General features: G+C 39.7%; 8 protein-coding genes across 11 annotated transcripts; all 8 read right to left on the reverse strand.

Annotated features, from left to right (window-relative positions):
* Positions 1 to 9,192: 9,192 nt before the first annotated feature.
* On the reverse strand, positions 9,193 to 16,190 carry lrrc32 (leucine rich repeat containing 32). The gene is made up of 3 exons (XM_048238080.1): positions 16,012 to 16,190; positions 15,223 to 15,313; positions 9,193 to 12,400 (listed from the first exon to the last, which is right to left on the reverse strand). Exons 2-3 carry the CDS (start codon positions 15,307 to 15,309, stop codon positions 10,529 to 10,531), a joined length of 1,959 nt encoding a protein of 652 aa, XP_048094037.1. The 5' UTR covers positions 15,310 to 15,313; positions 16,012 to 16,190; the 3' UTR covers positions 9,193 to 10,528.
* Positions 16,191 to 17,331: 1,141 nt separating this feature from the next.
* mpzl1l (myelin protein zero-like 1 like) lies at positions 17,332 to 32,226 on the reverse strand. Its single transcript, XM_048230958.1, has 6 exons — positions 31,998 to 32,226; positions 30,631 to 30,800; positions 26,096 to 26,309; positions 25,752 to 25,881; positions 19,772 to 19,877; positions 17,332 to 19,457 (listed from the first exon to the last, which is right to left on the reverse strand). The coding sequence occupies exons 1-6, from the start codon at positions 32,068 to 32,070 to the stop codon at positions 19,356 to 19,358; spliced, it is 795 nt and encodes a 264-aa protein (XP_048086915.1). The 5' UTR covers positions 32,071 to 32,226; the 3' UTR covers positions 17,332 to 19,355.
* Positions 32,227 to 33,227: 1,001 nt separating this feature from the next.
* Positions 33,228 to 40,012, reverse strand: LOC125286182 (NHL repeat-containing protein 3-like). The gene is made up of 7 exons (XM_048230971.1): positions 39,765 to 40,012; positions 36,563 to 36,715; positions 36,317 to 36,467; positions 36,030 to 36,230; positions 35,858 to 35,949; positions 35,365 to 35,477; positions 33,228 to 34,914 (listed from the first exon to the last, which is right to left on the reverse strand). The coding sequence occupies exons 1-7, from the start codon at positions 39,828 to 39,830 to the stop codon at positions 34,653 to 34,655; spliced, it is 1,038 nt and encodes a 345-aa protein (XP_048086928.1). The 5' UTR covers positions 39,831 to 40,012; the 3' UTR covers positions 33,228 to 34,652.
* Positions 40,013 to 43,323: 3,311 nt separating this feature from the next.
* Positions 43,324 to 45,464, reverse strand: si:dkeyp-69c1.9. 2 transcript variants are annotated; one of them, XM_048267054.1, is made up of 6 exons: positions 45,272 to 45,464; positions 44,814 to 44,865; positions 44,383 to 44,517; positions 44,049 to 44,283; positions 43,678 to 43,795; positions 43,324 to 43,506 (listed from the first exon to the last, which is right to left on the reverse strand). In XM_048267054.1, exons 1-6 carry the CDS (start codon positions 45,278 to 45,280, stop codon positions 43,420 to 43,422), a joined length of 636 nt encoding a protein of 211 aa, XP_048123011.1. In that variant the 5' UTR covers positions 45,281 to 45,464; the 3' UTR covers positions 43,324 to 43,419. The 2 variants fall into 2 exon arrangements, with proteins under 2 accessions (XP_048123011.1, XP_048123017.1); XM_048267060.1 differs by having other exon boundaries at positions 44,814 to 44,850; positions 45,386 to 45,422.
* A 280-nt stretch (positions 45,465 to 45,744) lies between these two features.
* On the reverse strand, positions 45,745 to 47,740 carry c1qb (complement component 1, q subcomponent, B chain). The gene is made up of 3 exons (XM_048267042.1): positions 47,661 to 47,740; positions 47,072 to 47,252; positions 45,745 to 46,773 (listed from the first exon to the last, which is right to left on the reverse strand). The coding sequence occupies exons 1-3, from the start codon at positions 47,661 to 47,663 to the stop codon at positions 46,208 to 46,210; spliced, it is 750 nt and encodes a 249-aa protein (XP_048122999.1). The 5' UTR covers positions 47,664 to 47,740; the 3' UTR covers positions 45,745 to 46,207.
* Positions 47,741 to 48,665: 925 nt separating this feature from the next.
* Positions 48,666 to 50,249, reverse strand: c1qc (complement component 1, q subcomponent, C chain). 2 transcript variants are annotated; one of them, XM_048237381.1, is made up of 3 exons: positions 50,173 to 50,249; positions 49,653 to 49,824; positions 48,666 to 49,387 (listed from the first exon to the last, which is right to left on the reverse strand). In XM_048237381.1, the coding sequence occupies exons 2-3, from the start codon at positions 49,813 to 49,815 to the stop codon at positions 48,816 to 48,818; spliced, it is 735 nt and encodes a 244-aa protein (XP_048093338.1). In that variant the 5' UTR covers positions 49,816 to 49,824; positions 50,173 to 50,249; the 3' UTR covers positions 48,666 to 48,815. The 2 variants fall into 2 exon arrangements, with proteins under 2 accessions (XP_048093338.1, XP_048093339.1); XM_048237382.1 differs by having other exon boundaries at positions 49,653 to 49,820; positions 50,173 to 50,245.
* Positions 50,250 to 50,415: 166 nt separating this feature from the next.
* On the reverse strand, positions 50,416 to 51,878 carry c1qa (complement component 1, q subcomponent, A chain). The gene is made up of 3 exons (XM_048235098.1): positions 51,795 to 51,878; positions 51,372 to 51,541; positions 50,416 to 51,152 (listed from the first exon to the last, which is right to left on the reverse strand). The coding sequence occupies exons 2-3, from the start codon at positions 51,529 to 51,531 to the stop codon at positions 50,575 to 50,577; spliced, it is 738 nt and encodes a 245-aa protein (XP_048091055.1). The 5' UTR covers positions 51,532 to 51,541; positions 51,795 to 51,878; the 3' UTR covers positions 50,416 to 50,574.
* On the reverse strand, positions 51,819 to 54,835 carry fbxo40.1 (F-box protein 40, tandem duplicate 1). 2 transcript variants are annotated; one of them, XM_048235075.1, is made up of 3 exons: positions 52,836 to 54,722; positions 52,272 to 52,515; positions 51,819 to 51,894 (listed from the first exon to the last, which is right to left on the reverse strand). In XM_048235075.1, the coding sequence occupies exons 1-2, from the start codon at positions 54,711 to 54,713 to the stop codon at positions 52,312 to 52,314; spliced, it is 2,082 nt and encodes a 693-aa protein (XP_048091032.1). In that variant the 5' UTR covers positions 54,714 to 54,722; the 3' UTR covers positions 51,819 to 51,894; positions 52,272 to 52,311. The 2 variants fall into 2 exon arrangements, with proteins under 2 accessions (XP_048091032.1, XP_048091041.1); XM_048235084.1 differs by lacking the exon at positions 51,819 to 51,894 and adding an exon at positions 54,814 to 54,835 and having other exon boundaries at positions 52,312 to 52,515; positions 52,836 to 54,683.
* Between the last annotated feature and the right edge of the window lie 1,536 nt (positions 54,836 to 56,371).

Raw genomic sequence — 56,371 nt, forward strand, 5'->3', positions numbered from 1 at the left:
CATTTACAGTTAATGACACAAACATATAATTCAGCTAAAGTTTAACCCAGGTCTTTGTTTAACCCAAAGAGGAGATTGTGGACAGATGGTAGGAGCCAGTGGGGAGCATTTCACACCTACATCTGCTTTGAATAGATCAAAGGGAGAAAGAGAATACCCTCTAAATGTAAATGTGGCTAAGCCTCCACCTAGGGCCTGTCCACACGGAGACACTTTTTAGGTTAAACGCAGAGGTTTTGCTTCGTCTTGGCCGAGCGTCCAAACGAATCCTGTAAATGCACTGCCCGAAACCGCACTTTTCTGAAACCTGGTCCCAGTGTGGAGAAATCTGAAACCGTAGCCCGTTTGAGTTCGTTTAGACAGCTTAAACCGCACTTCCTGCTTGCGTATCGATGATGTCATCGCCACACCTCAGCTGCCCTGGACTTGCACTTATAGTATTGCCTAACAATACTAGTTTTCATACATGACATTACCTACGATTACACTCCGTTAAGATAAATATCACAACTGATGCTGCGCAGCGCCGATAGCTTATGACTTGGTGGACTGAACACTGTTTTTCCCGGTGTTTTTTTATGCATTCTATACTGTCAGTGACGCAAGAGAACTTAAGTTATTAGGAAAGTGCGGTGTAAGTTTAGGCTACATTAATTTGTGCGTAGTGCCAGTGTCATTCATTTATTTTACATGTCTTACAACATATATACATGCATTCACAGTCGAGTGAAATCAGATATAAGCATACAAAGACGCTTAGAACTCACGTTAAGCCGATGGTAGCACACTGAATGCAAATGCGCGATTTGATGCAGGCAAAAGTATTGACTGTTACTAACGAAGGTTTTATAGCAATATTATAAATGTGGCGACAGAATAGCCTAGAACTTGGGTAAGCCTTGCGTTTAGTTAATTGCAGTGATAGCCAAAACTAATGGGAATCACGGACTATCCTACAACCAAAGAAAGTAAATGTGATTAGTAGGCCTACCTGCGTTAGCCAAATAAAGGACGGGACTGCACCCTTCACAAACCGTAAAATACAAAATACGTTGTTACAGTTGGCTACAGTTGACAGTTCAATTCTGGTTTCCTTGCACTAGCCATTTCGCCGTAGCCTATTCTGTCTGTTTTTTAAGCGCAAGTTTTGCAAGTTTGGTGAATTTCTGTAAAGACACAGTGCCACCTATAGGCCTGGGGTATGAAGTAACGTGTTGAGTCATGTTGAGATGGATCCGTTTGGACGCAAATATTCTTGATACGGTTCCAGGGAAGACGGAGGACAAAAAGATCGGTTTGGTACGTGTGGACTAGGCCCTAGTCTGGGGCAAGAAACGGTCATATAAAATTATTCCCTTCAACCCCAAGAAGACTGTGGAAATGACAGTGGACTTTAGGAGCTCACATGCATACAACCCCTTATAACATGTAAATTATATGTTTTATTATTTATTTATTTAATATTCATTTATTTAATATTCATTTTTTAAGAATGAAGAGGCCTTCTGCCTTCATGGGGACTTTTAATTTGAAAAGGGGCTATTGTGAGACTGTAGGCCAAAGTGTATGTCTGCTAATGTTATTATTTTCTATATTTCTGATATGTTGCTGATTGGATCATAAACGGCCACAGCAATGAAGAAAAGTGAAAGTGATTGATAATGACTGACTGACTATTATTATGACCGCCGCTAGCGAAGCTAACTCCATAGCGCCCCCTTATGTCACTGTGACTTGTGGTTTGCATATAGTTCTAAACAACTTTTGTATTAACATGCCATTAGCCACGCCCACAGGAAGTGAGGTAATTGAGATTTTGTGCGTTGTGGATATGATCAATTTTAACATACTCCTCCTAGACGGTTGATCCGATTCATGTCAAAGTTGGTATACATGACGCCAAGATGTTTCTGATGCTGAATTGTGAAGCTTTTTTTTGATAAGTTGTAATTTGACAAAATGGCGAAATTATTCATTTTAATACCCTTCCACATAAACAATAAATGTGTCATAATTCACCATGCATGGCTTGAAATGTTTTAAATTTCACAGGTCATTGAATACCATGTTAATGATAATATTCACATGCCCATAATGCATGTTTGGCATAGCGCCACCAACTGGCAACAGAAAGAATGACAATTACACTGATGTCACATGATCAATTTTAACATACTGCTCCTAGATGGTTTGTCAGATTCATGTGAAATTTGGCAAACATTATGTCAAGATGTCGCTGATGTTAAATTGTGAAGGGATTTTTGATATGTTGTAATATATTATGGTTTTAATATCTCACCACATAAAGAGGAAATGTGTCATAAATCACAATGCATTGAATGAATGGTCTGAAACTTCTCAAGTTAATAGATATCATGATTATGATGATATCCAGACATCCAATAGGCCTGCCTGGCATAGCGCCACCACCTGGCCAAGCAGGAAATGTGCCAGAAATGGACAATGGCTTAAGTGATTGATCTGAAACTTTATAAAATATTGGATATCATTATTGTGATGATATTCACATGCATAATTCACAGGCCTAGCATAGCGCCACCATCTGGCCAAAAAGTGTATCAGAAATGTTCTTTGCTTAAAATGAATAATCTGAAATTACTCAGGTTAATGTATTATGATTATGATGACACACAATGAGCCTGCCTTGCATTGTGCCCCCACCTGGCCAAGCAAGTAAATGTGCCAGAAAATAACATGGAAAAACAAATAGCACACACATCAAATATGTAAATTTTACACATGCACCACGTTGGTGCTTTGTTAGATTCTGAAATGTCACGGGTTGCGGCCTGCAGGTGCTCGGGCCTGCCATTGCCGCTTGCGGCTATATTTATTATTCTTATTTGTAGTGAATGTGACTGATTAGCCCAATTTGAGCTCGGAAGGTCCTGGGACAGTGAGGGCAGAGGATAGCATGTATATTAGGGAAAGGATTGTTGGTGCGCTCTCTCTTGGCTTTTCTTTGCTTTTCTGCGGCCTCTGACCTGGCCACTTCATAGGCTGCTGCTCCAGTTTGAAGTGTCGATCGCCACAGTTCCTGTGCAGTGGCCTCCCAGGTGTCAGCATTGAGGTTAAAGTTTTTGAGGGAGGATTTTAGGGAGTCTTAGAAACGTTTCTTTTGCCCTCCCTGACAACGTTTCCCCTGGAGAAACTCTGCAAAAAGGAGTTGCTTGGGAAGACGATGGTCTGGCATGCGGACTACATGGCCTGCCCAACGAAGCTGGCAAAAACTTCTGTCTCAGGGATCTTGTCTTGCCACTTGATGTTTGGGAGCTTTCTCAGGGATGTTGTGTGGAAGTGATTCAGCTTTTTGGGATGACATTGGTAAACTGTCCAGGTTTTACAGGCATAGAGGAGTGTGGGGATAAGTAAATAATGTCTACTTTCAGTTTTGTTTGCAAGGTACAGTAATACCTGTAATACCTGCTCTGTTCCATACATTTGGATATAGCTTACCAAAGGTAGTACTGGCTTTCGCAGTTCTGGCACTCACTTTGTCGTCAATGGTGGTGTTTCGGGAGAGAGTACTGCCAAGGTAGGTAAACTTGTCCACAGCATTCAGCTTTTGGTCCTGTATTCTGATGTTGGGTTCCATGTACACTTTTCCTGGGCCTGGTTGGTACATTACCTCTGTTTTCTTTGCATTGATTGAGAGCCCAAAATTGGTGCAAGCATCTGAGAAAGCATTGATAATGTGTTGCATGCCTGACTCCACGATGGTGTTGAGGGCACAGACATTGCAAACAGAAGATGAGGCCTGTCTTGACTTTGGATTTGGCTTGGAGTCTCCTGAGGTTGAATAGTTTGCCATCTGTGCGATATCTGATGTTGCTCCCTTTGTTGTTCTCTCTAAAAACATCAGTCAACATGGCAGAAAACATCAGGCTAAACAAAGTTGGAGCAAGCACGCAACCCTTTTTGACCCCACTGATAACAAGAAAAGTCTGTGATGTCATACCACTGTCCTGAAATCATCAGAGAATGCCACTACAGTTGGGATGATAGAAAGTGATATGAAAGTATGTTTGATTTTTTATTCAGTGGTAGCTGGAGAGATATATCTATCGTCTGTGTCTGAGAGCTGCTCTTGAGCACTGGGGAGAAGGGTCATGTGCTGTAAGAAAAATAAATCAGGTGGCTGGATAAAGCCGTCCTCTAATTGATACCACATGGGAATGTAAGCCTTGGGGGTATTGCGGGCAAAGCAATTCGGTACAATATATTTTAAGAGCTGACAGGGAAGCATCCATGCTTTAGGAGAGAGCACAACATACAGTATTTGCGATTTCATCTTAAATACCGGTACATAGATGCTACAAACTGGTTTGGATAACTGCAATAGTAAAAGTAACATCAATTTTATGGCTGATAACTTTGGTGGAATAGAGCAGTGGTTCTCAAATGGGGGTACGTGAAGGCACTCCAGGGGGTACGTGAGATTTTAAAATATAAATATATTTAAAAAGTAGAATCCATGCAAAAATACTTTAAAAACAATTATTTAATAAATATTTCATAATGAATTGAACGAATGAATTTTATAATTCAGTAGGCTATTCAATTTTATTATCCTAAAAATCCAGTCCCCCCATACCAGGATGGTTCGACCCAACCTATCACATGCCACCCGCCATCACCTGTCAATCATTGTCAAAACTCAAACGATGGAGTCGTGGTTGAAGCGTAGCGGTAATTCTTGTGAAAACACGGAGGGACAAGTGGCAAAGAAGGCCAAACCAGAGCCGGTAAAATTCCGTGCTCTGTTTTAAGTCTTTTTTTTCTCAACTAAAAATGCTTTGCGCTGGTTCAGGGGTACTTGGCTGAAAACATTTTTCACAGGGGGTACATCACTGAAAGAAGGTTGAGAACCACTGGCATAGAGGACTGGACCGATAATAGGAGATGAAGACTCCTTTCCTCGCACAATACAATATAACCACCAGTTTTGATTGTAGAGCTAACCAATTCTAAATGGCAAATGGCTATCCACCAGCCTTTAAGAAAAGTGTCATTCTACTACTCACTTGTTGCCTCAAGCTAATAAAATCCTATTTCTCGCAGAATCCTGGACGTTACCCCTTGATTATATCATCTGGTTGCACAGCTAATTGCTCTGTTAAAGTTAAGCGATTTTGTTTTACCCTCATTAAAAACAAAGGTTTTATGGCTAGGCTGGCTATGGGCAACAGTTGCCAGCAATCAGAGACACCTGTCTGATTTCCAATCAGAGACACCTGTTTCTCCATTGGCCTCCAGTGATTTATCACTCGATTGTTGCCCCCACCAAGATGGCGGTGCTATTCTGGAGCCCAATGCAGTGTCTAGGTTTCTAGTATCTATAATGACGGCTGCGCTATAGTAAATGTTTTTTGACGGAAAAGTTGTTGGGCCCGTGACGTCGGACTTAACAACCGGATACTGCACAGCTGATGATGCCAGTCTTTGGATTGTTGGATTGTCTTTATGACGATGGAACACCAACTCCAACTAAACCTCTCTTAGGCTACGTTTATCCGGTGACGATGAAAAGAGAAGACGCAGAAGTGGCGTCTCTTCTTCATTTGTTTATTCGTATTTAGACGAGCATTCTCAGGGGGAAATCTTTGTTTATATGAAGACGCAAGAGTATGTGATATTCGATTGGATATGCATTCCAGACCGCTGGGTGGTGGTGTGATAGAACCCGGCACGCCACGCAGACATTCTAATTTGACAGTTTAGCCAGAGAGGTAATCAAGGACCTTTGGTTTAGCCGTTTAGACGGAGACACAACCCGGGTCGTCTTCAAAACTCTACACTCTGGAAGGAGTCTTCAGATTTTTGCGTCTTCAAGCCCTGATGGCGGGGTCGCCGTGTAAACGAAAGGCACTTATGATAAAATATTTTGTCGTCTTCCTTCGCAATCGTTCTCGTATAAACGGCCCCTAAGACCGAACTTCTGGTTTTGCCAGACAAACAAACCATACAACACAACAGCATCAAAATTGACTCCTCTCTTGCTCTCACGAAGGCTGTAAGAGACATAGGCCTAGGTGTCATGATTGATGACTAGTTAACCTTCTCTACTGTTTGTCACTATTCAAAATTAGGAAAATCAGGCTGTACCTAACCCAACACGCCACTCATCTCCTGAACCAGTAAACTGGACAATAAACTGTCGCTGTAAAAAGTCCACCGAGTTGCTGATTTACAAGATTGCCCACGACTTCGGACTGTTATGCTTCCAGTGATCTCAAGACTAACAAGGCCTAACGTTAACGTTATCTCCAGACTGCCAGTGAGTGTAAAGAACTTTGTTGCCGTTGCATCAGTTGTGGAGACAGCTGTGCGCAGTTTCACGCGAGTCACCATTGCCCTTGGACATTTTCAGCCAGTTGGAAATTGGACTAATTTTATTTTTAATTTTTATTTATTTTATTTTTTAATTTGTTTGTTGTCTGTCTTGGTGTCACGGGTACGCTGGCGACTACTCCGCTCCGTCCGCTATTGTCTTTGTTAGTCTATGTGTCAATGACAATGTCTTAAGATATTGTATAGGCTATATATGTGGAGCGCTTTGGGTTGTACTCTGTGCATGTTAAATGCACTATACAAATAAAACTGACTGACTGACTCATCTCCTGGACCAGCTCTGTAATGCAACTGTAATGACCTCCTCATGGGCCTTCCGACTTGTGTGCTGCAAAACCGCTACAAATGGTCCAGAACGTGCCGGCGCATTTGGTTTTCAATCAATCGAAAAAGGGCTCTACTGGCAACCCTTAGCCTCCCACATTACATTTCAGTCACTAATGCCTGCTTCCAAAGTTATGGCTGGGTCTGCTCCCATCTTAAATGTTCTCATAAAGGCTTATGTTACACCCCTCGGCCACTGTGCTCCTCTAAAGAACATCGTCTGGCACTGCTGCCACTGCACACACGGTAAACCAGACTATTCTATTTGTAGTCCCCTGATGGTGGAACAACCAGCAAAGTGCCACCAGAGCATACCTCTCTATCTTCAAGAAGCTTCTGAGTACCCAACTCTTCCGCGGGAACTTCCTCTCCTAACACTTCTCACAACCTAACATACACTTATCATGAATTTCCCTCCCTCTACCCCCTTTCTTCTTCTTCCACTTTCTCCTTACATTTTGGATATGCCTAGTGGGGTTGTGTTTCTTCCAAAGGCTCATGAAATCTCACTACTAGGGTGCATGGTATCATTATGTCCATGAAATATAGGACATTTCAAAACATCAGAATTTGCCAGCCTCTGACAAGAAATAAAGAATGGGTTGTTACTGGATCTTCCAGCAGGGCAATCATTCAGGCATATAATCAGGTGACCGGAGCACCCCCAAAACTGGAAAGACCGCAGTGGTGAAAATCAAGTGAAAGTATTCAGCCCCACTTAAGGTTTTCACTTTTGCATCACAGTGAAGCAAAGTGTTACGGCTCCCACACACAGCTGCGTTCCGTCAACGCATTCCAGTGGGTGTTCCCGACGGTAGCTATGCAAATGACTTGAAGTAAAACCGTAATGTGATTGGTTGGTGCCGTCCGTAGATTGGCTTGATTGGCCGGTTCCGCCTGTCGGTGCAGCAACAGCTGAACTCCTCAACGCGAAAGCAGGGAGAAAGAATTGACACGACGGACCCACAATTCAGTTCGGCAACGGATCATGTGAGCCCATTTAAAGTGAATGGGATGCGTCTCCAGCAACGCGATGCACGCAGCTGTGTGTGGGAGCCGTTAACAACCTACTTTACTTCACCAGTAAAATATTTACAGTATCCTCCATATTTATTGGCACCAACATTGGCAACTTGCAAACTTCAGTAATAATAATAATAATAATAATAAAAAAAATAATAAACGTGGTAATAAAATGGTGACTTATCTTAACTGATATGGAAACAATGAAGAAAAATCCAACCTTGAAGGAAAACATATTTATTCTGAGAAAAACAATGTATCATAAATAAGTAAAGGATAATGTAATGTCATTATTGGCAAAATAGGAACATACAATTCAAATGTATTTGGGAAAGGGTGTTCACCTCCGTTAGTCAATGAATGGCTATAAAAGGCACTGTCCTGAAAATGTCCAAATTACAGTAAGAACAATAATTAACACATTCCAATTAACTGGAACTGTGATATACTTTTTTGGACAAGGCCCTGTGTTTATTTTGCCCTCCACCCCCCACACACACAATAAGGAGGATGGCAAGAAAGGCAAAACATTCCATAAGGACCACTTTAGAGTTACAGAAAAAAGCTGTATCTTGGGGTCTCCAAAAAAATCAGAAGTGACCTCCATGTTAATAGAGTAAAGTGTGTGAAAGTGTGTGAGAAGAATGCTAAGAAAGGCTGGAATTGCTATAAATATTTGGACTTTGCCTGAAATTGTCAGATGAAATGCAAAATTCAGCTTTTTGGCAACAAACACTTATGGCGGGTTTGGTGTACATAGAAAGATGACTGAAAAATGGATAGTATGGTGAAGAGTCTGTGATGTGGGCTTGTTTTTACTGTAAATACCCTGAGAACTACCCTGGGTGAACCCAGACAAACCTGGTAGCACATTTGAATTTGCTGTACAGGTTGGTCTGGAAAGAAACCCATTGACATTTGTTTCCCAATCACCAAAAACCCAGGGATGAATATTTTCTTTGGAATTGATTTAAACAGCACTTAAACCTTTATTTACAAGAAAGATGTTTGCTGCACTTCTGAAACAATTTGGTAAGACTTTCTCCATGAAATACCTGGTCATTTAAAAAAAATGACACAAGGACCTAGAAATATGGAGGAACTGGTCTCAGATCTCTTTCTTTGTATTCTCCAAGTCTGTTTTATTGGCAAAGGGTGGCTTTAAATACAGTGGTGCCAATAATTGATATATTGTGGTGCCAATACTTCTTCATGATATAGAAAGAATTTTCAGATGGGGGTGGGTAGTCAGCGCCCTATATGGCTCTGGGGGTAGTAATATTCAAATTTCCCCTACTGGGACATAACAATAGGGGAGAAATCTGACTAGCTCACAGAAGTGCATGGTTTCTGACATCCAACATCTCTCAACTAACCCATGAAAAACTAAATGCACGGTTTTGTTTCGCACTTGGAGTGTTTGTAGAAGCATCAGAGACCCAAATGGAAGTACAAAAGCACAACAAAAGTGAGTTTTGCATAATATGACCCCTTTAATGTTGACTTATAGTCTTTACTGTCATCATGATGTGACCTTTAGTGGTTTCAGTTGGAGTTCAATCATGTAAAGAAAAGCAGAAGAGGATGAAATAAAAGAGATAATGAGTCAGCTTAAAATGAACGAACCAGGACAAAGCAAGATAGTTCCTCCCACTAGTGATCATGTGAAATACTTCCTTTAACAGCAGTCTTCCTTTAATAGGAGTTCCTTTAACCGGAGTCCTGTTATGACATAATATGCCTTCAGTGGAAACATCAAATTGAGAAGTGGGCTGTATTCTTAATGCACTTGTGAATCCAGGTAAAAAAAAAAAGTACCTTCTTAGATTGTACTGTACACATTGTTAGCAATACTCAGAACAAAATGTGACTTTGTATGGGCTATAACAGTAGTGTATGGCTACTTGTTTTGATTATAACTGTTAAGATTTGTCTTATGTACAGTTAAGTAGCCTACAAAACAGTCATGTGCAAGTGTCATTTTAAACAAATTAGAATATTCCATGTTGAAAATATCTAATGACCATCTAATTTATGAGGATTACCATTCCATTACCTTTTTCAGTAACTGATAGAAATGCATTATTTACCAATGCTCTAATGACTGCTACGCACCGCCCAAAAGCACATATTGTTCTACTCAGACCATAAGAAAGCATTTAGTGGCGCTTAGTCAATAACAGGAAAAGAAGCTGCCGTGCCAGCAAGCTGTAAAAACAAGTGCAGGTGTTCCAACAAACTTTATTACACTGGAAATACTCCCTCAGCTAAATTCTAAGCTATCTGTGTAGTTGGTTCTTTGAAAGTAAATAAAACAAAATGTATTATATCACAGTTTGGTATTTTATGGTGTGTGGTAGGGTTTCAAAAACAGAAATAACAAAAACTAATGCCTTCATACATGGTATATTGAATTGTAGTCATTCACTTATATTAAAAATTAAAATTTAAACATGGGCACAATGACTATTCTACTTCCTGTTCTTCTGGTATTCTCATTAATTTCACAAATCCAGAACAACTTCAACACATGTTCACAAAATCATTAAAGTGCTATATAATATTCAAACATTAAAATATGTAGTGTTGTTATACAAAAAGTGCACATTCACAAAACCTTCATTTGAAAGTTGAAAGTATCACATGTAATGACAAATATATGATTTCCACTTCATGTTGTATTTACAGTCCACAGTGCACAGTGGTTGAAAATATCTGTGAAATGTAAGATATTTGTGTCCTTTTTCATGCAGTTGTTTTCCAATGAACCCCCCTTACTCTTGAATACAGACAGAAGTGTTGTGATAGTTCATGCCTTAAAGCTACTGCTATGTCTCCTCCTCTTCATGTGACAGAGTTTAAAAGCTACAACTAATACCACAATCAATCCCACAGAGGTGACCACAACAATGAGGATGTTCAAGCTTTTACTGTCCAGTGTCTTGCAGTGGTCCTGCAACACATTAGCGATATTGATCTCCACATTCTTTGAGTCCAGACATGTGACACTAGCGAGATCAGGAATCTTCACATTGGACGCCTGAACCATGTTGAGGAACCTGGGATTACTGCAGCAGCTAAGGGGATTTGAACTGACGTAAAGAGTTTTCAGTGTGCCTTCCAAAACAACTACTGTGTTATATTCTAGGGTAACCAGACTGTTGTTTCGTAGATTCAGGAATTCAATCGATGAGTCTTTGTTTAACAAGGGAAGGGATGTTAACCTATTGATGGACAAATCAACAAACCTGAGGTTGATTAAAACAGATAGGTCAGTATTAAGGCTTTGAAGATGATTTTCCTTCAAAGTCAGAAGAGTCAGTGATGTTTCTAAACCCCAGAATGCATACTTGTGAATAGATATGCCTGGATTCCCTGCCAGATCCAGTACCTGTAGGGGACTGCCATAGAATGCATACTGGGGCACAACCTCAAGGCTGTTTACAGAGAGTGACAAATACTGAAGTGTTGGCATGGAAGAAAATGAGACACATCCATGGCTAACCTGAGGCTGAGATTCGCAGATTGTTAGGTAGTTCTGCTGAAGATGCAGTTCTCTTATGTGAGGAAGTCTGGAGAATATACTGGAGTCCAATGAGCTCAAATAATTGCCTTGTAAGTACAAACTCTCTAATGAGAGAAGTGTGTTGTGCTCGAAAGAGAGGTTTTGCATCGCGTTAAAACTGAGGTCAAGGGTTTTCAATGAATTTAAAGGGGTTTCATGACCGACACTGAAGGTCTCTAAACAATTATTGCTAATATTGAGTGTCTCGAGTAACATCATGCGATCGAAAAAAAAAGATGGCAAAGACCTTATTTGATTGAAGCTCATATCTAAGTAAAGGAGCTGTGATAAATCCTGTTGACTGATGCTCTTACTTAATCCATCCTGATCTTTAAATGAGCTCTCTTCAGCAGTGTCCGAAATATTAACACCTCTCAGACGGTTTCTAGACAAATCAAGGTACATAAGCCTGTTCATCTTGGGAAGAACGGGAAAGTAAGGTATTTTATTTTCCCTTAAATCTAGGTAAAGGAGTTCATATTCTGTGTCTATATCAATGGCTTGAAAGAGCTCCAGACTGTTTTTGCTGAGGTTCAGCAATTTAAGTTGGGAGAGATTAAAGTCAGTGATGCATGTAATAGAGTTCATAGACAAGTCCAGTTCAGAGAGGTTACTCAAGGATTCAAATGCACCCTCCTTAATCTCCAGAATTACATTATTGTGCAGATTAATTTTTTTGAGTGCTGAAGATCCAGCAAAAGTGCTCTTGTCTATTTTTGTGAGGCTGTTGCCATCTAGAGATAAGTTCATCAATGCTGGTGCATCTCGCAGAAAATAGTCGCTCATGCCTGTGTACAACCCATTGTCAGATAAATCAAGGCTCTCCACAGAGGTCAGGCGCCCCACATCTTTTTTTAGTGCAGCAAAAGCATCCAGGTTATTCCGTGAAAGATCCAGGACTTGAAGATTGGTAAGGGTCTTGAAGATACCTGGTTGGATAAAATTAATCTTGTTGGAATGAAGGTTAAGATGGTGAACGCTGGTGTAGACAGCCAAGACTTCCTGTGTGAGATTCTGGAGCAGATTCCGGGAAAGATCAAGTTTTTTAATGCCAGGGGGTAGTTTGTCAGGAATGCTTCTTAAATTCTTGTCATTGCAAAAAACATCCATCTGGACCTGGGGAAACAAAACAAGATGCCAATAGGAGATCATGACAAAATAAGAGGCAGAGGCAGTTGACTTGAGAAACTCACTAACTAAAAAGTTAATGGACCCTATTGGCAGCAGGAACGGGAAAAAAACAGCCTATTTCGACCTGGCAAGTTGTCTTATTCATTGGAATAATGTTAATAGTCCTATAGTCTCTGAGCCCAGCAGTGGCCAAAGTTATTAGATGGCCTCAGATGGGAGTTTATCATTGGGATAGGCGGTCTTTGACGGTCTTTAATCACCCTTGTTTAACACAATCTGTGTGCCAATGTATTTCAAGATTGCGGGCGGAGGGGCGATTCATATAGCCTACGGGTAATGTTGAGTTAACCGCAAATATAAAACAGCTTTGAGCAGTTTAGAAATGTTGCGTAAATTACCATGGCATCATACCCTGGGTAAAATGTATCTACCTTTCATTGTATGGATTAATCAGGAAGTTGCACCATGTCACTAGGTTACTCTGGTACTTCAGTTACTTTGGTAAGCCAGTAACCTCGCTTTGTAGTACAGGTCTCAGAGGGGTATACTACAAAGCAAGTTAGACATAACAAGGCTTTGTGTAAGATGGCTGGAAAACCCCTGAACTAGCAATCTGTGGTCATTAGTATTACGATAACCACGATGGTGGTCATCAGCTTTATTTGTCAAACCAGACTTTCTGCTTTAGACTTGTTTTGCATATGTAAGGGGCAGTGTTGGAACCATATGGCCATTCATGAATAAGGAGAGTTCTAAAGCTCCCCGTTTTTAACCCTTAAAGGTTAGGTTTTTGAACATTCTAAGTTCCGCAAAAATTGAAGGTTCTAAAATTCTATGTTGAATTCAATGAACCCAGATATTCTTTAGAATGTTAATTTCCCAACATTCCCGTACTCCTTTAAGGGTTAAAAGTGATTACTTCAACATTAATTAAGGCATGAGTACATCATCTTTTTGATGTATCTATTTAAATAAAACTGCTTTGATGTATTCCTATGGAGTGTACATCATGGTGTCATTCTTTCACCTCCAACAGTGTTAAATGTATCCACAGGATCAAAGATAAAATATTTGACAGAAGCTTCCAAGTATGGTTAGTCTGTTTTCCTATATAACTGATTGGTTTTCAGGTGGTGCTTTTATATGTTTTCAGCTCTTATCAATGCTCCAGAGCAGGTTAAAGTTTGCAACATAAATTACTAATCACTGCTGCTCTTGCATCTTTTACACCTCAGGTTCTTTCTATGGGAAATGCCATAGATATCTACACATACAGTTACCAGTATCTTTATTTCTACCTCTGACCCAATGCTCAGCTACAGTAAACAGGCTTTCACTGGCCTGTTCTGACCATGGGTATGAATAATTATGAGCTTAACTATATCAGTTTTTGACAACGTTACATGTACTGAAATGTTGTGTGAAGGTGCCTCTTTTCCCTAAGCAAAATTCATTTTCTTATAAATTCAAAATTGCATGCCTGATTAAACATTAGAATAGGCATTTAGAAAGGATATAGCGTAGGCATTTTAAAAGATTTTATGACAAGCTACAATTATGTGTCAATCAATTAAATTGCTTTGAACAATAAAATAAGTGCTACAGTTTATTTCTTGAGAAACTTCACTTGACAAACACTGTCCAGAACCCACAGCGATTTTGGGAACTTTTTACTTTGTATGTAAAATCTCATGTATTCAATTAATGGGATTGCTCAACAATAATATTAATTGGCTTTAACTAAACCTTTCACTTACTAACTTTGGCTAGGTCTACCCACTATTTAGTGCCTTGGACCACACTTTTCCCTCTCTTTCTGATCTATGCACTTTCACATCCAAGTGTGTACATGTGCTGCCATTTCCACTAGCAATTTTCATCTCAAACTAGTCCCCAATGTATTTTTTTTTTAAAACAAATAACTACTTCCTCAGTGTACAATTTTAATGGAAATAGGTTATTGCACCAGGAAGAATTGCAAGGCTGAACTAAGCATTTAAGTATCATTGAAGGAGTGAGTAATTCTTTACACTGCCAATTGATTTGTTTTGACTGCCGAATGATTGTTACAATCACAATATGATTTCCTGCTGGGTGCCCACAAATCGGTCCTCGTAAAATGCACATACATGCTTAGCATTATGGACAGCACATTATCCGCTGCAAGTACTACAGTAAGTCTGCAACCAGAGTGGTTTCAGCTGGAGGCTGCTCCAACTTCGCCGTAATAAGGACCATTCCTGCCCACTGCTATAACAATTTACAATAACGCTATGTGCCGGGAGAGGAGAATCCACAATTCACATTCAATTGCACAGAGACTTAATATCCTAAACTGTATTTGTTTTTGACTTGTGTGTGTGTGTGAGATATTAATCTAATTATTTGCTGCTAACACCATAATTTCCCTTTGGGGATGAATAAAGTGATCTATATATCCACTTTACACACATACAGGCACAGACATACGCTCTAAATTTATTGTACAGTCTACCTTACCTATGCGGTCACACACTACAATTCATAAACTCCTCACTGGCCATTATAGGGCATTCCAGCATGGGGCACAGTCCAAGGCATTTGTATTTGATTAACTCCATTTGGGTGCAGTGACTCAAAGTTTTCTTCCAAATACGGAGCTAGAGAGGTCCAAGCCCAGGCTTTAAGACTCAAAGTCAAAGACCTAGTTGTTGTCATTTTCCCAAAACATGCAAGAATCTTACTACAACTCAAATATAAAGTGATAATGTGGATGGTATTAAGAACAAAAACTGCAAAGCTAAAGCTGTCATTCAGTCATCACTTACCACTTCACATGGTGAAGATTGCTGTGGAGGCATGAAGGCAGCCACGTCATTGACAACAACCAAAATAAGCCAGAAACTAGCCCCCATGGTGCTGTAAAGAGTAAAAATTGTGAGGGAGTACATAATGCTTTAGTCAAAGACTGGATGACAAACCTGACTGAACAAGCAAATAACATAGCCTATTCATCAGGGAAGTAGTCCCTAAATGTCATGGCCTGACCTATGACTTTGCTATTCAGGCTATTTGCTGAGGCATAATTTGCAAGCTCTCACTACCTTTTAAATGTGATGCACTTCAAATAGAAACAACCACACTCTATTAATAGAACACCCGTTTCCTATTGTGTTAGTCCTAGTTCACGCAGTAATTTAATAAATTCCACCACAACTTCTTCTTAACGTTTGACTTAAGAGGAAACACCTACAGATTACACTCAGACATAGCCTAACCAATAGGCTATCTTGAAAAAGTGATGTTTAGAGTTGAGAACAATAACGTTGATTGACCCCACCATCTACATTAGCCAGGTATAGCTTCATGTAGCCTAACCATGCATTGTAAAATTGTTACATTTCACTATACAAATATTGTAGCCTATATTAGACTATATGAAAAGACGAATGTTTTCTCTACTGAACTCTATGTTCACCAGCAACCATTCCATAACACTCTGGTGAAAAATAAATCAATTCCTCTCTCCACAAAGACATGAAACTTTTCATCTGACGTGATTTGCACACAACATAGAACAAACTACAGTAACAACAATTTGTAACCTAGAACTTTACCTTGATTGTAATTTGTAGCCTAGTATCTGCGGATGACAACGCTGAACATATCCGTTGTTCTCTCACATCCTCCTCACTATCCATGCAGCGAGCTCTACAACACCTTTCATTTCCAGTTTCAGCCAACACATCCTGTGGGAATATCCTGAATCATTGTTTTTTTTCCTTTCCGTTTTAGTCCATGCCTTATTTGGGATTTGACTGTCTTTCACTCTCTCCCTCCCCATCTCAAACACGCACACACGCGAAACGGGACCTTAGCTTTTTTCCCTTCAGTTTATCCTCTTTGCAACTAGTGATAGATTGACGTTATCTAATGTAAAGACATAAAAAGAACCCGTTGGTCCACTGATACATTGCTCTTTCAAACAGACCGTGCCAGGCTATTATCAATGCCTGGTCTTAGACCCATTAGGCTACTTCATGTTTGCAGGACAACGTTGCAGCCAGCAGGTGGCGATAAAAAACCAAACAAAAACTATTATCTCCTGTATTTGAAGTAGGCCTAACCAAGGGCCCAGTCCCAAGTCTTTAGAAACTAGTCTGTTGGACTCAGACAACATCCTTTTGGTTTGAACCGAACCACGATTCCAAGTTTTTATTGTTACCCAAAGCCCTTCACCTTACCCCTTACAACAGAGTTAAAAGGACTAGTGGTGTAAACCTTCCCCACGACAAGGAAACCCTTCAAGAAACCTTTGTCTCCTCAGGTCAATTGCTTTTATACAAGCAAGCAAATAGGTGGTGTAGGTCTTAAAAGAAACACCAAAACTACTGTGGCCTGCAAATATATCAAAAGGGCATGCAGAAGTACAGAGAATCTGCTGCTGGATTACTTTTCAACTTGCATACACGGGGCATGGAAATAACTCTAGTTTACGTAGTTAATTTAATCTACAAAGTTCTACTGACAGTGTAGTCCATAGACTGTATATATAGAATTTGGTCTTACCCATTCACCAAATTCCTGAAAAAAAGCCACATAATATGCACACACTGCAATTGTATAGCCTGACAAATTGTAATTTTCTGGCCATCACATCACAGCTTTCATTGTGGCGAGGGCATCTTTACAGGGATTATTTGACAGATTTTATGAATGAGTGTTGTTGAACTATATTTATAGGGTATGGATCAATTACTCAAGGCAACTTGTTTACTGCAGTATGTATCATGGTCCTCCCAAAACTAATATTTTTTTCAGCTTTCCATACTTCCTGAAATAATGTACTGGCCAAGTGAGACCACCATCTTGATACTGTACGGACACATTGTAGCATTTCACAAATTATATCACAAACAATATATGAAAACAACTAATTGTAGGTAACTTTGACATTTATTTTATATAAAATTGGAGCATCTGGTACATGTTGTCATAAACAAAAGTACAATGAAACAAGTAAATCCGACTCCTCAACTTCAGTGAGTTTCAGCCATTTAAGTTAGTAGGTGAAATGAAGGCACTATTTTTTTTTTTTAAATGTCATTCCAGTTCTGAGACACAGGGACAAATATAACAGGTTTAGTAGTGCTTGTTTGGAACCAATACACAGGAAATAGTGCAGTTATGGCAAGACCATTGAAAATAGATGCATACCCTAGGAAAGGTTACATTTCATTCTCAAAAACATAAATGGAATGCTTGGTAGCAAAAACATTCAGATAACAAAGGCATTTTGAGATTAGAAAAAAGGTAGGCTTGCTCGCTCGTTCACTCACCCACCTCACTGCAAAATAAGCAATCCAGCATTTGGTCACTGGTTTAGGAATGTCTACAAAGTAAGTTGGGTAAACCTGTGTATAAGGCTGCATAAACAGTCATGATGGAGTGTACCAAATACAGCAAAAGGCAAATGTAAAATACACTTCAGATATGGTACTGAGAGACTGGTCATGCCATTTTAAAGATATCTGGCACTAGTAACTAAATGGCCACATACAAGGGAACAAGAGAAAACCTGCATATGCATGTGTTATGAAGGCCATCAGGTGTGTACAGCAACTGTCAACAATACCTTGACAGCAATAATAAACCGTTAAACAATAAGGCAACGCACACAATTTACTCACTGATATTCATGTCTGATCAAACTATGGGTCTTACAACTACGACTGGTACGACACCAAACACTCACACACCTTCTCCTTATTACTAAACTGGAATGAATCACTAGATTAGATTATGTAAATTGATTAATTAAGTAGACCGTACAAAAAAATTGGAAAGGAATGGCTTTCACTGTTGACACTTTCAACCAGTATATAGATTAAGCCTAGTCCTTTCAACTGGGGTTTTCTTTTGGTCTAGGACTAGGACTAGGCTTAATCCATGCATAAGAAACCTGCCCATAGTGTTGCAGACACTGACCATACAAGATTTGTCAAAACATGGAAGAATGGAAGACAAATTAAGACATTAAGAGAGGATCTAGTTTGAAATAAACTAAAACCAGGCTGGAAGTAACAAACTAATTGTGGTTCAAGTTAATATTTGTGGTGGTTATTTAAAAAAAAAAAATCAGTAGCAAATCTAACATTCTTTGGGTGGTTACATGCCTTGGTGTCACACAAATATGTGTATTTGCATACAACATATGCATTGGTAAAATTACGCCAAAGGTTTAACAGTGATGGCTCTGAAATTAAAGTTTGATACCAAAGCTAAAACTAATCACAATGCAATATATATAAAAGAAATACACACATCTTTAAAAAAACATAATTACAAAGGTGGCATCAAAAGCAGAGAAAAGCAAATGTATAATTTGCTAAATTTGTATGAACGTTAAGTTTAAACCAAGAACTGCCTGTTCAACATTTCTTAGGAATTATGATACTCTCATCTCCCCACTGTATCATATTCAGATGTTAAAGTACTCTTTGTGCTTGTTACTTAATAAATTACAGACAAGCACAACACTTCTGTACAATAAAATTCTGTTCACATTGCTCTGTGGTCAAATTTCTAATTTCTATCTAGTATCATTATTTAACATTAGTAGCGGTATTTACAAGACATTGTTAGGTGCACTGCAACACAGAGTTTACAGAACCATAGAGATACCTTCATGGTGACTAAGTGAGATGCTTATTAGTGAGCAAGAGCAACACTACAAGCATCCAAAATATATGGCCAATCATATCAATCTTCCAGCCAAATGACTTACATTGTAAGATCTAGTGTTATCTAGACTGCTATGGTCTCTACATATAACTTGACATGCAATTTATAAACCACAATGCATCACATTTTAACACAAAATCATCAAAGCAGTAATCCATTCAGAAGCAGCGAACAATGACTCCTAAAGCCCAGTCCCATCTGGTCTCCTCTTGATGATCTAGTTTTTACGGATGTCAGCATAGACCACTGGCTCCACCTTGTGGAATGCAGATGAGTTCTTGTTGCCAGAGTGATCAAGTTGAGCATAAATCACCGGCCCCTGTAATCAGAAGTATGGTTTGAGAAAAGACAACCATAGCTGATCCAATAGACATCAAAATCCTTAATGTTGTGGTAAAAGAGGATAGACCATTGCACCCATTACAACACACGAATAGAGAAAAATAGTCCAGTGAGCTGCAATGAGAAAACCATGTGGCAAATATTAACCTGCCTTTTATACCCCCTCCCCCCCCCTCCCCCTAATAAAAAGGCAGCTAATTCTTTGTGTTTGGCAGGAGCAAAGCAGAGCATAGGGACAGAATGCCAGGCCAGCAGAAGAACCAATTGGTAGCAGCGTTGGAATACTCCTACCTGAACAGGAGCCGATGGGCTGCTACACCTTGAACTCTCCATACTGGACTCTGCCTTCTTTCCTTGACGTAGGGTTTGGGAGCTAATGGTGTCATTGGAGTTGCAGCTAGTTTGAGCATAGGTTTGCCAAGTATCACGTTTGTATTGCCAGCATTGGGGTGGATTTCGTTTGAGAGGTTCAGGAAGCAATTGCACACAAAACATAGCAGATTCACACACAAACAAGCATACAACCACAAGCACACGCAGAGATGGAGATAAATACAGATGGCATGAGAAATGGGCGATTCAGAAATATGAAGTACTCAATGCAATGGACATACTGTACTGTGCAAAATGCTTTAGGCACATATGAAAAAAAGTTGTAATACATGGATGCTTTCAAAATTACATGAACACTTTTTTACCATGCATAGTTAAGTAAACCAAATATACCTATATCAATTTTACTACTTTCAAAAAATAGTGATTTACTACTTATAAACAGAAGAGTTATCCTATATTAGGGCAAATGCACTAAACTTCTGCACAGTACTGTGTGCTAAACTAGACAAAAATCAAGAGATATGTTCCCTGAAAGAAAGTCTGTCAAGCAAAAAAAGGAGCAGAATAAAAAATGACTGTAAAGTACAATCTACATATTCACAGAATTGGTTGATTTTTGTCTACTGCAATAGCCTGGTACTCTAAATGGGACTTTAAAACAACTGCCCTGTATAAATGAAAAATAAATCTGATAAAAAAATGCTTTGGTATATTATTTTCAAATGTGTAAAAATGAGGGAAAGCAGAATGGGCATTAAAGGGATGAGTTGTTAGCAATGAGAGTGAAGCAGGTGTTAGGTGAAAGACATGCTTAAGGTTTCTGAAGCCTACAACCTCTGCTGCTTGCATTTCTTTATTTTAAAAGAGGCTAAACTGTATTATGAAAAAAATCCCCTGTTCAGTGTTTCTGTACTACTTTTGGAGACAACCCTATCAGTTTGTACTTAGCTCTCACATAGCTTAGGATCTAATAAGCAAAGCGACTTCATAAAAGTGATACAATTCTCCAGAGCCATGTGTTGCTTTATTGTAGCAAATAGCCTATGTGGTGATGACCGCTTTAAAAAAAAAACATTTATAAAGGTATTTCTGCCCTTCCTAAACGGCATTAAAATTGCCAAAATTTCAACATTTTCAGCTAAAATGATCCGCAACCTCTCTTAAAATAATATCAAAGTCCCTGTCCCCGGTCCGTCAAAAATATATGTTGTCCGGTCCATGTAATGAAAAAGGTTGGGAACCCCTGGTCTATAAGATACTAAACTTGCTGGGCCCAAAATATATTCCAGATATGTTTGCAAAACACAAACCTACAAGGTCTCTTAGATCTACTGGCACTGGTTTCCTGGTAGTGCTCAGAGTCAAAACTAAAGTGCATAGAACATATAATGGGCTTGAAGCTTTAGGGCCCTTTTTATGCACTAGCGCATGGTGGAAAACTCGTTATTTTCCCAGTGAAAGGTTTATTTTCGTATTTTGCACGTCTCATTTTTAAACAATGCGCCAGGAGGAGGTGTGGCAATGAACATCCTAAATAGTGGTCTGGTGCGTTGTCTAAAAAACGCAATCATACACTACCTAAAACGCATTACGCCACTGACGAAGGGAAACCTGGTCAAACGTCCATGGTGAGTTGTTTATATGTTATTTTAAGAGCGCTTTATCAACAGTAATATGGGCGGGTGCACAACACTCCATCCTTCTATCATCCATGAACACGCATCAGCACACATCCATGCAAAACATTACAAATTACACGATTACAATGGGAAACATAATTAGAATAAAGATTACGAAATACATCTCACAATAAGTAGTTATTGACCATCATTTGCAAATTGGTAATGACGGATAAAGGTCATTAGGCGAGAAGCGAGAGGCAAATATGAAGCACAGCTGAAGATACACGGTCACCAGACGTAAGCAACTCCTCTACAGGATAACGTTTTTTTATTCAGTCATTCGAACATTATTAGGATAAAAGTTGCTTTTTCCAGGCTATGTTTTCGATGGTAACCCATTGTCAGTCAATAGTGAAAGTAACTAACTATGTATAACTGTTTTGTCGTTGACTGACACCACGGTGAAGTTTCACTTTGCCAATGAGTTCAAATAATATACGAGTGCAAATGTGTGTAGGCTATACTATGCTAGGATTTAGTAAAGCATGGTTTAGTGTTATAACTGTTCCATAGAGCTCGTAAGCAGATCCTTCAAATGCGCCGCTGACTGTTAAAATACCGATGCATTGTTTGAAGTTGCGCTGCACGTTGTTAAAAGGAATGACAGATGTAATTCTTATTGGTTTAAATGATGTTACGCCCAAAACACACCCATGACTGTTTAAGAAACCTAGGAACAAAACTTTGTTATGTGAGAACATTTGTGCTGGTTAAAAATGACTATCACCGATATATCGGTTATCGGCTTTTGAAATACTCAAACATCGATATCGGCCTTCAAAATCCCATATTGGTCGGGTTCTACTACAAAGTCTTCAGGATTACCCTCTTGTTCTCCTCAAAACCAAGAGGCTGGACTGACTTTTGAGATAATTAGAAACATTTCCTCCTATCTTTACCTCTATTTTCTAAGAAAACCAGTATTGTGGGGATATCACTGCAGAACATTCTGGGGGATGGTCAAGAGGATCAGGATCATTTATAAGTCCAACTCGGTGCTTGGAGTAAAGGGAAGAGGCTACGTAAAACCTTCAACCTTTCAATATTCATTACAAATATCAACATCAAAGGTTTTTAGTCTTGGCATTTCAGTTGACGTATACAGAGAAAATGAATGCATTAAAACTGTTAGCCTATTTCTTTTACACAAAGAAAAGCTCAAAAATGTAGTTTCCATGCAAGTGCAGTAAGGGTGTAGGGTAATAGATAAATTAAGATAAACAGCAAAGATTAGAAGGCTAGTAAGGGACTTAATTTAACTTCATCTCTTGTTAACCTCATACAAAGCATGGAATATGAATAGCAGCAAGTTTCTGTGGAAGTAATGATGCATACATTTTCTTACATTGTACTATCAATATAGAGCAATTCACTATACAGTGTCACTATATCCATTACAAAAACAATTATATGTGACAGTAGAATGAGGTAGGCTAGCCAATAAAGCACAGGATGATACACTTCTTTCCTCTTCATTAGTTACACAAAAATACTGACCCATTTTACATTAAATGGTTGAACATGTGCATGGGCCAAAGACAAATCCATTACATTCTGGAGCCTAAACGATTATATTTTCTTTTTCTACAATTCTAAACAGAACAAAACCATTATTTATTATGATTAATATTATTATCATTATTATATTTGAAATATTTTTGGGAGGCTTTAATGTGACAGGACGGTGAAGAGAGTGACAGGAAGTGAGTGGGAGAGACGGGGTGGGACCGGGAAACAGGGCTCGAAATTAACGATGTCCCGACGTCCCGGGGACCATAAAAAATGCTTCCGGGACACAATAGAATGATGTCTGGGACAACTCTGGGTCAGTAGAAAAAATGGCAAAGCAAATTTCAAAATAGGTACTTTTTCCCTAAACTGTTCACATGGGAATCTAAACGTATCTTTCTTGTCTGAATAAAATACAGAATCTGGCCTATACAAAATTTGACCTGGCGTGACGGGCAGCTGGCAAAAGCAGCGTTAGCCAGCTGATCTGTAAAGAAATATGTAAAGCGGTGTTGTACACGCAGCCTTACAACACTGTTTAGGCTACTGCTCTTCAAATCACTGTAGGCTACAATGTTATTTTTGGTACAAATATAGTAAGATACCCAAATGGGCTGGGTGCTTGCGTTTCCTTAGGAATCTGCCGTATTGGTTAAATGAATATTGTGACTTATAGGCCGACACAAAAATAGGGCAAGGGCGGTAGGCCTAATGGGTCACTTTCCGATATAGAGGTTAACTTACCTAACTAGCAGGCAGGTAAATGGCATTTGTTTTCATGACATTGTGAACATTTTTGACTGATAGTGTAGGCCTAAGGTTACATTGGTGTTCTAAAAAAAAAACGAGATGACAGTCCTCTCTGACTAAAACGGTACGTGTTTTCTGTCATTGACAGACAAACGTCACCAATATCATGCTGAGCTAAATAGCCTACTGCAACTGCGATTTGACAAAACGATAGTGTTGCAAGGTAGCCTATAACAATGAAAACAGTTATTTAAGTTAGCATTTGACATTTCGCTGTGGCAGTTCTAAGGGGTGTCCAAACTGCGGCCATGCACTTTAATCCGCCCGCCGAGCATTTATTAGTTTATCAAATTATTAAAATAGGCCATTTCGCTATTTTTTCCAGCAATAGACGACGTTGTGGTTAACTTTAGGGTACTGCAAACTGCTTTACACTCTTCTTAGAGAACGTTTACAATGTCAAAACAGCTTGTTCCATCGAGATACATATTCTAACTACGTTTTGCTAATTAATTTAATTGGGAACGCATTTGAGGGTGACAGCGTGGCAGGAGAGTAGGCTAGCCTATCTGACAGCTTTGTGGTAATTTTCCCACGCTAGGCTACTTATTGTTTTCACTGAGATCTGTGGCCATGACATCATACCAAACTGACATTGAAATTAAAGACACGTGAAAATAGATTATTGATCGAATGTTTTACAACCCTGTCCGTCAAAACGATGGACAATGAATGTTTAGTGCAACCTCAAAAAAAGAGCCAAAAGCGCAATCTCTGAAAATGAGTGTTGTGTGAAACAGCAGATGATTAATGAAATGGTGTTTAATAAATTGTTCAGAACTGACATGGTGGACCAGAACGAGTTAATTAAGTGATGCAAGTTACTGATTATTATGCTGTTTATTAAAAACAAGAACTTGAATTTGGGACACTGGTGTTTAAGTCCGGGACAGTGGCAAGTAGAATTCGGGACAGCTGCGGGACACTGAGAAAAAAAAGTTAATTTCGAGCCCTGCCGGGAAATGACCTGGGTTGAAATCGAACCCGGGTCTCTGTGGGCACGTGGACCCAAGTGCGGTATGGGAGTAATCAGCTTTTGAGTTCACTTGTTCACACGTCAGATTAGTCAAATTTAAAACAACCTCATCAGGGCGCCAGATTAAGACAGAATATGCATTAATTGGTGATGAGTTCAGACCTTGTGTTCTTCTTGAGTTCATATAAATAAAGGAATATGCTTTAGTCATAATTTGTCTGCAGCTTATTCTGTTAAAAAAAAAATAGTGAGAAAAGCTGATTGTGAACTAAAAATCATGAATCGTACCGAATTGTGAGTTGAGTGTATTACTACATCCCTGTAGATCATATAGACTCCTTAGAGGCCTGCAGCTCATGAATATGTTTACAACGGCATGTTACATATTTACCATAATATCCTATTCATACCACATACTAATATAAGGTGAATTTAATACACACCGGCTGCTAGTACTAACAGACTGGAATTAAAGGAAATACAATGCAGACCTCCACATTTGCCATCCAAGCAAGTCTATCTGGTTTTGTAGTCACATAACAAAGGCTCCAACATGAAAACAGAGAAGTTTGGCCATGCTTACATGCTGTGTCTTATGGCTCAATACTAGAAAATATTGAGTCTGGAAGCACCATACCCAATCTGTCAGCAGTTTGTACTCATTACTATATGCATAATCTAATAACTAACTAGATTTTGATGAGAGGGGTCGATCTAACTTGAATTTACTCATCTATTGTTGAGACTGTTAGGAATAAAGCCCAACATTTTCCTAAATGATATCGTGTGACATACATTTGTGCCTAGAGACAACCACAGCCAAACACACCAGGGACATTAATGGAAGGCTGAAAGGATGTTTAGGGTAAACTTGGTAAACACCTGGTCTTCAGTATAAGATAAACCAAAGCAGCCATCACCCAGCCCCAAACAGGCAATAACTCTTCAAATAGCTTACCCATCATAGCCATGACTTGGCTCCTGCCTCCTAATGATGAAATAAGTGACAACTGCAATGACAATCAGACATATAACCGCTGCTATCACTCCAACTGCAATAATAGCTGGGCTGGTTTGAGGTAGGGATTCTGAAAAATAAAGAACAATGATGTAAAAATTCTGCTCAGAAAGCGACAACATCTAAACCTAATTTCTATTCCACCGATACTGGAAGACAGTTTTCAGGCACTTTATTCTCAATACTGATTTACAGACAAATGTTACTGGTATTTATGCAGGGCATTGTGGGATATCCCCAATATTCTGGTAATGTAAACATTGTAAGAGTTATATTGGACTCACCTTTTATAACAACCCTAACTTTTATATGTGAAGCTGATCCTGTTATATCTGGTGGGTTTTTCACATCACACCAGTATGTGCCATTGTCACTGAATTGCATCTGGGCAACTTGAATTGATGCGTCTTTTTTGTTTAGGTCTCCTACCCAATTTACTCGTTTTTCAAACTGTGCAAGAGATCCTGGGTATGACTTGCCACCAGTATAATAGAAGAACTGCAAAGAGAAGAAAGGACCAGTCAGTCATTAAGAATGGCTGAAACTTCTACTTACCTCATCTTGAAATACCACAACAACACAATACTCTAAGCAAAACTGCACTCCAGTTACAAAGTGTTCATCACCCAATTGAGGCATAATCTATTAAAAAAATATATATACAGTTAAGAACAAAATTATTCATACCCCTGGCAAATATTGATGTAATGTTGATTTTCTCTTGACCAATATGTTTGTTCTGACTGAAAATGGCACTGCCACATGCCAAAAGGTTTTAAGACAATGTGGTAGAAACATGGAATCAAAAAAAATAATAGTTTTTATCTTTAACATTTTTATGAAAAATGGCATGTCCAAAATTATTCATACCCTTTTTAAATAATCAATAGAAACATCTTTATTTGCCATCAAAGCTCTCGAAATGGTTCTTATAATACCTACCAAGGCTCTCCATGTCTCCACAATGATTGTAGACTGCACCTTTTTAGCAGCAATCTGGGTTTTGAGGCAGGAACAATTATTTGTCATTGGCCTTACTTTGGCCTTGTGCTAAGTTTTATGACTGTGTGAAAAGGTAGCCCCTCCTTTTCCCCAACTCGCCTGACATTCCCCGTGACATTTAAACTGACTACCTTCTCCTACACGATCACACCCTTACATGCACTTAGTTTCACATGTTTGTAATTACACGCGGTGCCGGGAACCGCGATGCAATTCATTCATGAGCGATCGCTATTTACACATCTTTCTGTTACTCACCCAACATCTGCAAACATCATAGCGAACGACGTGGTACCCGTCGATTCTGCTCCATAACCCATTGCATTCCGTTAGTCCATACATTGTGCACACAAACATTAACAATACACTGATAGCTCTTACTTTCACGTCCTGGTCCTGCATCACTTTGTTTCCCCAAGGAACACGATCCCCAGGGCAATGGCTATTTTATTCCCTGTTTGGGACAGGGGAAATTGTTGTTTTGAAGGGGGGGAACTATTGTTGCCATATAAAGTGATTATCTGCACTGTAGTGTAATTATTATTTAATTATACATATATTGAAATGTTATTATTGTATAATATGGACATTATGTTGAATTATGCTCCATGTATGATTGTGATCTATGCATAAGGGATGATTATCATTGTATAGAGGAAATGACCCTGGTATATTGGTATCTACCAATTAGAGGTGATGGATGGCTTTATTTAAAGCGAGGGATTTTTGCTCTCAGGGTGGGAGTCTGGAGAGTATCAGCTTGCTGAGAGGTTGGATACAGAGTATTGGTGAATTTGCGAATTGTGCTTGAATTGAGAAACCGGTTGGTTGATTTTTTGGAAAAGTATTTTTTGTTGGCATTGTGCCGGAACACGTTTTTTATAGCACTGTAAATAAATCTGCACTTTTCACCACAATCCACGTTTGCTGTTTGCTGTGTCTTCACCCCATCACCGCCCAACCTCAGTGTGTCCTTGTCGCCACCATCCTGTGTGGATGTGGGTTGCAAGGCCCATTTTTCACAGACTGATTGAGGTCTGGACTCTGGCTGGGCCACACTAAAATGTTGACATTGTTCTTTGTTAACCATTTCTTGCCATGTTTGGCTGTATGTTTTGGATTATTGTATGGTTTAATGGTCCAATGGTGCCTATTGGGGCAGGTCTCTTGGCACACTGCCTGATCTTTTCCTCCAGAATCTCAGTGTAGCCTCTTGCTTTAGTGCTACCGTTTACTTTGAGAAGGTCACCAGGTCCCCCTGGTTGAAAAACATCCCAAAAGAATACTGTTCTAACCCCACAATTGAAATGGACATGGTGCCAATATCAGGCCATGGGCCTGGGTCAAAAAAAAAATCCAGCGAAAGCTAAATTCTTTGTCCAGGTGTGCCCTTATAAAGGTTTAGCTGAGTTGTGCATATTTGGAGAAGAGTGATCCATGATCAGCATCCAAGATGAGCAAGTGATCCATTTTGAGATGGAGTGAATGGAGTTTTTTTTCCAGACAATGGGACCTGGTGAACTTTTCAAAGTAAACGGTAACACTAAAACAAGGGACTACATTGAGATTTTTGCAAGAAATGGTTAACTGAGAACAATATCAACATTTTAGAGTCCAGACCTTAATCCGTCAAAAACGTGAGCACAGTGATGGCAAATAATCGTTCCTGACTGAAAACCCAGATTGCTGTTAAAAAGGTGTGGTCTACAATGATTGTAGAGACATGGAGAGGCTTGGTAGATATTATAAGAACCATGAATAATTTTGGACATGCCATTTTTCATAAAAATGTTAAGAAATATGAAAACGCTTCTTTTTTTGATTCCATGTTTCTCCCACATTGTCTTATAACCTTTTGGCATGTGACAGTGTCATTTTCAGTCAGAACAAACATATTGATAAAGAGAAAATCAACATTACATCAATATTTGCCAGGGGTATGAATAATTTTGTTCTTAACTGTACATATAATGTCCATCACTGAGGCCTGTTTTCCATACACCACGGCAAGCTGAGGTGTGCCAAAACACAAAAACACACCCGTTCTTCTCTGTTAAATTGCTCCGGATCCATTCATTGCAGCGAGATAAAACCTTTATTGCATGACAGAGCAGAAGTGGGACTTTCCAACGAGACTAGGCACTTGACTGTACAATCAAGTATTCAAATAAAAAAAATAATATTGCATCATATTTACAGTCTATACTGCTCTGCGTTCACCTGCGCACCCATTACTCTCATTGAATTTCTCGTGAACCAAGCACATCCTTCTAGGTGAAAGGGATCACATTATACAAACACATGAAGTGACAGCAAAATAATAACTTCATATAGCTCAACCTACCTCACATTTTTGTGATTTCTTTATGGCAAAGCATGTTCATAATCTGACGCTATCATGTGTTCCTCTAGAAAATGGTATCCAATTCAAGGCTCCCATTGCATCCCAATTTGTTCAAGAAAAAAACACTTTTTGCCTTTACTTTGTTCATTGCAATGCAGTAAAAAGTTGTTGTAGAGAATGGTCATGAGTGCACACACAGGCTAACGCACAAGCTCAGGTCAGATCAGTTCGGGTCACAGATGTGGAGTGCAGAAATGTCATTTTTCATCACTAAATAAAACAATGCAATTTATTTCTGTAAGGCACACACCATATATTTCTGTAAATTGCTCAGCCCCTTACGGCTTCTACACACAGTTGCGTTCCGTCAACGCATGCCCGTAGGTGTTCCCGACGGTAGCTATGCAAATCACTTGAAGTATAACCGTAATTTGATTGGTTGGTGCCGTCCGTCGATTGGCTTGATTGGCCAGTGCCGTCTGTCAGTGCAGCAACAGCTGAACTTCTCAGCGCGTGCGCGGGAGAAACGCGACGCAACGGACCCACAATTCAGTTCGGCAACGGATGATGTGAGCCGATGTAAAGTGAATGGGATGCGTCTCCGGCACTGCAACGCACGCAACTGTGTGTAGAAGCCGTTAGTCTCCCTCCACCATGATTCTTATATTGCCAGATTCAGGACAGTCTGACCTTCTGCCTTCTCACACCCGACACAGGCTTTTGGATATGAATGTCATGATTTCAGTTTCGATATGCATATATTGTTGCATATGTTACAGCCCTAATTTTACCCTCTCCTTAAGAGTGCCTTATCTTGGAAGCCATGTTTGGGCATCTTGAAAAGTATTATTCCCAGCCTGCCCAAACTTTGTAGGGTGGAAGACACACATGTTCTCGGTATGATTGGGCTGTTAAAAGTTTGCACTGCATGCCCATTAGTTTTATATAAAGCCCTAAATATGGAAAAAAGTGCAAAACTGGTGATATTGAGGGTCTCGTAAACTCATTTTTTTGTTTCAAAAATGATTAGCACCCCACTGAAATACGACTGACCAATATCTGTATAAGAAAAAGGAAATAGTTGCAGCACCATTTCAGATTTTGTTCAACAATGTTTAAGCTTAGGTCCCAAAACTAAGACCTATAGAATAATTGTACCTTTACACTCCTAGTTTGAATACTTCAATCAAGAATGAACTTCAAGAATGGTTCAATCATATTGATAGCAGGTTTGTCTTTAGTCCTACAAAGTTTAGGGTGTCTATGAACAATACTTCTCAAATACCAAACATTGCTTCACAGGCAATGTGCCATCATACAAAAATATCAATTTGTGTATCTAAAGACATTATTATGTATTTTAAATGAAAGAGTAGGCCTACCCATAACTTTGACCAGGACTGTACCTCCTCAAAGAGCACAAAAATGCATTAAACTCGCATAAGCCTTTTGAAAAATGAGTTTCAATCTTACTGAAGTTGGGTTGTCTGTTGCTCCTTCCGGTGCAAAAGACCAAGTAACTGAAGCTCCACTGCTGACAACTTCTTTTGATTTGAAAGAACATTTAAGCGTTCCTGTGGTCCCATTTTCAAAGAATGCGTCTTCAGGGGCATACACCTCAATAGCCGTGACCAAAAGCGTACCTATGGGTAAATTAGGTAAATCAATAAACTGTATTTGAGACAAAACAAAACGTATTCGTTGTGGAAAGTTACTATCAATTACAACCAGTGCATTAAGAAGTGAGGGTTACACACAAACAATCTGTGTTTAGTTATCTCACAATCATACATCTGCAATTTGTGCTGTTATGATTAAGTAGAAAATAAATTATGTGGCCTATTTAACTCCATTTGCTTCCCCTATTTCCTTCATTATATTAGTTTTTTCTTTGGCTGTGAAAGTAACAGATAACGCTAATGTATGCACCGGATAACAATACAGTGCATTATTTTGCATGCACTGTAACGTTAATGACTTGTTAAATACAGACTTTACATGTTTGTTATAAAGCAGTCATGTATAGGCTAGTTTTAGAACCTGGACGGCTCTTGGAAACGGCAGGTGTCTGTGTCTGTCCTTCACATTAACGTAGGACCTGTTACGTTAAAGATGGATTTCAGACACGCCTCAAAAAGAGACACCGCAAAAAGCCTAGAATTACCGTTACCTATAAAAACACAAGGGGAAACTACAAATCGTGCCTTAATGTTAACATCAATTCTGTAGTTCACGACAGATAAAGGATAATCCTAAAACCAGAGCTGCATCCAGACACAGGGTGCGATAGAGAGATAGGTTAATTATCTTTTGTAGTCCACTCCCGCAGTAACGTTACATTATTTTTACCATCATTGGCTAGAACGCTATGTTTAGCTACGTTAGCATAATAGCAAGCACACCCTTTCTAGCCAGTTGAGTTTGAGTGGATTTTTTCAAATGACTACACTTTTAGCCAAAGACCTTAACAAAAATAGCACCTATAAAATAGATTTGTGTTTGGTTCCAAGAGACAGGATCATGTGCATAACTGATTAGCTGACGGCCCCAAATATAACGTTAACGTTACTGTCGCTAAGTTCCTGCAGCCCTTTGATACTTAGCTACTACAGTCTTCTACAACTTTAACGTTACAAACTAGCACTTGGGTTTTAACGTTAGTGAATGTCGATTTTTAATTAGAACCCATATTATTGAAGAGGCACAATAAAGGCCCCAAATTCATAACACGAAATCGAAAAGTAAGTCACAAACATAGCGCAAAAAATGTTAACCTAATGTTACTCCAGTTAGCCTGTTCCTTAGCCTGCTAGCGTTAGCTATAAAAGTCTTGTGCTTACCGTAGATAAGATATATGATGACCCCACATAGTAAGAGACTGTAGTGTCTTCTGGTTATGAATCTGAGATCCATATTTTTGTAACCATATAATATGGACTGCAATCAGATTTCGTCCCGTGACATAAACAGGCAACTGTCTTAAATGTTAACGTTGCTTTATTAATACACTCTTGCTTGCTTGGGTTTCTTTCTGCTCTTCCCGTATTTCCTCAGGATTGATGGGCGGGACATGTGACGCCAGCATGTTAGTCAAGACGTAGGACCAGGGCTAGGCCTATCTGAATTAAATCTCTACATGGGACAACAAAAGAGGTCGACCAATATGCATTTTTTAAGGTCGTTACTGGCTTAGCATGGCCAATAACAAACATTTGGCCGATATTCATTGATCATAATTGGCTGTTGCAATAACAAAATTACATAGGCTAGTCAACAACTACATCTGCTCCTCATTGCCTCTGCTCTGCATAAAGGGAGATTTTGACATTGACATTGTTGTTATTATTGCTGTTCTCCTTAATGTATGTAGCCTGACCAATATTTTAAATTGTTCCCTGTTAAATTCTAAATTTAAGTATTATATTGTTGTGTATTTGTATGTCACAAGTGTTCGCCAAATCCCATAACCATATCTAACAATTTCCTGCGGGGAAACACTGTAATATGAAGAAATGTGTGAGATGTGAGATTTAAATTTTCATTCAGACTTATGTGTAGGCCTACATTTATTCATTTGAGTGTTTTTCATGGTTGTGTTGACATTTAGGCTATAACAGGTAAAAAAAATGCACTAATCATCAATATCGACTGATATGAAACATATTTAATTTGAATTGACTCAACAGATTTTTTCTTCTTAAATGCCTGGGTTTATAATAAATTACAGGGATTTACAATGTGAGGTACTACTTTATAATAAGGGTATACTTATAAAAGCTTTATGAATTAATTATAAATTGGAAAATCTAAATTTGCCTCCTGTGGGCTTTTACAGGGCTTAAATCCTATCCAGTCAGTCTCACCTTCTTAGATTTCAGTTCACCATCTCTTGACTGTAAATCAGAAACAATGGATACTGGTGACGGCAGTTTTTAAAGGATAGGTTTTCGCTTGAAATGCAAATCAACAATGTGCCTGAATGCATGACGTCCTGGAAAAGTCACAAACGCCTTTGGTTGGTTTTCTATGTGAAATAATACACCAAGTTACAATAAATTCCACACAATAGATGCTGCTCCCAATCTCTTTTAATGGTCAATTCCCACCACATGTAATATTTTGAGTGCAAGCGCTTCTTCAGACATGAAACAGATGTACACATCCACACATACCCCCACACCATTACTGGTATTATGGCTGTTATGTGATCAACCATGACATAGTAAATTAACATTTACAGATACCTTTACTACTTACTTAAAAAAGATGGCAATATTTGAAGAAATATACATAAAAACAGAACAGCATACCGACTGTGCACACCAGTTTAAAACTGTCAAGCACCAACACCAGAGCCATAGATGGTCAAAAATATGTATTACATGCAAAACAACCAACAAACAGGGGTGATACTGACAACACCATTATATTATAAATAATATATTATACTATTAATATTATAGACACAAATGCACAATAAATACCCAAAAATGTATTAGAATTCTGTGTACTGTGCAAAACCTCTCTCACTTATAGAAAAATAACAAAACAGCATACTAACCAGTGCACACAAAAAAATCCTTTTGAATCCATTTTTAAGATGAGTCTGAAACATACATTATAAGCATATCTTTTTTGGTGTGAAAATGTTCCACCTTCTAAAAGCAGTTGTAATCCAGATTGCGGGTAAATGGGTGAATAGAATAAACTTTTAGACACAATGAGATCAGTATCAGTCAAATGACGGGAATTGCCATAATCGTTATTCGCATATCTCTCGAATATGCGTTCGTCCAATTGTTTCAAACATGGCATGTGTCTTCCTACGGGCAAGAGTAAGTGCAGTGCCAAGTTTGATGTTGTTTGGATAAGTAATGCAAAATATATTGTTAAATATATCAGTAAAAGAAGCACACATTGGCTTTCTCTGCTCTACTGTAGCCACTCCCTCTCTCACACAGCATATCGCAGGACAAGAGACAGAGGGTAAGCGGAGTTTTGGCAGCACTGAATAAGGGCACAGAAATGTATCTGGCACCATGCAGCTTGTCAGATAGACAGACAACAACAGGACATATCAAACAGGATGTGATTGGATGTTACCATTCAGTTGGGCACCATAAGAGGGGCAGAGAAAAGTGCCAACTACGAGATGAATTTCACATTTGGTAAATAGAATGTATAATAAGAAGGTGCAGTGTTCCTGGCGACTGGCAATGGCAAACACAGCGTAAACAGCGCCAATCTTGGTACATCTGCCTGTGTGTTTTTTAATGTAAAATTTAAGTACCAGTGGAGCAGGGTTCCACAGGTCATTTACAACAATGATTAGTGATTACTATCTGTCTATCTATAATGAATTAATTCTCTTGGAGTTATGGTTTGTATATCTATGGTTGTGTGTGGACAAAAGCATCTGCTAAATAATTATTATTGCAATTATAAGCATTTTCTTAAGGGCAAGATACGGTAATATTTTGCATTTTACCAGTTTGTCATGCCCTGAAATGAGTTCCAGTGTTCCCATCTAGAGTGTAAGGCACAAACTTTTGAACCTGCTGAGCACCAATTTCTGCCACATATAATGCTCCTGTTTTGAGGTTGATATCAACCAGGTGGGGCTTCACATCATCTGCCAACTGGATAACACTGACAACATGACACTGACCGATCCCTCCAATCGGAGGAGCTTCCAGCAGAGTGATCTGACTACTGTTCAGAAGAACCACGACAAAATACTTCTGATTTGAAGTTTGCCTGTAAAACAATACAGATTAAATAAGTAATGCAGTAGAGGGAATGATGCTATGTGGACACGCCCCCATAGAAAACACAACATGCCACTTGTGGTCCATACTTACAAAAGAAGAAATTAAGAGAAGAGTGAAGACTAGAGAAACAACTGATTTGGAGAACTAAGGAATAGGAGTGGAAAAAGCCAGACCAGACAGTGTGATGTACCACTGTAGCAAATACTGAGACAGGTATGCATTTTGTAAAGCTATAATACTGTCTGACTTCCATGTAAAGACAGCTGCAGTCTTAAAAATCATAGGAAGCATGAATAATAATCACAGGATACTGTAAGCAGATGGGTGGAAGAAGCCATCTTTTACGATTTATGAACACTTTTAGTTTCAAAAGGTTTAGGAAACCCATTAACTACCGTATATCTTATTATGATTTTTCAATATTTCGATGTCTTACCTAACTGAGTAAGGTCCATCTTCACTAAAGCAGCTTCCCCATGTACCAAGCCAGTCTCCTGTTATTGAATTGAACACCTGGATTCTCTTGTTTCCCCTATCAGCCACCCATACCTGAAGAGACAAAATACAAGTATAGATTTGTGTACAGTGCTGTATTCATAGCGTAAATGAAGAATTTGGTTCCAAAACGCTTTCTCCATTTTTTCAAAAAATATTAAAAGTCATGTTATTTAATTGTGTATTTCAGGTAATATCAATAAAAATCCAGTTGTGTTGTTTTGATTGAGTAAAGATAAATCAAATAACAATAGCCCAATTAAAGGTCCCCTACATTACTTTATGAAAATTCACCAAAATGGAGGATATAGCATTTTGTAACCAAACTCTACATAAATTCACTTGTAGGAGAAAAGAGACAAAGCTGGTTGAAACAAGCATTTGCAATTGGTCATGATACTGCTAATGCTTACGGAATCCTGTTTCAGACATACCCTCTGATAGCTATCCACGGCTACACTATGGGGAATGTAAAACTGTCCAAGCTCCTGGCCCTTCTCTCCATGCACCCAGACCACCTGTAGATCTACAGGGTTGATATAATCAATTATAGATGCAAACCATTTTCATAATTATGGATAATTACGTGAAACTGGTCATGCCTACCTTGTGATAATTTAATCAGACGGTTGTTCATGCCTCCATCACCATCCACAATATATATTTCACCAGAAGCATGGACAAAGATTTCTGCTGGCTGGTCGAACTGAAGTGGATTCACACCTGACCCTGCTTTCCCTGGTGTGCCCAAAATCTGCAAGAGCTTCCCTGAAGGAGTGTACTGCTTGACTGTATGGCCATATGGTCCTGATGAGCAAAAGACAGGAAATAAGCATTATTCACAAAGCATATAATTACAAATATGCCGTTCATTTTTACATAGCACAACCCACCTGTTCCAACATCAGTAATCCAGACAGAAGGGTTGGAATGGGCATAAGCAAGGAAAATTCCATGGGGCATCTCTAAAGTCGTGGTATTCCAAGCTTGTATGAAGTCTCCATCTACGTTAAAGACGAGTACTTTTGCTACATTCTCTCCTCTCTGGTTATTTAAAAAATATGATTTTTAACAGGTTACTGTGAACATTCATAGTTCATAGAAATGCAAAACACATCATGTTCTTTTTGCCATCTTACCTGTGCAACATACACCAAACCAGTTACATGGTTAACAGCCACACCAAAAGCTTCACCAGAAAAGTCCTCAGTGTACTTAGGCCAGGACACATCCAGTTTAAACAGAGGCCTTCCCGATTGTTGACAATCTGTTCCTAATGCAATCGTACACAACTGGAAAAACAAGATTGAATCACATTTAGTTATACTTGAATAGTCTCATGGAATTTTAGAGATTCAGGCTGGGTGCTTTTGAGTGTTAAGTAAGCAAGCAGCCCACCAATAATCTAAAAATAATATAAAGAAATAACATCTTTGGAGTAACATCAGAATCAGAGCTGCTAGCTATATTAACTCTTGTGCACCATGTTTTCACTTAATCGAGATATATGATAAATAATAGATCCTATTAAGGAGGTTCAATGATTTTCTTATTTGTAAATTTGAGGCAACATACATTTTTCAGCACTCATGGATAGTATGTGCCCAACACTCAATAAAGTGATGCAATTTTCGCCATGCGCTCCACTTTTATTAAACCTTGCGCCCAGGGGTGTGGCAATTAATGATATAAGGTGTGGTCTGGTGCATGATCCAAAAATCTTACACCCTCTAAAAATCATTGCGCTTCTAACCAAGAAAAACCTGGTCTATAGCGAAAGGCGCATACTGTATAAAGCACAGCTGAAGACGCACTGTCACGAGATTTAGTGCAACCATTACCAAACAGCTCCTCTGCAGGATCAATATTCATAGGATGTTTATTCAGTCATTCGAACATTATTGGGGTAGGTTTTGCTTTTTTCCAGGCTATGTTTTCGATGGTAACTGTAGAACTGTTTTGTCGTTGACTATGAGTCCACGGTGAAGTTAGTCTCACTTTGCCTATGAGTTCAAATAATACACGAGTGCAGATGCATGTAGGCTACTCTGCTGGTCGCAAACAGGTTTTACTAAAGCAAGATTTAGTGGAATACTATGAATGAGATTCTGGGCCCTATTTTCGTAGTTTAAAACGCATGGTCACTGGCGAAAAGCTTATTTACATTTAGTGGGATGTCCAGTCCACATTGGGAGTGTTTTCGTTATCAAACGCGGGAGGAAGACGCAACAAGGCGTTCCTAAGTTTGTTAACCGGTCATGGGTGTGTTTTGGGTGTAACATGATTTAAACCAATGAGAATGACATCGGTCATTCCCTTTAACAGCAATCAGCGCAAATTCAAACAGCGCATCAGTATTTTGAAGAAATCTGCTTGCAAGCGAGACCATATAGAACAGTTATTCCACTAAATCATGCTTTACTAAAACCTAGCAGAGTATAGCCTACACGCATTTGCACTCTTCTAGTATTTGAACTCATTGGCAAAGTGAAACTAACTTCATGGTGGTTTCAGTCAACGACAAAACTTTCACTTTTGACTGACAATGGGTTACCATCGAAAACATAGCCTGGAAAAAGCAACACTTACACCAATAATGTTCGAATGACTGAATAAAAAAACATTTATCCTGCAGAGTTGCTGCTTACATCTCGTGACAGTGCCTCTTCAGCTGTGTTTCATATTTGCCTCTCGCTTAATCACTTTTATCCGGCATTACCAATTTACAAATGATGGTGAATAACTATTTGCGATACATATCGCTATCGTTTTATCGCCCAGCCCTAGTGTGCATACAGTGGCTATAAGAAGAGGTGTGTCTGATTAAAACCATATAGGATAACTATTCTGCATTGGTTTGGAGTCACTGGAGTCATTAGGTCGCATGGCTTAGGAGGTATTGAAAAAAAGAAAATGTATTTTCTTTAAAATATTCATATAAAATACAGTGTGCATACAGTGGCTATAAGAAGAGGTGTGTCTGATGAGTCCATAGGATAACTATTCTGCATTGGTTTGGAGTAACTAGGTCATGATGTCAAAGCTATTGACAAAAAAAAAGACTATGAAGGTAATTCAGAAGGTACTTTAGACGGTCCCTATAGGTCGGCTGGGAGCAAGTGGACGGGCCATCTGTTTGAACACTGTCTGCAAACAATGGGTGAAACCGGCCGCATTAAAAAAAAAATTGAATATCTGTTGAATATCCAAATATCGAATATCAAACTTCACCTCAGTTCTGAGCGTTGCGTTTTTGCCGCTGCCGCTGGGTGATGTGATCCCGCCTCACTTGTCAGAGTAATTACATTGAAAAACATACCTTAATATCACATCACAATTTATAAAGGAACGAAGTTTAAAAAGAAAAACACAATATATCAGAGGGATTACACGAATAATTAGTAAGGAAAAAACAAGATTTCCACCGTAATTTCCTGTTAAATTAAATATTTCATGGCGCTATTGCGTTACACAACCACCAGATGACGCAATTTCACTGCTTGCTTTTACATCCAAAAAAGACCCGAAGTGCAGTGAAATGCCGCCATCTAGCGGCCTGAAAGATGTAATGTAGCCGAATGTAGCCCATTATATTTATTAGAAGAGAAGCGACCGTCGAATGATCTTGTACTTCCTTGTCAATTATTCGTGTAATTCATCTGATATAATGTGTTTTTCTTTTTAAACTTTGTTCCTTTATAAATTGTGGAGTATCATTAAGGTACGTTTTGGAATGTAATTACTCTGGCATTCGACATTAAACGACCACAAATTTAGGCAATGGGCACAGTCTTAGGGGCTCACACTTTGCATAACATTTCTCCTCAATGCTTAAGGCAAATTCTGTTATTCCAGGTATATATATATTGTACCAAAATGTAGTTTATTATCAAAGTGAAATGGTTGCTGGCATAAGTCAGCGGCGTTAGTTTGAGCAGATGACGTTTTGTTTACATGTGTTGAATGGAAGTCAATGGGAGCCGGAAATCGGTAAATAGCGGTGACCACAGAATATTTCTCTGGATTGTTAGACGGCGGTGGTGCTAGGTGGCTAGATTCCCGAGTGCTGCTAGGTGGCTAGATTCCCGAGTGCTAAATCTCCGTAATTGTTAAATTCAGCACCTTATCAACTCTGTTGTTACTATTGAATCATTGTGAACTCCGAACTAGGTTTCATGAGTTGTCGACTCTAATAAGCCTTTGACAACAGTGGATATTACATTTCTAACGTTAGCTAGAAGCTACTGTTGTTAGCTCTTGCTTACGTGATTAATAGTTATCCATATGGATAATGCAACCTACACACAGTTAACTTACACCTCGGAAATAGCCTACCCTTACAATTAACAGTTGCAGCATCATGCGTGGATCCGATGTTTTCATACTCTCGGTCGGTACCGCTGTCATGCTATCCGGATAAATATCTTCTTTTGTCGGGTGTTATGGCATTTCACAGGCAAGGTGTATCACGGTGTTACCAGATATACGGTTTCTGAGATTCTGAGTTTCCAGGGCGGAGTTTAGCGTGAATATTTATGAACAGAGGTTGTCGTGCGCGCGTGCCTAGACGCCCATGCTGAAGCGTGAATCAAATGGACCTGAAAATGTTGAGTAAGTTTAGATGTAATTAGGCGTCAATGTTGTTGTGTAGCAGCCAGTCAAGCAAAAGGTCATTCCACGAAATCGTTGCCTTTTCATCTTTAAAAATGTGAAAAATATAATTGTTTCAAACTGATTTTTTTTTTCAATGCCCGTTAAATTAACACATCTTAATGTAAGAGGCGAACTGAGCTAGCATGCTAGTTGCCAGTGTAAATCCTCACACCCCTAACCTTAAAGGGATAGGCCTATTCCACCATTTGGGGAAATACACTAATTTTCCACCTCCCCTTGAGTTAAACAATTGAGTTTTACCTTTCTCCAGTTCATCCAGCCTTTCTCTGAGTCTGACAGTAACACTTTTAGCTCCAGCTCATTGAATGCTATATATCCCTTTAAGAACGCTTCTAACCGTTGAGTTGGAAGCCTGGGCTTTTAGCTCAGCGGTTAGAGCGTTCGACTCCCATGCCGGTGTGTGTTGAGGTGGCGGGTTCGAGGGCCGTGAGTGGCGGACGAATTACGACCTCTGTTACAGTGGTGCCGTGACCCGGATCATGGGAGTGAGGATTTAGGGAGGTGAGTGTAACGGAGGCGAACTGAGCTAGCATGCTAGTTGCCCGTGTAAATCCTTACACCCCTAACCTTCAGGGATGGATTACTGCATGGGCCTACCGGGCCCAGGGGCCAAAGGGTCAGGGGGCCCTGAAGCCCAACCCTTTGCATGAATCATTGCACCTCAATATCAACACATCAGGATGAATCTGATTGAATTAAAGCGGCGAATTACGACCTCTGTTACATTAACATGACAAGAAATTGTGTTGGGCCATCTCAAGCTATGCATTTATTTATTACCATGTAGTTATTACCAGTGTTGTAACGCGTTAAGTAACGAGTTACAGTAACGTAACTACTTTTTCGAGTAAACTACTGAAAATTTGTTAACGTAACGTAGTTCCTTTTTCATATCGGCGCAACGTTACCTTTCCCAGGGACAGATTTGACAGCAACGCTGCTTTCTCAGCTGCGCGCTTGCGCAATAGGCTCGAGCTCCACAAGGCAGCCTACGTGACAGAGGCTGGTAGCATGAAGTGCAATCATAGCTCCACACGGTACGTGACAGAGGCTGGTGGCAATGAAGAGCAATCATAGCAAGCGAGACGCAGCCAACGCTAACTTCTGAGGGATGGAAGTATTCACATTACTTGGAACTCGTTGAAACTAAGGGGAGGAATATGAGTGTTAGTTGTAGCCTACACTGTGCCCTGATTTTTTTCCACTGCCGTTAAAGGAACACTCCACCCATTTGCATTAGGCTTTGCATTGTTAGAAACCCAGTCATACTTTTGAATGGTCATGCAACACTCTCTCATTTTCCCCTGAGACCCAGGTAGGAGTTAAGTCATTTAGAGACCTCAGACCAGCCTCAGACGAGTCCAGGAAGTGACGTCAATTCCGGAAATAAGTACATAATTTACTTTACTCTTTATGGAGAATACAGCGGGAATGACTTAAAGCAACACCAAAGAACTTTCCCTCTGTCGCACGCACACTATTTGTTTATCCAGCACCGGCTTTGCAAATAACGATGTCCACAGACAAGGTAGAATATTTTGCATGACTTATAAAAGTACGATGTATTGCGACATCAGATGCAAGTCAAATTTGTAGTTTCATATGTCTCATTCCATCGAACTACAGATCCGCTACCCGATCTGGCAAACTTACATAGTGCGGTTATAGCCGATAAAGGGCCGCGAAGCAAATGCAGAATTGCCGTTCACCCTGTTACGAGTTGATGAACCACTGAAACGACTTTGGAAACATTATTTTAAGGTACAAAAAACTCTTTGGTGTTGCTTTAATGCAGTAGTGAGTTTTTTTAGCAGTTTGCAAACGGAGTGCATTACCACCACCATCTGCTGGACTGAGGTGTAATGGCAAGTGTACCCTTTAGCCTCGTAATGGCCGCCAGGTGGATAAGGCAAATTATATGTAATGTTCATCCTTTTGCACTAGTAAAAAGTTAAAACTTTTAAGAAGTCCCGTGTCAATGACTCCAGTCTCTGAAGGACAAGAAAAGAAACGAAAATTAAGAAACGAACCCTGCATTGTGCTATAGGCTATACAACTCCATTTGCAAAAAAGTTGAGACGCTTTGTAAAATGTAAATAAAAACAGAATGTAATCTACAAATCATGTAAACCCATATTCAAATGAACATAGACAACATCAAATGTTGGAGCTGATAAATTGTATTTTATATGAAAAATATGTTTATTTTGAATTTGATGCTAGCAACATGTCTCAAAAATGTTGGGACAAAGGCAATGTTGTTTAATGCTTAAGAAAACACAAGGAAGAACATCTTACAACTAATTAGGTTAACTGGAACCATAATTGGATATAAAAGGATATCTCGGAGAGTACCAGATATGGAGATGCAGAGGTATTCATCACTCATACCATTTAAATATACAGGGCCGAATTAAATATACCATTTAAATATACAGGGCCGAAAAACAATATTGGATGGCTGTAATCTTCGGGGCCTCAGATGGCAGTGCATTAAAAACATATCTGTTGCTGTAATGAAAATCTTTGCATGGGCTTAGAAAAACTTCCGATCACCATTGTTTATGAATATGGTTCAAACTCTAGCCTATACCATGCAGAGAAGATTCAGACATGATCCAGAAATACTGCCATCTTATTTGCCCAAGCTCATTTAAAATGTACTTATAGGTGAAGTGGAAAACTGTCCTGTGCTTATACCTATCATGTGTCATTCTTTCTGGACTCTGCATGGACTCCGAAACCTTCTGGACTTAAGTGGAGCAGGGCCATTCAACAGGGTTTTGGTTTGGGCAGCTTACATATCTAAAAAGACACAATTAATGCTGAATAAAGGTATGTTCTGCCATCTACACATGTCTTTTTCGGGAATATGTCAGGAAAACAATGCCAAACTGCACTCTGTCAGCACATATTACAGCAGTATGGCTCCATAGTCGAAGCCCATGTGCTAAAATGCCTGCCTGCAGTCCAGACCTGTCACATTTAGTGCATCATGGATCAAAAAACACAATTAAGAGGACTCCACACTGTTGAGCAGCTGAAATCCTATCGGGAAAAAAAATGATAAACATTTTAAGAAAATATGTCATGTTTTTGCCCAATGTCACTAATTTGAAGAAATTAGTAGGATCCTCACTTGTTTCTTTTCTTTTGTGCTCCCTTGAGAGAAGTGAGCCAGTAGTGTGAGATGCTCTCACATTGAAATACTGCAGTATCTGGAAGGTGTAGTTTTATAATAATTTATTCTAATGTGCTTTTCAATTTATACATTGCTAATGTCAATTTTGTTAGAAGTCACCTATGCAAATAACCCTTTTTTTCATGTTTGCACACTGACAGTTTTGCTCTGTGGAGCCTTCGATCCTGTGTGTGGAATATTCTCTTCTGTCCGAGCGGGTGTCTTGACCTGCGAAAAACAAAATTAATCAAATCACAAATTGGCACAAAAATACTATTATTATCAAAAAAGACAATGAATTCGTTTATAACATGTTGTAAAATAGGCAGTTGAACAAAGAAAACAAAGTCTTAAGACAATGTTGGTGTAATCATTTCCAACCACATTGTTCAGCAGTACCTCATGTCCACCAGGAGGTGGAGTGCCAGGACTGAGTATGTGCCTCTGGTTTGGTCTGCTGGCCTCCGTTACGGCCCAACCAGGGTAAGTCTCCTTTTGGATCGTTAGGAACTCACCCCTTTGCAAAACAAAAACTAAATTAGAACAGGCAAAAGAATGTGAAAGTCAGCCTTTTCTTCTATAAGTAAAATTAATCTATTTTTGATCAATATTTATTGGAAAGATCGCTGCCCTTCCAAATTGTTGCAAATTGTTTTAAAGGATCTAGCAGTCTTCAGTTTTTGGTCTAGTCAATAATGTTTATGGATGCTTTAAGAAAATTCCTGAGTTGTTTTATTCAGAAGTAGGCCTACGCCTACTGTATTTCTTGCCTGAGAGAGGGGTTTATGCCAAGGTTATCAGGGTGGGGAACCGCAGGGGTTGCCTTTCGAAGTGTGTGCAGAGGGGGTGGAAAGTCCTGCTGATAAAAGGTGACATGCTCCATTTCCTTTGTCATGCCTCTCCTCTCCCATCTTGGCGTTTTCTGCCGTAACGCTAGAGGTGAATACGGCTGGAAGTCCTCGACCCGGAAATCCTCACGGTGAGTTGTCGTGAAGCTGTGCTCACCTGTAACGCCAACCTCTGTTGATGCCCTGCTCAGTTTGTTCACACAGAGCAGTCTCAAATGTGTTTTTTTGTTTTAGGACATGTCAGTAGATAGCTGACCTTCAAGCTGGATGCTGGACTGAAGCATGTTCTTCTTCTCTGTCCTCTGCTGCCTCTCTGCGACAGGTCTCGGACAGAAAGCACTCTCGCTTGTGGTCTCCATCTTCTCCTTCTTGTCAGGATAGAGCAGCAGACCTTATTGAACAGGGTATGGAGACAGCCATTCACTGTGCATGATAATGATACTGGTAATGATATATACAGTATATATATATATATATATATATATATATATATATATATATATATACCGGTAATATATATTAATGTTTGTAATGTTTGTTTTCCATTAGTACTGGTCCCTATATGAAACTAAATGAGCTGAACTTGGTATAAATCCAGTCGCCATTTTAATTGAAAATGAAAATGAGAGCATTGGGGATTGTAGTATAGGCCTTGGCAACCAAGTGGTTTTGATTTTAGGAGCTTACCAGCCACAGCAGGGCGTTCTCCGTGCCAAATTGAGTCCTGGGCATTTTTATACTGAAAACAACATGTCAGCAATTTGGGTTAAATGTTAAGTTAATAGATTATAAATAATAATCTGAATACTGAAACTGTCTACTGACTTGGCCCTGTTACAATAACTCTCATGGTTAAGGCAACAACAGTTCCTAATATTCATAAAATATAAATAATGCTTAACAAGTTATTCTGTTAAGGAGTGGGTTGAACAAGTGCGTCGATCTCCTTGCTGCTGACAGAGTCAGTTTCTTTGTTGTGGCCAGTTTCAAGACACACAGCATGCACATCATTTTAAAAAGTTGTGACTTTTATTTAGTATAAAGTAAATGTGTGATATTTTACAATATGAAAACTACAGAAAAAATATTGTTTTATTGATATAATAATAAGTTGATATAATTTGTTTCCTCTTAAAAATACTCACCCAAGTCATTTACCACAGAAGTAGACAGTTCCCCTCAACAGATCGTCACCTCAACAAATCCAAACAAACACTTTCTTGTCACATTTGCTTTTTACACACTCTAAATGGTCTTACCTACTCTGTTGTACTTAGCCGTCTGGCTTGATCTATGGAGAAATTAAGTTTTGTGAGTTGCCATAGTCTCCCCTCTGGAGGGTTGCTAAGTAGAGTGGCAGAACAATGGGTTTTGTTGTCATTCACACAAACGCTACATTGAAAAACAAATATTTTAGAGTGCTATGCTCTGAGATCTTTGGTGGAAACGGTCTGTGTGCCAAAGCATGTGTGGGACCTTCTCACACATAAGGATTTTGCCATGAGAGAATGAAAGTGATTTTTATTTGTGCACAAAATACCAAATGGCAAAGTAAGTGCTAGTCTCAAATGTAACTCGTTCTGTGAGTGCAGAGTCAGACAGACGTGTCTAAGCAAAGCAAGGTGGTGAAGATTTTATTACAGTAATCAGTTTTGAAAGGTATCACAATTATCCATACCTGTTTGAAATACACGTGATCCGGGAAGTGAAATTCAAATTGTTTATATTGATCATGAAAATGGAGATATATAAGTGCTTATGAATGATTTATTGCAAGACGTTCACTCACATTGAGATATTTGTACACAAGATTATAAAAGAAATAATGGTAGTACCATTAACATCCAGTCATGCTTTAATCTAATGTCCATTTTGTGTTCAGTTTGCTATACATCAATTTAATTGAATCAATAAATCATTGAATATATCATTTACCAACCATTTAATACATTTGAATTTCATCATGCTTAAAGCTTCCACCACCTCCTAACATATCAAATGATGAATAGAAATCTAAGCAGATCATTTGTGAGAATACAATTCATTTTCTGGTTTGTTTCTTACCCTACGCTTTAGTTGGTTTAGAAAACCAGAAAGCCTGAAAAGGTGCTTTCTGCAGAAGGCTTGCCATCTATTTTGTAAGTATTAGGTGGCTGTAAAGAGACCTCATCATCCTTATTCAGTTCTAGAAGCACAGACCCTGAGGTTACCAGATAGCCTTGCGAGGAATCACACAACTCCAAAATGGCCTCCCATTCTTCCTGCCCTTTCTCCTTCCTCATGATGTTCAGGCAGATGAGCGTCATCGAAGTCACGTGATAGGTGAAGTAGTAAAGCCCTTTCCTTCTGCATGTAAACACACCCTTGTCCAGTGCCACTCCAGTCTGCTCCGGGGTCAAGGGTTCATCTGAGACGACGTAGGTCGACTCAAAGCGAACGGGGACCTTCCCCGGAGATCTGGACATAGGTGGATTCTTGCGGGAGAAGAAGGGCACGCTGCTGCTAGTGGGACTCCCCCTCTCCCCCTTCGGCCCCTCAGGGCCTGGTAGGCCTGGGATCCCCGGATCGCCCTGCACGCCTGGTCTCCCCGGGGGTCCCGGTGGGCCCATATCGCCCTTTGGGCCTTTCAACCAGTGGCCACTCTCCCCTGTCACAGTGGAAGAGAGAGAGGCTATACCAAACAGACTTGAAATGCACGCAGCTGACTTAACAATGTTCATTTGGTCAGCTGTAACTCTACACTCAAGACTTGCATGAAAAGATTGGCAGAACAAGACAGATCTTTTTTTTTATTATACATCGAGTCATATTATAACTTTCATGAAATTCAGCTCCCAAAAGGGAAACACTCAAAACAGCAGCTATCATTTAATATAGTTAGTTGTTCTTCAGAGCAATCATTTGAAGTGAACAATTTGATCTTGGTAGTAAATGTTGGTACGTACCAGGATCTCCCTTCTCTCCCTTTAGGCCGTCTTTTCCAGGACTTCCATGAGTCCCAGGGATGCCAGGCACGCCTGGATAGCCCCGGGAGCCACTGCATGTGTCTGCCACAGACGGTGCCACTAAACATAACAGGATGCTTACAGTCACTGCTGCGCTCGCGCACAGCCTGAAAGGACAAGCCTGAAAATAAGAATGAAAAAAAAAAGAGTTAATAGTGATATGTAATGTAAAAGTAAAGGTGATAGATGACTCACAAAACACTAGCACTTTTCAATCACCCTTTAGCACCTTTCAATCTCTTCCTGGATTTCTAGTTGAAACGTTTAAAACCAACACAGATAGTGAAAATTAATCAGACTTTAGCGTAATGCTGTACACAATGTCAACTTTAAAACTTGTTTTTTTATTTAGTTTGTCCCCAAGTTACCAGTAGGTCAATGTTGTTGTCTGTGCCACCTGAAATGCCTTAGGAACGCACATGTTTTTTCTGGAATGGTAGAATCACTTAATCAAACAATTTAGACATAGTAAAATAAAGTTGAGAATGACCAGATGCATATATATATGCTTTGAGTTTGTTCTTCTCACCATTTCTGGTCCTACAGCTCTGCTTTTGTTGGTGTAGAAGATGTGTTGAAAATGAAAAGCTGCCGTAGTCTTAGTTCCTCTCAAACCAAAACGGTCACTGTGGGTAACATTTGCTTTACCAGAAGAACATGTTGCACAATTGAGGAAATAAAAAATATTTGTGTTCATCATTTTTATTTTTGAAAACGAATGGGTCAATCAAGTGATTTCCTAATGTCCAGTTATAAGGTTTTCCTGGCATCTGCAATTTTCACATCCATCTTCAAGAACAGAAAAATATTCTGTTTCTGTAACACCATCAATTCTCTTCAGAGATATTGATTTTACCTTGTGCACAAATATACACATTTTATCACAGCCAGCATGCATGTGCAATACATCTTAGAAGCATCACTTTATTTTCAATACTGCTTTTATGGCTAAACATTTTTTTATTTACAATCGACCCATTTGGTTTATCAGTATCTATTTGTTATATATTTCACATATCGTCACCTTCCTAAAATAATGGCATAAGTCCTTTTTTCCCCAGGTTTTTCAGAAAACACAAAGAAGTTAACCAAAAATTGAATGATGATGATTTAGGCAAAAAAATATATTGAAACCCACATTTGTCTCTTGACTTAGCTCTTTGGCACTGCATATTCTATTCATTCACTTCCAATTATATAACACAATTACATGAGTGTATACCATAGAGTGTATACAATATGATATTATTTTTTTATTTTATATTATTATGTTGTTTGTTTGTTTTGTTTGTTTGTGTACTATTACAATATGATGTTATTTTGTTGTTTGTTTGATGTTTTGTTTGTTTGTGTACTATTACAATATGATGTTATTTTGTTGTTTGTTGCCACCTTTCAACATTTTAACTTTGAAATGGATCCGTTATTATGGGTAAACCATTCCATCATCACCATTTTACCTTTAACCTTGCCTACTAATTTTCCAAGCAAAAAAGACAACAACTACTGTTTGAAACAAATAAAATGACAACAGTTGACATGTTGCTGTACAGTGAATTTATTTGCATATATTCAAGAAAATAATCAAATTGCACATTACATGTAACAGCTCTTTTTTGATTTTAGTTTTTGCTGTCACTTCCCCACAAGTCACCAAAAGAAGATAGTTGAGAGACCAACTAACTCAATGTGCGTAGACCAAGAAGCCTGAAAATACACTGTCTCCCTTTCCCTCCATTGCGTACATTCCATTGTTGTGGTCGGTCTCCAGCCACACGTGCTGCCCTTTCCTTACGTACACAGCGAGCCCACCTGAGCTCATCTGCTGAGTGTGAGTGTTTACCATGTGATCACAGAAGGCTGCCAGCCTTTGCCCATCTAGCATGATGCTGACACAAAGAGTCTTCAGAGAGGAGGATGCATGGTACACAAAGTAGTACGTGCCTGAAATCTGGCAGCCAAATTTGCCCGTTTCAGTGTCGTAGTGGTCATTGATGTTGGTGATGACCGATGTGAAACGCACGGGGATGCCTCTCTCGGGCTTGACAGCGGTGGCACGCCGGATGCTGAAGGCGGACACCAGGGCAGAATCAGCATGCTCAGCCTCTGCTGGGTCCCCTCGCGGTCCAACCGGGCCTGGCACACCAGGGAGGCCTGGTATTCCACTCTTGCCAATCTTTCCGGGTTTCCCCTTAAAACCAGGGTCCCCTTTCTGCCCCTTCTGTCCCATGGCAAGCCCTGATTGCATGGCCGTCCCTGCCAAGAATTACTGCATTACTAGAAGCCCCGATTGTACAATACAAAAGTCAAAAGATAGTGGTGGCATTAAATCAAAAGCAAAAGATGACTACACATCATCACAATAGAATTGTTATCTGCTTCTTCTACGCTAACACCTTGCATCATACAAGGTTTTTCATGCTGAATATTTACATTTACATTTAGTCCTTAAGCTGATGTTTTTATCCAATATATTACAGTGCTTAACAGTTATTTAGTGTTCTTGCTGATTCTGGCTTACCTGGATTGCCCTTTTCCCCCTTCAGCCCATTCCTGCCATCGTATCCTGGGGGGCCAGGGATGCCAGGCATACCAGGTGTTCCCCCAGAGGTGCAGGGTTCCAGAGACACCATGGGAGAGAGACACAGCACCAGAGACACTCCCAGGATACTACAGCCAAACATGCTCGCTGACTTACAGAACAAAATATAACCATGTGTCAAGGAATGACTAAGAAATCTTAAAAACCCAGTCCCGTGCCATGAGCCATGGTTTTAATCACAAACTCTCCACATTGTCACTACACTGTACTAAACATTCAAGTTACTACATGGAGAAAGTAAAAGAAAAGTGATGAAAACTAAAGACAGATATTACCACTGATTATGTGAGCTGATGCAGTTTACAGTTAAATATGACTGCATAAGACACAAACATAACTAAATAAATAAAAAATAAAAAACATTGCAACATGAAACTGGTATGACTGCATTAGAAAATCTCAATTCATTCAGGAATAATAAAGGGCATAAAACACTTACTTTATGGCTCTGGTGATCTCTTAATGCTAACAGAAGTATTAACAAGCTGCTGACTGTCCTCAGAAGAACTTACTTTATACTGAAACCGCAATATGCTACTGCTGCAGGTTTCACTGTTCTCTCCACTTCCCTATGCTTATTATGTCAACAGCATTCATCCTCCAATTTGAAATTATGGAGTCTCATACATGTTGGAAGACAAATAAATGACACACACACACACACAGCACAACACACTCAACGTTTTGCATCTTTTTTGGTTTATTGAAAGCTCAAGAATAAAATGAAATGACCAGTAGTCTTACAAGCTCAGAATGGTTATTTACTTAGTTTATATCAACTCACATCAGTTTAATCAGTATGGAAGTACTGTGTAAGCTATGAGCCCATGACAGAACTCATCTATGCCATTGCACTGACAAGGAATCCATTGAACACAAAGAACCTGTCCTTTGATTTTGAAGGTGAACTATCGTGATCATCCTTGAAAGGCTCCAGCCACACTTTCTGACCTGCAGACAACTTCAGCACTGTGCCACCAGAGATGACCTGTTTGATCTGCCTGGTGTTGTAGTCACAGAAGCTCAGCGGGTCAGAAAGTGTGTCGCTCTTCAGCTTCACGCAAATGTTTTGTGCAGACATAGCATGAAACACAAAGTAGTAGATGCCTGGAATCTTGCAAGTGAATTTGCCCTCAGTGGTGTCAAAGTCTTCATTGATGTTTACGTTAATGGTGTTAAACTTCAGGGGCCTGTTGATGGACGGAAGGTCATCTACGGTCAGAGACAACGAGAATCCTGACCGCTCGTTTTGCGGGATGCCAGAGCCTCCGCTGTTGGACCCTTTGGGGCCGGGTAGTCCGGGGGGGCCCTGTGACCCCAGGTCGCCGGTGTACCCCTTCGTGCCGATCTCCCCCGGCTCTCCTTTGCTGCCCTGGTCCCCCTTTGGCCCACGCACCATTCCTTCCCCATCAAAATGACCTGGAAAGCAGTCATGTATATTTTACATTATATGTCCAGAGCAACTTACAGTGAACTACGCTAGGTCCCTAACCACTAGATAACCCCCACCCACCCGTATGTTTTGTAATTAAGCATGGATAGTCTCATATCTATACCAGCCAGAATTATTTTTGAAATACTTTGAATGATCATCATTTTTATTTTAGATTAGAACTGCCATGGCTAATTCATACATACTAGGCTCTCCCTTCTCTCCCTTCTGTCCAGGTAAGCCCTCCCTGCCAGGGATTCCTTTGTCCCCTGGTTTGCCATCCTGAACCCTGCAGGAGTCCTGACTAAGCCCAGACGGTAGGACGATCACCACACACACCAGCGCCAGGCACACAAAGCACTGCATTTCCCAAAATCTACAACACATTAGAAAACAAATCACACTAGTATCACAAATCACATTAGTAACAACAGTTACGTAAAAATATCATTTTTGTTGCCGGAGACAATGTATTCACATGGATATTGTCCATGGGCAAGGAAGTCATCATTCTTTTATTCTGCATCATTATTTAAAAACATAATTTTCAAAAAATATCAATAAAATGTTTTATAACAACATTATACACCATTTACAATGCATTGCACCGTCTGTGAAAAGATACTCACCACTGTTTTCCGATGGTGACTGTAATATGATACTGAGAGATCTTTTTTGTTTTGTCCTCAGAGTAGAAAACTATGGCAAGAACCAACGATTAAGCAAAGACTGTGGTCAGTTAGTTTCACTTCCTTACAAAATGACCCGAACTTCGTTAAATACAGAACAGGCACATGAATAAAGGGGAAACATGAAAAGATTGAAAAGAGAAAGACTGAGAGAAATCTGTGAAAATTTACAAGACACGTGTACATCTTGTAGTTTCATCATTTTAATAAATAAACTTGTAGCGATTGTTAGTCAAATGTTACAACATGAATACTGAAATGTTTCAATAGAGTGATATGATGAATTTGTGAATCTACAACATTAAATAGCATGCACAGTGTAGTGTATTGATGAAAAACAGCCTTGGGTAAAGTGGTTACTGGAAAACAAGAAAACGAGAACAACATGTTGTTGAAATGTCCCCAATGTTGACTTACAGGTATATGAACTTGAACTGTCATAAAACCTTTGGAAATGTCATTTCTTTCTCGAGAACATGGAAACCAGATTCTGAGTTCTATCTATTTCCTCTTCAGCATCAAATATGCCAATGAGAGGCACAGGGTCACTCTTATGCTCTGCTACGTAGTACGGGCAAACTTTCAGGTGCTCAGACATGGGAGGGCAGCTGACAAAACACCAGCCATCCACAGTGGAGAAACTGTTGCTGAACTGCCACACCTGGGTAAAAAGATACTTTCTCAAATTAGATTTGCAAAAGTGCATGCTGGTGTAGCTGTATTAACATGGTACTTGTACTGTATTATAATAAAAATAGATGTGTTTAAACATATAGACAAATACACACAGACACACACACACACACACACACAACTCTTTTCTATCTATATGTATTATATGTGTATATGTGTGTTTTAAATGTTTTTGTATGTTGTATGCGTGTGTCTGCAGTAATTTTGACTGATGAGCAGTGTTAGGTCAAGGTTCTTTCAAGTTTTGCAATAGATTAAATATAAAACAATTCCATGTGACAGACATACCGTTTTCTTTGACTTCCAGCAGAATCCTCCATGCGAGTAAGTCTTCTTCTCCCACTTGAGGGAGACGATGCCCCTGTCGTAGAGCAGAGTGCCACTGACCTCCCGCATATACTTTGACACAAGGGCCAGCTGGGACAAGGAGAAGCTGTCCAGGTACCGGGCGATATGCACCAGGACCTCGAAGGGCAGTCTGCTGAGCGAGTCCAGGTTCCGTGCCCGCGCCCGCTCTGATGTCGTGGTCTTCACGCCCTCGTAGAGCATGCCCGACACTTCCGGTTTCAATGTGAATGTGCTCAGGTCCTTGTTGTAGGATACAGTGGCCGCCTGCGAGGCCGGACGGAGCCTCCTCTGAATGAACGTGCAGCCCAGGTAGGCCAGGGGGCAGCGCTGTTCGAACCACCCACTGACATGGCACTGGATGTCGGCGTGCACGTTCCTGAAGTGGGGTGCGTACTCGTTGCGGCGGAAGACTTGGCTGCACAGGAACGTAAAGGCCGAGCTGCACTTGTTGTGCTTCCCCGTTACGCTTTCGGCCTCGATCTGAACGTGGATTTTCGGATCCCTCCCTGCGGTGATGTCCGCCAGGGAATCATTTTGTTGGAATGGGGCAGAGAGAAAATCATAAGTCTGAGTCCCGATATTGACAAACAGTGCGTCGAAAGAACTGGATTCAGCTATTAAGTGACCCCTATGCTCATTTTCCAGGGAGCATAACAGAGTTGCTTGGACCTCATCCCAGTTCGGCATGTCATCCATGTCCACTCCCAGGTCAGAGGTGTCCACAGATACACTGAACTTCCTGAGGATAGAGGGATTTCGAATATGGCTGGACCTGGCTTTAAAGCTGCTGGGGATTACGAATGGTTTGACTGTTTTGATCTCCTTGGGTTTCCTTCCTGCATATAGACGCTTCTTTGTAGGATTAGTTTGGCATGTGTACATAAACGATGCAACCAAAAACTTCTCCTCATCCATGTTGCTCATGTTCTCTATGTATTGAGCCTCAGAGATGTTTTCTGCAGATACGTTGTTCATGCTCATCTCAGGTTCTTCTTCTTCTAGTGTTTCTAAGCCATTGTCCTGTTCATGTCTCTTTTTGGATGGAGTGGGATTGTTTCCCAAAGATTTCACTGTTTCCCTACAGCCACTCAGTTCCATACTAAACATTCTCTCCCAGACGTTATAGTTGGAGGTGTTCACCCCGGAGCCTCTTATTAAGGCTTGACGCTGCTCTTCAGTAAGCTCGTCTTCTTCAAAAGTCATCTCAAGGGCCCCATCTTTATGTGCAGGGTCTGCAGTGGCCCCGCCAACTGCCCCACACACCCCTCCGACTGCCTCGGGTGACCCTCCGACCGCTCCCTTCTGAACTGGGGGCTCCTCCTCCTCTTCTGCCTTCTCTGTCAGCTCAGGAAAGAGGGTCTTCATCTTCAGAGACTGGAACAAGTGTCTTTGGTCTCTCAGAGCCATGGACATGTCCAGCGGCTCCTCAGCGTACGTCTCGTTCAGAACGTTCTCGTAGAACGCCAGGTGCATTTCCTCGACCGGCCAGCGGTTCCACTCCATGGAACAGGTGACCACGCTGGCGGGGCACACCTCGAGGTGCTGTGCCCGTCTGGAGCGGCACATTGTGAAGGGGCAGCCGTAGTGCGCGTTGAGGCAGGGCACCATCTCGTTTGGGCACAGGAGGGCATGCTCCTCCTCCTTGCACAGGTGGAAGGTCGCGCCACAGAGTGTCCGGCAGCTGATGACCACGCACGAGACGGAGATCTCAACGGGGGCCTTACAGCGTCGGCTGTAGCAGCTCTCACAATGCCTGTGTAACTTGGACGTGGGGGTTCTCTGTCTCCCCTGATAAGAGTCCACAAAGATACCAAGCATTAAGTGAAATGTCTGTCTACCACAGCTTCATGTACTGTATGTTTTCTAAATAAAATATTTGAAACACCAAATAAAAAGTAAAATTAATGTAGCGACATACCATAATGATGAAAGTCAATGAATTCTGTTGGATGAAAACATGTTTTATCATTTTTTTTAGTCGTAAAGCATGTCATCATGGCAGCTTATCATGAAAATATTTAGAGCATGATACTTATACTGACACTGACACACTTGCATTCTGCGCCAATACTTACCTCTAATCAAACACTAACATCGATCTAATTCAATCAAATTAAATGTCATGTAAGCATTTATCAGTATTTAAATATGCCTTGTTTGACTTGGAATATGAACAAAAATGTAATGAAGGAGTTAAAGAAGGAACTGAAAAAGTGCCGTAATAGTTTTGCAAATATACTAATGGCTCCACCTGCAGTCGTTTTGAAGCACAAAATGAACAGTATGGCAGAAAGTAATGGAGAGGAAACAATGCAAAAATGCAATGAATGCAACAAGGACAACCTGACGTTGGTTCAATGGCCTAGGTTAAAAAAAGACCATTGTTTATGCAAACCACCTGTGATATAAATATTGCAGTCGCAGACTTGCCAAGAATAGACTCTGATTATGACTAATGTTATTCAGGGCGTGTAGAGAACAGAATCAGAAAATAAATGCATTTCAATACATGTACAATTTAAGACACGAACACATTTTCAGTATCAATGAATGTCTACTGTTTTCTTGCATTAGTGTTCCTCAATCTTCCCTGTTCATTACCTCATTACTTCTTACTCATGACAAACACATAACGAGGTGCCATAGATAACTAGGAAGTATTGAGACAGCAGTGAAAATTAACTTTTTGGCCTTTACATGAGTGTGCAGAGCCACCCAAACAAAAGCAGCATACTCACCAGTGGTGTCCTGTTAAATCAGTGGGACTCAGAGAGTGTCTGTGGTACTGTGTCAGTCAGGGGGATAAAAATAGAGAGACAACGTGACCAGACCTCTGAAATAGAAGTGTCAGGTTACATGCTCTAAGAATGTATGTGCTTAATGAATGAGTTCTAAATTACCTTTACTTAATTCCATGAACTAATGTTTTAGCAAGATTACAATTGATAGAATAATAACATTGACTATTGATCTGAGATCAATAGTTAAAAAGTTGGTGCAAACATTCAATGAATTGTTTTGAATTGTTTGAATTTCCACATAGTTAAACACAGAAACTGGGTTATTTCTTTTTGCCACACATACTTTTTTTAATATGGGAATAGTGATATGACATCAATCCCACATAATTAGTACAGGACAGAACAGAAACAAATAGAGAATTACAGACAGAATGAGCACAATACATCTCAAGTGTTCATGAGAAACCACATTGTTTCCTTATTTCCAGCATCTAATCTTGTTATTCTGAATCATGAACCATGTTTACGTTGTTTCAGCAGTTTGATTCAGCTTGACCTCATATTATATAGCATATTATGAAGTTTGAAAAGCAGTTTTGAAGTTTTAAAACACAAAATATCTATTTCAATCAAGAAACAGTACAGTATCAAGTCAAATCACACGATAGGGAAGTGTTCATTTCCGTAATGACTTTAAACTGATGTAGCTGAACTCGCCCTTTTCATGGGCTTCAC

This window comes from Alosa alosa, chromosome 2 (assembly GCF_017589495.1).
Source record: "Alosa alosa isolate M-15738 ecotype Scorff River chromosome 2, AALO_Geno_1.1, whole genome shotgun sequence".
Classification (NCBI taxonomy): Eukaryota; Metazoa; Chordata; class Actinopteri; order Clupeiformes; family Clupeidae; genus Alosa; species Alosa alosa.

Bases quoted from the DNA above. Each gene is read 5' to 3' on its own strand.
- mpzl1l (XM_048230958.1), bottom strand. From the start codon at position 32,070: ATGGATCTCAGATTCATAACCAGAAGACACTACAGTCTCTTACTATGT. The intron at 30,801-31,997 runs GTAAGCACAAGA...ATTTACCCATAG, and splicing joins CATCATATATCTTATCTACG to GTACGCTTTTGGTCACGGCT. The intron at 25,882-26,095 runs GTGAGTCCAATA...TTTATTTTTCAG, and splicing joins AGTTAGGGTTGTTATAAAAG to AATCCCTACCTCAAACCAGC.
- fbxo40.1 (XM_048235075.1), bottom strand. From the start codon at position 54,713: ATGCTTGGTATCTTTGTGGACTCTTATCAGGGGAGACAGAGAACCCCC. The intron at 52,516-52,835 runs GTATGTCTGTCA...CTTTTTACCCAG, and splicing joins GCTGGAAGTCAAAGAAAACG to GTGTGGCAGTTCAGCAACAG.
- c1qb (XM_048267042.1), bottom strand. The intron at 46,774-47,071 runs GTACGTACCAAC...CCACTGTGACAG, and splicing joins GGGAGAGAAGGGAGATCCTG to GGGAGAGTGGCCACTGGTTG.
- si:dkeyp-69c1.9 (XM_048267054.1), bottom strand. The intron at 44,518-44,813 runs GTAAGCTCCTAA...CTGTTCAATAAG, and splicing joins AGAACGCCCTGCTGTGGCTG to GTCTGCTGCTCTATCCTGAC. The intron at 43,507-43,677 runs GTACTGCTGAAC...TGTTTTTCGCAG, and splicing joins CACCTCCTGGTGGACATGAG to GTCAAGACACCCGCTCGGAC.
- lrrc32 (XM_048238080.1), bottom strand. From the start codon at position 15,309: ATGGGGGCTAGTTTCTGGCTTATTTTGGTTGTTGTCAATGACGTGGCT. The intron at 12,401-15,222 runs GTAAGTGATGAC...TTGTTTCCCCAG, and splicing joins AATCTTCACCATGTGAAGTG to GTCCAGATGGATGTTTTTTG.
- c1qc (XM_048237381.1), bottom strand. From the start codon at position 49,815: ATGTTTGGCTGTAGTATCCTGGGAGTGTCTCTGGTGCTGTGTCTCTCT. The intron at 49,388-49,652 runs GTAAGCCAGAAT...AATTCTTGGCAG, and splicing joins GGGGGAAAAGGGCAATCCAG to GGACGGCCATGCAATCAGGG.
- c1qa (XM_048235098.1), bottom strand. From the start codon at position 51,531: ATGCAGTGCTTTGTGTGCCTGGCGCTGGTGTGTGTGGTGATCGTCCTA. The intron at 51,153-51,371 runs GTATGTATGAAT...ACTGCTTTCCAG, and splicing joins GGGAGAGAAGGGAGAGCCTA to GTCATTTTGATGGGGAAGGA.
- LOC125286182 (XM_048230971.1), bottom strand. From the start codon at position 39,830: ATGACAGCGGTACCGACCGAGAGTATGAAAACATCGGATCCACGCATG. The intron at 36,716-39,764 runs GTAAGGGTAGGC...TTGTTTTTCCAG, and splicing joins TGATGCTGCAACTGTTAATT to TTGTGTACGATTGCATTAGG. The intron at 35,950-36,029 runs GTAGGCATGACC...TCAACCCTGTAG, and splicing joins TCTGATTAAATTATCACAAG to ATCTACAGGTGGTCTGGGTG.